Genomic DNA, 71,840 nt, shown 5'->3' on the forward strand with positions numbered 1-71,840 from the left:
TCCACACAGACAGGGGGGCGTAAATGTGTAGGGAGGGCTCCTGATTCCTCCCCGCCGCCCCTGGACCACACGGCACCGGGGATGCCCAGATGAGTCGCTGGAGATGGGGCTGAGTCGTAAGGGCCCGGAACCCTGAAGACCAGAGTTTAGACCTTGCTGGGTAACAAGAGGGAGATCTGTTGAGGTTTTGTGCGCTGAGCAGTGATGCGACCTGAGCTGAGCATCAGAACGATGAATGTGTGACGCCACAGAGGTGGGCTGGACGGGAGTCGGGCTGGAACAGGGAGGCCAGAGGAGCTGGTGCAAGAAGCAGCAACCTATCAGCGGGGACGGCGAAGCAGGGGCGGAGCTGAGTGAGACCCCGAAGACAGAAACTGGCTGGATGTGGGGAGGGCCCAGGGGGCTGTCAGAAGTAAGTTTCAGCCTCACTGACTCAGAGAACGTGGTCAGGAAGTGGAACTGGTGTTCAGGGAAGACAATGGTCCGTTTTTGGACCTGCTGGATTGACGAGGCCATCAGGAAAACCAGGTGAAGGCATCCTGCAGGCCACTGTCAATGCGAGATCGTGGCTTCTGGGACCGGGAGATGGGAGCAGACACCAAGAAGGAGGTCGCAGAGGAAGGAAACGCCGAGCCGGGAGGTTACGGAAGCAAAGCGGGGCTCGATGAGGGTCAGAGGGCAGAGGACGCAGGAAGGGCTGGAGGAGAAGGACAGCTGGGCAACCAGAGCCCCGGGGGAGGGGGGGCGCCGTGCGGAGGCGTGAAGCCAGACAGACTGGGCGTGAGCCCTGGGCCCCCCCTCCTGAGGCCACAGTACGGCGCGGCTCCCCCTGCCAGCATCCCCTCGTGTTCCAGGGGGAGGTGCTCTGAGGATGAAGTGAGACCACAGGGTCTGGCCCGCGACCGCCCCGTGGAGGCCACTCGGAGGAGCCGTGACGTGCGGCTCTGGTGGCCGGGAGGCCGTCCGCACCCGTGGAACCTGCTGGCAGGGAGCGCCGGCCGGAGCCACTGCGGGTCGTCCCTTCTCCACCTGGAAAACACGGAGACTGTCTGTCTCCCTGCCTTCCTTCGGAGCTATAACTGACAGTTTCTCCCTCGAACGCTTTCCTCAACTCTTCAAAGCAGAACTGGGATCTCAGCGACTGGCGTCTGCTGGTCTTTGTTCTTCATATGCGGCCCAAGGAGGGGCCACTGAGTTTCTCACCAGCTGGTTTGGCACCAGCCCACCCACACGGATTAGACAGACAGAGACTCAAGCAGGAATGATGCCCACGTCCTAGAGCAGGATGGGATCAAGTGCTGATGAGAATGAGGCAGAAGGAGGGGAGGGAGGGGGCTTTGCGTGGTAGACACTCCGTCGGCCCCCCCCACCCCCCGCCGCAGAACCAGGACCCCTGGGGCTGGCTGGACGGGGGAAAGGGAGGGAGAAACCCAGGCGGCCAGCATCCTGGAGAGCGGGAGGGGCGGGGAGCTGTCAGTTCCAGACCCGAGCCGGGATTAGAAAGTGCAGATTTGACGTGGGGTGTCCTCGTAGCCCGAGGTCGGGAAGGCCCTGACCACAGGGTCCTCTGGGCCAAGAAGGTGAAACCTGTCGGGCCTTTCTGGACCGATCTCCTGACTCTATTTATGCTTGCCCACCTGCTTCAGCATAAATGTGCACCTGAGACCACGGGGTGGCAGGGAGGATGGGCTGGGGACGTAGAGAAAAGCGAGGGGCAGTGTCGTAACCATGGACGGCATGGGGGGAAGTGGGGCATGCTCAAGAGGAGACCTTCTTGTCACCGAACAAGCAGGGGAGCCCAGCGGCAGACAGACCTTCCCCTTTGCTCCGAAGGGCGGGCTGGGAGTCTTTGAGTCAGCTGGGTGACTTCTCGTCTAGCCTGGGCTCTCAGAAGGCTTTGGGACAACCGGCCTGACGGGTATCTGCTGTGTGTGGTCCCCCGTCAGCCAACAGACCAGCCTGGGCTTGCTCCACGGCGACCCCAGGCTGCAGGGGGGCGAGCGGAAGCTGCCGGCCTTGGGGACGACCAGGTTCGGTCCCTGTCACTTGCGCCAGCATCCTCCTGGACACAGCAGGTCACGGCCGGCCTGACTCAGGAGTGGGGAGACAGGCTCCTTTTCCTGATGAGACGGGGGCCACATCTCAGCGGGGAGGTGCAGGGCGGGGCCGGAGAGGGACATACGTGGGAGCGTTTTTGCAGTAAATGTATGCCTGAAGCTTGGGGAAGAGGAAGGAGACAAAGAAAAATGGTGCTGCGGTGGCGTCTGTCGTCAGGCAGGGAACTTTGGAGCGTGAAGTCTTGGCATTGGGTCATTTTCAACTCCTGATAAGGCCGAATGAGTTGCCACTTGATACGATGGTCTGTCATGTAGAATGTCGTTTAGGGAATTGGGGGAAGGATCTTCAGAGTTTCTTATATGATTTATTTTCGTGCCTGTCACTTATTATAAAATTAATGAACTTTTATGAAAGACCTGTGCCTGACACAAGGTAGGTGATTAGTAGAGGTATTTGCTGAATGAATCTAATTCAATCCCCTTTGAGATAATTCACGTGTAAGGAAAATGAGGCCCAGAGAGGCAGAAGAGTTTGCTTAGTGTCACACAGGAGAATCTCTTTCCCCGAATCCTAGTTAATCCCGCCTCCTTTTCATTCTCTGTTAATTGTGTTTTTTTTATACGTGATAAGAAAAGAGAAAATGATTGAAGACACTGTAACATTAAGTCACGTAATATGTTTTAGCATTTTAAATTTATTTAATCTAGCTTCGCTCAGAAGTTTTGTGGCTACGGTGGTATATTACATGATATGAAATAGATTATCCTGTAATATAAGGAACCAGTTTCTCTGCCGACTACCTAACACCACGCCTTGGGACATCAAACCCAAGAACGTTGTTCAATTATTTGATCAAACGGTACTTATTTTAGCCTCAGATTTTTCCAGGACAGCTGATTCCATATTCACTCCAGATCCTCTCTTTAGGTCTGGAGAAGTCGTTTCTTGAATAACTCAGCAAAGACTTCAGTACAAGAGCATCTTCTGCTTTTTATACTCAATCTGCTGGTCAGCGTTTCCCTTTGTCAGAAGCAAGTGGGGATTCCATCCTCAAACTGCAGGAGGGCCCTTGGCTAAGGGCAGCCCTGGACCACAGAGCAATGATACTACGGAAGAAAGCCCAGGGGACGTAGTCACAGACGAGGTTCCAGAAGAAGCACGTGCCACGGGCAGCAACTGGTGGACACGTGGCTTGGCTGGGAAACATCTGTAGCAGCAAAAAAGACGCGATCAGCAAAGGATAGCTGTGTGTCCTGGGAGTAGATTCATGGGCAGCACGTTATGAAGGAAATCATGGGATCCTGTTTTTCCTATAAAGGATTCTATCCTTATCCGCTGATTATATCAATCAAAACAAAGTGGGATTAGTTAAAATAGATAACCAGCAAGGACCTATTGTATAACACAGGGAACTCTGCTCAATCCTCTGTAATAACCTAAATGGGAAAAGAATTTGAAAGGATAGATACGTGTATATGTATAACTGAATCACTTTGCTGTACACCTGAAACGAACACAGCATTGTTAATCAACTATACTCCAGTATAAAAGAAAAATTAAAAAAATACAAAACCAAAGCAAAGCAGGGCAGGTGGCTGGTGTCCCAGGAGTGGCCCATGTGGCTCTAACACTTCCTGACACGAGGCTTCCCTCACTCTCTGGAGATCCTTCATGCTTGTTCACCATGTTGAGGGCACAGCAGGGCTGGGAGGTCTCCCCTCTACCCGTGGCTGCCGAAGGGCTCCAAGCCATTCGTCCAATGCCAAGCGAGACTCGGACCCAGGCTTTGGTCTCTATCCTGGGCCCCGAGACAGCTCCCTGCAATGTCCAAGTGCCAGAGACTGAGAAAAGCAAAAGCATCCTTCTCTGCCGTCCCCTGGCTTTGACTTTGAATTGCGTATCATCCTTTTAGCCATTTTCACATCCTAGGTGGGTGGGCACTTTACAAAAGTCTCAGTCTGTTTGGGCTACGGCAACAAAAGTACCGTAAACGGAGCAGCTTAAACACAGGAGAAACCTATCGCGCATAGTTGTGGAAGCTGGAATTCCGAGGTCCACGTACCAGCCTGGGCAGGGTCTGGTGAGGGCCTCTTCTGGGTTGCAGACTCCTCACTGTACCCACGTGGTGGAAGGGGGCCATCTCAGGCCTCTTTCATAAGGGCCCTAATCCCACCCATGACCCCCTCACCTCCCAAAGGCCCTGCTTCCCAACACCATCACCCAGGGACGTAGGTTTCAACAAAGGAATCTGGAAGAGACACACACATCCCGTCTATAGCAACAAACAAAGATGAGCAGTTATTTTCTAGAAAATGACACAGAAACCATTTCAGCCTATGTTTTCAACTTCCTGACATGTTCATTTTGGTGCCTTTCAATCACTACAAGTCTCACCTTTCTACCAGACCTTGAATGCCAAGGCATGTCATGAAAAGTCTTATTTTCTTCCCCAAGATACGAGCTCAGCGAGCAGCGTAATGAACCCGTGACGTCCAGAAAGAATGAGGACGTGTGAAACCCTCTTTCCAGAGAACTTAGGGAATCAGCACCCCGGCATCCTTTGCAACAAGCCAGCCACCTGGCCCCTGCATCTCTCCTGAGTCACCAGGTAAACAGCTCAGGTTACTGTGCGCATCGGTGCCCTGCCCAGCTGTCTTGCACGGCTGTTCACTGCCCTCAGGTGTGGCATTTACTCCGGGATGGAGCGTATTTTCAGGCACACCTGGATGCCCCCAGGTAGTCGGGAGAAAACGTTTAGTGGAAGGGAGACAACATCCCTTTGACTGACGGGAGTCTGTGCAGAGGAAGGCTAAGCGGAGGGAGGGGTTTACTCACTATCCTTGCAGTGGAACAACTTCGCTTCCTGCTGGAAAAGTATGTGATGAAAAGCTTCCTGCCGTGTTCAGTTACCCTTTGGAGGAGGCCAGAAAGGGGCCATTAGCAGCGAGACTCCAGAATTCAGGCAAGCCCTGGAGGACCACCCCGGGGGCTGCCATCTGGCAAAAATCAAGGTGGCTGAGGGCACGGCTGAGCCGGAGACAGATGTATTATTGACTTTACATCCCGTGGCCCAAGTGGGATACACTCCCCTTCACGTGAGTCTTCAAAGGTCAGCCTGGTAAGTAACTCGGAGGGGAGTGAGAAGAAGAGGATTCCCCGGGCCTCTGTGTTTCTGCAAGACCAGTGGTCCTGACCTTGGAGGGCTGCTCTGGCCACTGGCCGGACGTCCTTGGTCCAGGCCAAGCAGATGAAAGCAGGAAGCGATGTCTGTGAGCCAAGAGCTGAGTGTTTTCAAAAAATAGACCGGACGGGAGGAAGCAGCATGGGCTTGCTTTGAGAGCAGTAAACAAAACTTTGGCTGCCTGCCAGGGAGGAGCTGACGTCTCCAGCAGATCCTGGAAAGCCTGGCGGCTGCTGGGGCCTTGTTAGGGCTGGGAATGGGCAGCAGGAGGGCTGCTGGGCAGGGGCGGTGGGGGGGTGGGGGGGGTCGTCCCTTCTCCTCCCTCCCTTCCCAGGGAGGGCCACGGTCCAGAGGAAGAGGAAGAGCCCGGGCTGGCTTTGGTGTTTGGGATAAACGCCACCAGGGCTCAGCTCCCTGATGGGAAAAGAGGATGGAGGGAAACGGCCAGGCAGCATCTCCCGAACTCTGCCAGCAGGTGCTTCTCGCAGGACAGGAGCTCGTTCACAAGAGGGTCCTGTTACCACGGGGTCCTGCAGGGAGGGCCCGTCTGGGTCTTAGCCCAGGGCTTCCCTTCCTCCCTCACAAGGAGCCTGAGAGGGGCATGACCACATCCACACGGATAAAAGAACTTTGCAAAGACAGACCCTTCCCTGGGGTTTGTCGTCCGGTGCCCTCGCAAATTAACTGGCCTCCCTCGCTTTTTTAGGGGAAGACCTGTTTCTGCACACCCCGCAGGACAGTTATGAACCGAATCTCTAATCTTGCAAAGTCGCCGTGGGCATGACCACTTCTGGGCATCCTCTGGCCTCGCTGGGTGGTGAAGGTAGGTGGCCTGTGAAAACACTGCCAGAGAGATGGCAACTTCATTAAAACCTTATCTTTGATTATTGTAACAGGAGGTGCCCATCTCCCCTCCTCAGCACACCCGGAAGCGTTCATTCCATGTGAGGACAAAAGGACCGTGACTCTTGTGTGTTTCGCTTTTATTGGACACAGCATGGCCGTGTATAGCATACATCACTGATGGTCATACTAACCAAGACCACAATAAGGTGCTAACAGCAGTTGTATCAGTGGATGAAGAAAATACACAGCCCGGCAATTTTGAATCACCCTGACTCATCACATGCCCTATCTTAAAGGTAGGGCAATGGAAACAGCGTCATCAAGATCGAAAGAAGCAACGGCTCCCTTTGTCTTTCAACTGGCGGCACTGAAGAGCGGAAATGACGAAGAAGTCGAACACTGGTATAGCTCAGGCTTTGGACACACAAAGGAATGAACCGCCTGCCCAAGGAGCCTGCAAACTTGCCAAGTGAGCTTTAACCTGGGACTCAGGGGCTTCAAGACAGACTAGCTATGATCCTGCCGGACCCTTGAAGATGGTAACAGCATCACTAGATCACCAGGAGTCCATGTGCATCTTCCAAGCTGACCACTAATGGGTCAGAGTCAAACTCTCCCAAAACACTGCCGGGGGGCCCTTGAGCCCTCAGCGCGGGGTGCCCTGGAACCTGGCGTTCTCCTCCAAGTTTGTAAGTTGGTTTCTGGTGAGTAGTTCCAGCATCTACGGGACTTTGAAACAACTCCTCGCTTCTTTATTTACGATCAGCTTTTCTGGGTAAATACACTCGCCAATTCCTGCCTTGTACGACTCCCTTAGAATGACAGCCCTCTCGTCACTAAAATAGCAGATTTCAGGGATTTTAAACCCTGCAGATCATGCCTTCTTCCCGGTGCCGAACAGGAGCCCCCAGGAACAATCAGTCAGGGCACCAACGGGCCGCACGTCACCGACAAGTTCCCAGATGCCACACAATGCACGCCAGTCTCGTGACTTAAACTCCATCGTTTAAAAATCACCTTCTCGGGGCTTGCCTGGTGGCGCAGTGGTTGGGAGTCCGCCTGCCGATGCAGGGGACGCGGGTTCGTGCCCCGGTCCGGGAGGATCCCACATGCCGCGGAGCGGCTGCGCCCGCGAGCCACAGCCGCTGAGCCTGCGCGTCCGGAGCCTGTGCTCCGCAACGGGAGAGGCCACAGCAGCGAGAGGCCTGCGTACCGCAAAAAAAAAAAAAAAAAAAAAAAAAAATCACCTTCCCCATCGCTCTGATTTTATTTGTTCAAAAGAGACGACACCCATGTTATTGCATTACTATAACGCCCAGGTAAAGCGGAGGTACAGAAAAACGACTTCTAACAAGGAGGTGAAACCGTCCTTGATGAAAACCAACAGACACCATTTTCGTATCTTCCACCTCCCGAACTGCACCTCTTGGCTCTGCTGACCTGACTGCCGCGTGCTCTGGATGCCATCTGTCCCGTGCCCGTGTCTCGGAAGCAGGATGGCAGCAAGCACACGGGCACTGTTCCGTGGGCTAGTGCTTCTGCGTCTGAGTCCTGGTTCCGCGGCTAGCGAGCTCTGTGCCCTCCGGCGAGTCCTTTCACCATTGTGAGCCTCAGTCTCCTCATCTACAAAATGGGATGGCGAATGCCACCACCGAAGGGTGTGAGGGACGATGAAGGAGTATCTGTACAGGGCTGAGAACAGCACCCAGCACACAGGCGATGATTCTACGTCTGGTGAAGTGAGTAAAATATTTTTTAATGAACACATTGACTTTTCATAAATGTTGTGATGTGTGGGGTATTTTCTGGTTTCCAGAATACACATATTAAGTGAAGAGGTCACACAGTCACCAAGTGTTTTTAAAGAACCAAATATTTACTGAACGACCCCAAACACCAGACGAGTGGCTTGATGTCAACTTCATTATCCAACCGGGAAAAAGCGTTCTCCAGGCTTTCTTCGTTTCATAAATAATGTATTTTATTGTATTGCATATGGCTATTAAGGAGAGCATCCATGATCATTACAGACTAAATACAATGCACTAGTCTAGTTCCATTGAGTCTGGTTTCCAGCAGTGCCATATAGGCCCTTATGTACAGCAAGGACAGTGGAAGACAGCAAGAGAAGGTCAGTCTTTTGTCATATCACAATAGCAAGAAATATATTTAACATCTTGATCTCCAGAAACAATACGTACCCCAAAAGAAAACACTGTTTAATAACTGTTAAAGTTTATATAGCAAAAAATATTTTAAATTTAAGGTAAGTCAGGCAAAATGTACAAAGACCCAATATACATTGTGAAGTTTTAACAAACATAACATTTATACATTTTGGTTCCATTCTGTAAACTAAATTAAAAATGTAAATATTGCATATGCCTTTTTTTTTTGAAATGTACAGGATAGAAGAAAATTTAGTATATTATCAACTTTTTACTTTGCTTGTTTAAAGTTGCAGGAGGAACATGAACCATGGCAAGGGTGGCAGGACCACGTGAAGGATGGGGAGAGCTACTTAAATACGAGTCAGACACTGCAATCAGCAGCGCCCACGTTCAGTCCTATCTACGGGGGGTGTGGGGGGTGGTTTCCATAGCAACTCCATCCATCCCGAGTCCCAAAACTAAACCAAAACTTGAGGACATTTTATACATTTTAATAAAGTCTCTCTACATTACACACTGAAAATGACCATCAAACTAACGTGGTATAGTTTACGCACTGTTGTGCTGTGTGATTCTCTAGAAAAGTGAAACTTGGAAAATGCTCAGGGCGATCACTTTACATTCAACTTTGTCTTGCGGTACAATCCTCTGTTCTAAAAGGTCAGCATGGCAGGAGAAAGACTTTTGCATTGCGATTAAATACATGTTTAAGACATTGAATTTTTTGGTCTTCCTCTAGAAAAGCCTCATTTTATGAATGCATTATTCTATAGTGATATCTATCTATATATTTATATATATTTTTCTCCCCCCCCCAAAAAAAAAAACCCCAACTCGTATCTCCCATGAATTCGTGTAACCTCTACAGGACTCTCAGAGAAGAGGCACTGGGGACCCAGACACGGGAGGGGGGCTCTAGAGCTCCCCCGACGTGTCAAGGCAGCAGAGAGATGCCGTGACATCCTGCAGGTCAAGGGCAGCGGTCTTCCGCGACACCCGCGGTAACTGCCACCACACTGAAAACATGTGCAATAGGGGTAGCCTTGTCGGGAACTGTTTTCACAAGTGACATGTACTGTAAGATTGTTTTTCTTCTTCCTTGTCTATTAATAACATAGGGGCCAGAATGCCTCTTTTATCAGTTCCTTTGTGTGTGTGTGTGTGTGTGTGTGTGTGTGTGTTGTTGTTGTTGAGGGCAGCCTCGTTGCCAGACACAATAGCATCATAGTAAAGATAATACATTTTAAAAGAAATCTGCCAAACCCTTGACCAGCCTTGAACCGCTAGCATGCCTACGTGAATTTTTGGTTAGAGAAATGCAAGCTCAGGATTAAGGATAGCAGAGACGTTTGAGCTTGTAAATAGCATCAAAGGTGTTTGCAATTTGCAGTACCTACATAAACATCTACAGAGAGAAGATTAAACAAGTCTGTTAAAGGTAAAAAGAGATACTCACCCCCTTCCCAGACCCCGCCCCTCCCACCCCCCCATCCCCCAATACAGCTGATGGTTTTCCAAAGTAGGTTGCTTCAGTTACATATAATAATTATTATTTATCCATCCATCTTCAAAGTCCAATCTCAAATTTCATCTCCGTTGGGAAACGTCAGTCCCACGCTGGGCTCTGTCTGTGAGTAAACACGCAGGTACCTGGGTTGGAGTCTGACAAGCAGCTGTGTACCGGGCCTGTTCGATGAGGCAGATGACCGCGCTGGGACTCTCGGTACCCAGACGTCCTGCCGGCCCCTGATCACGCCGATCTGGCTTCACCTGGAACTGAGGTAGGACGGTGGTAGTTTTGAGAGGATGCCAGTAAATACCAGACTTTACCACTTTAATGCGAATTGGTGGAATCTCCTAGCATGCTGAGGGATATATCTGCTTTGCCAAAATGAAAGTTAAGGAGAAATTAAGACACTGGCCACAATGGAAAAGGCCGAGGAAAACGTCCAATTTTCTCGTGAATCACTCCTTCCGCTAATTTCGTCGAAAAACAAAACACAACACGACCAGCACAAGGATGAATGCCCCCTGTGGGAACGAGGGACAGAGATGGTTCCACGTCTAATCCAGAGGCGTCCACGTGTGGTAATCGCTCAGATTCAAAAGGAAACTGAGCAGCTTCAGATTTTAAAAAAATGCTGAGCATCTTCTGTTCATGTTTTTCTCTGATGTGTGTCGTCACGGGGATAAAGCCAGGCAGATCTTCACTCTGAAAGAGGAAGGAAAGAAGTCAGCGGGGCCGCTGTGCACACAGAGCCATCCTACTGCGGGAGACGAGGTCCCTCTCAACCCTCCTTTACCATCTGTGTCACTTCCAGGAAATGATCCACTTTGGGAAGCAAACGTTTACTCATTCCGTTTTCCAGAGACGAGTTCAATGGGTAAACTCCCCTTCGGTTTCCCCAGAAGCAGGGCGACTGGGTTTACAGTGAGTTGTGAGATCCATAAAGTGAGGTTCACATTTTCAATGCAAGAAAACCATTCATGATTCTACCCTTGGGAGAAGGGCTGAGCGACCTGGCAACGGCCCCTTAAATGCCCAGGTCTCAGTTCTTCGTGTGGACAGAGGGGGAGAAACCACTGCTTTCCTCACAGGGCTGTGGAGAGGATGAAAACCACGCCACGTGTCACCGCGTGTTCTCAGCTACGCGGATAATGCCAATGTGGGTCGCGGTAAGAAAGTGGGAGAAGTAATACGTTCACACTTCTGCCCTCGGAAAACCCTTCCCACTGGGCCCTCTATCCTGTTGCTAAAACGACCCAAGATTCAAAAATAAACCCCGTTACACACCCGCTTCCTCTGCCCTTGGGCGGAGCCAGCAGGACCCTCACCAGCTTCAAGTGCTCCCCTCTTTCTGGGCTGAAAGATCCAACTTCCTTAACTTTTTCCCAGTCCCCAATGTTTTCAGCATATTTTTACTGGATGTGTTTGTCCCTTTAGAGGACACACCAACTGGAGAGACTGACTGACATTTCACAGCATACCGCCTTTTTTTTTTTTAAGCCTCTTGGCTTTTAAACAAAAATGCCAAGTTGTTCATCACTCCCCATGCTGGTAACTACTTGGTCACATGCGTGCCCGGTGGGTCACGCCCCACCGTAAACAGAGCAGTGTCTTCCTTTGCAGCTGTAGTTACTTAACCTGCACCTCTGAATATTCCTCTAAAATCACTCAGAATTCTGCGCTCGGCGCTCACCACACTCCTGGATTTGCTTTTTTTGTGTGTCTACTTCTTTTCTGTTCATCTTGAGTTCAGAGGACTAATCCCAGCAAGAGAGAAACTTCCAGTATCCCACAGCCAAGAGTAAGCACCTGCTCTGTAGCCCGGCAGAACCCAAACAAGAGCCTGTGCAGACACGTGCTGTCTACACGCAACACAGATACTGTATCTTTTCATGACGTTTTCAGAAGTTCCCTACAATGTGACATTTGGAGGCAGTGTCACTTCATTGTTTTTAAAAAAGCTTACGTCCTTTAAGAAATGTAACAAGTAAACTGTTCAGCACATGAAACTTAATGGAGAACAGGGTCCCAAAGTCCCTCCGAAGGGAAGCTGTGTCTCCGGCTATTTTATTCATTATTGTGATTTCTGGTCCTAAGAGGCTCTGGTGAGAACCTGAAGGTTAGTGTCCCTTAATAAATACAGGCATTTGCTAAAATCCACCTGGACTTGAGTCTCACCCTAAATGAGTTTGCATGTTGTCACTCAGGCCCTGACTGTGAAAAGAATCTGACGGCCACCCTAGAGGGAGTACTACCCTGTGGGTCCACTTTCAGAAGGTTTCTATTCAGAGTTTATTTTATTTTTACACTAACGATTAGCTAAATGTACCTAATTGTCTCCTGTTAACGCTAAAACCCCATTACCTTGAAAACAGCTAAGCAAGTAACTTCTTTAATCCCTCAAACTCAAACACACAGAGTTAATTATTGCTGAAAAACTTACATTCCTTTACTGCAAACTCATAGGGCCATGGACATTTTTGCTCTGTTTTTAAGGATGCTTTCTTGCTATGAAATAACTATCATTAGACCGTCATGAGCTCTAATCAAGTTGAATGTGTAACTTCATCTTTTTGAAGTACAAACAACACGACTGTCAAAACCTTAATTTCTAAGCACTAGCATTATGAAAGAAAAGAGCTGCTAAGGAGCAAGGAAATAATTCATGCATTTATTCACACAATGACCTTTCAACATTACTTCCAATTCTGCTCCGGTGCAGGGCCTCTGTGAGGCACATGGGAGAATGATGAGGTAGAGAATGGGAGTCACATGACAGCTGTTTTCTGGGCAGGGAAGGAAGCAACTCTTTCAAAGGTGCGCTGCCCTCTGCAAACACCTGCATTCTGAAGGATGCTCGGCTGCCGTTACCAGCAAAGGGAGAAGAAAGCTCTTCCAAGGGCACAAGAGAGATTCGGGCTGTCGGCCACCCAGTGAGTCAACTTGATGTGGGGACAGTAAGGAACATGGTCCCCTAAGATGCTGAGCCGTGGGCCAAGCAGCCCCGGGCTTCCACGGAAGGGAAGGGCCAGGGATGTGGTCCCACACATGGCCAGGGAGAGCCACGGATGACTGGGGAGGGAGGTCGAGCACGCGCGCACGTGCACGCACACACAGGTACCATCACAGGGAGGGGGGTTCGTTCACGGCACGTGGGAAGGACGTGAGCAGCCTCAGGCCAAGGAGAGCAGAAAGAGGACGGCCACCAGCTCAGAGACAGATGTCTGGGCGAGAGCTGTGCCGTGCTTCAAACACATATCTCAGCGTATAGATGTGCCCTGGAGCCAACACATCGACCCAACGTGGATGCAATCTGTCTCCTACTGGGTCAGATAACAGTGGCCTTGCACAGACACCTCGAGGCAGAGAGCCTCCGAACTTCAGTCCACACCACCCAAGTCACCTGCCACTGAACCCTCTTGGGTTCACCCCCAACTCACGGGGAGATCCTCCTGCACGCACCCCAGCAAGAATCCCGACCTAGGATCACCGGGAGGGACCACGCGTGGAAGATGCCTGGGATTCGGGGCTCAAGTGCGCCAAGCGGGCAGGCTCTCTGCGGCCAGGCGAGCAGCCAGCCAGCAAAGCCAGACGCGCCTGCCAGGAGCCGCCTCTCACTGCTGTCGCTCCGTCCCGCATCCCAGGAAGAAGGGGACGGAGGCGGGAGCGGGGCCCTGGGAATGTGAGCCCACTTTTGCCTTTTATTTAGTCCCTTCTAAAGTAAGTTAAATTACCCCTCCCGCTGAAAATCAGTCTGGTTCAGCCAACTAGAAACAAAAATCTTCCGACACTGCCAGCCCATCACCCTCAACTGTTAAATATGTATGCTTCGTAACGATGAGATTCCAGCAAAATTTTATTTATTTTATGACCTATGTTAATTCTACTAGAGGCAAAGAACCAGTGATTAATTTCACAATTCCTCCACGGTGAATATCATTAAGATGGGAGACATTCTCTGAACTGTGAGGGTACAGGGGCGACACAGAGAAGAAATAAAGGCCAGAACCATGTGTTGCTGGTGAAAATTACAGAGTAACATGCACCAGTTCTGAATCTGCTCCTAGATGTAATGCTTCTAAAATAATTTAAATTTATTGATACACATTGCATTTGCGGTATAATTACACACTGTACTGTTCTGTAGCCTAGACATTGCTTCGTAAAGAAACTCATTCATGGAAAGCATCAATCTAGAGTTATTTGATTGAAAAAAAAAAAACTTTCAGCACAAAGACTGACGTTGTCCCATATGGCATGTCACGCAGCCCAGCTATCCTTTTCCTTTTCACTCGGTGACATATGACAAATGACGTTCATATGAGGGATACAGTCCCTTATGCAGTTATCCTAACTCCCTATGGACCAGCGCTAATTCTGCCCTTTCTCTTCCATTTAAAAGACCAATCAGAATGCAAATGAGGACGGGTGTTGTCAACAAAGGCCCCACCTCCAATTTGCTCTATTTTACAAAAAAAAAAAAAAAGGAAAGAAAAAGAAAACAATCACTGAAAAACTCTGTCCTTGAGCCCAGTGGGGGAGCTCCCTAGCCACGGAAGGCTCGGATGTCAGAACACGGCCACATCACACCACCGCCGAGCTGGCCTCCAAGATCGCAAACACTTCAGTGGAAAATGCAGTGAGCGTCGGGTCGAGAAGGTTTCAGAAATAAATCGGGTAAATGTGCTCTGGCAAAGAAACTCAAGCAGCATTCTGGGAGCCTGTTCTGACTCACGGCTCTTTTTTAAATGATTTCTTATGATTACTTGGGTTTGGATGCAGACAGAGTCCCGTGTGGGGCTCCACGGCACAGCAGGAGGGAACGGGGCCTGGTCTCATGGGCCCTGGGTGAGCAGCAGTGGACAAAACAGACAGCAAACCCACGTAGCAGGTACCAATGACTTACTATTTTCAGGCAGATCTGAATGAGGACCAGTGCAGACACTTATGTGCGTGACAAGAATGAAACATTAGACTTCTTAAGATTAAAATTTATATTTCTAGTAGTAACTATGATTGAAAAAAATATATATAAACCCTATGGTGAGCCCAAACATGTCCTTCAGGCCCATTGAGACTTTTTATGTTAAACACAGAATGACGGGAGAAAATAAACTTTTCTGTTACATGAGAAATTCCTAGAAAAGTCAACCTGATAATTCAGTATCTCCTCACTTTACTAGAAGCAAAAACACTCTTAGAATATACAAAAAAAAAAGTAAGGTCGGGTGTGATAAGCCAGGGATTCTAAGAAAAACGGTTACTTGAACTTTGCAAGTGGAAAAAAAAAAATAACTTAAAAGGAAAATATGGAAGCACAGGGTCCCCGGGACAAACGGGCTCAGTAACTGACTTCACCAACCCGACTCGTGAAAGATTTAGAAGCTTCTTGGAGTTGAGCTCATCATTTCCACTGACAATTAAAATCATTTCATCCGGAATGCTTGTTATTGAAGACATTTCCCAGCATCAAGTTGCAACTTGATGCTAATGACACAACGTGAAACAGGATGAGACAACCAACTTCTCACGTGAGGCTGGGGTTAATGAAAGGCATCTCTCCTTCTTTAGCTCTTGCTTAATCCTTCCCATAAGACCTTGTCTTAATCACCAAAGACTAGAGCAATCAGGTGTCCTAGACTGTTATCGCACTTCAAATTTCCCCCCACTGTCCAAGTTTCACCCACAGCAACCAGCATAAACTTTATAGTGAATAGCCTACACCAACTTTATGTTGTAATACATAAGTATCCATTCCTTTTCTGTTTGTTATTGAAAAGCCTGGTGTGTGGATCCTGGAAGCTACCCTTTTATGGCAAGAGTTTTCTAGCATCATCGGAGAACTATTATCATGCCCTAACGCAAACACCCGAGAGGCAAAAATGTCCTTAAATTGCTGGTGGACCCTTCTCTTAAATTATGAAACGTTAGACCTTTTCTAGGTAAAAACCAGATGAGGGAGCCTTGGTGACTTGCCCGCTGCCTTGGAGCTGATCAGCAGGAAAGGACGATCCTTAACTTCTCCCAGAACTTTCCTCACTGCTGCACTGGGAGCCGACAATGCAGCCCCCATTTTTGCAAATAAAAGACGGGAGGACTCGGGAAGGAGTGAGGGGAGGTCTGGAACTTCCATTTGGGTCCTGGAGTTTAAACCTTTACACGGTACCATCAGCTGTTTATCAACTCCCCAAAGACACCGAACCCTGCAAACTGTGCGTTTCTGCTTCGCGCACCTATCTCTCCTGCTTGGTCAAGGGCCTGGACCACCTCGGTCCCCAGCATACAGCACATGCCTGTTAGGTCCTTCACGAAGCTCTGACGAGCTAAACAGAAAGAAAAACCCATGTGGTTCACGCCATTTCTCATATGCAGAAAAGCAGAATAAAATCTAAAGGAGCACAGAACTTTAGGACTGTCTGAGGCCCAAGAGAAAAGAAAACCTTTGTCGTCTCACGCGAGAGTGGCCTTCTAAGAGAGAGGTCAGCAGAGTACGGCCAAATAGGGTCCTTGCCTGTTTCTGGAAATAAAGTTTTATTGGAACACAGCCACGTTCACTCACTTGGACACGGCTGTTTCTCACTTTAACAGTGGAGCTGAGTGATGGTGACAGAGACATTGTGTCCCAGGACACGAGGAAGACAAGGAGGAGAAAGAAGGGTAAATTTGTGAAAGTTACAACATACATTTCCATCTGCGGGTTACACCTGGAGACTAATTGATACCCCCTCTGAAAATTATCGGCAGGCTTACGTGCTTCAGAGATGCAATCCCATTGACTTAAAAGCCTGCTATCCTGTTACAGACCCTACGGAGGAGGAAGCAAGTCATAAAATCATTTATGAAGCTAGCACACACTTTAGGAATTAGTTTTCCTTACTCTTCCACTTGATATTCCATGCATAACACCATAGTACTGAAGAAATCTCATTATTACTAAATATATCCTACAGTACTACTCTTTCAACTTGAACATGATAAGTAAAGTTAATATATGATAGATCTGCAATTCAGAAAGGGCCCAAATCTCTTCTCTTGCTTGAGTCATTTGAGAACGTGACTAGAAGCATTACGTTCCTACCCTCTGAAACAATATTTGGGCCAAGTGATGGAACCTGCGTTAAAATTGCAAATATCCTATGAACGGTGTAATTCTCCCTCAGGGGTGTATTTTTGTACACTATAAAAATGTTTATATTGTGTCTATCTGAGGTTCTCAAACCTAAATATTATAGTTTTGCTATAAACTTAAGGGAGTGTAGAATAACAGTTTGTTCAAAATATATCCATCCCCAAATATCCTGTTACGTATCATTTCAAATGAGCCGTTCTTTCCTTCGAATATTTAAATATTTAAGAGTTGCTACTGGGCTTTCTTCATTTTATAATTTGATACCTTTTTTGTTTTTATTATTGAAACTGAAATAAGCATTTTCCGGAAGTCTGAAATTATGCCAAATGTAACTCAAATTACCTCTAGGATATCACTAACAGGAAACGTACTTTTGAGTACAGTTAAAAAGGTACACCTTCAGGAATCTGAAATTTACTCTGGTTTATACATAATGATAATGCAATAATTTGGAAATGTTCTGAAAACGGGATTTGTGAAGTGCTTGTCTGTCGTCACAGAAAAAGAAAAAAAAAGAAAGGATTAGAAAAAATGGGGGGAAACATATTGTGACCCACCACCAGCCCAGCCAGCGCCCCGAGCTGTCTTGCTGGGCACAGACCCACAGGGCCTGAGCAGCCTCCACCTCCAGACTGCGAGTACATTCCCTCCCGTGGACGACACCTCGCTGATACGGACGCCAGCGTCCTGGCTCGGGGGGAAGAACACACCTTGTGCAGACGTACACCTGGCCTTTACATTGAGATGCAGGATCTCCCAGCAATGAGGAGGCTGAGGGCCGTGTCCTTTGCCCTGGCACAGGTGGACACCCATTCCTACCACCGGCCACCTCAGGAGCCTTGCTGGGAGCTCAGGAAGGACTCAGGGCAACCGTCCCCACGGCTCAAGGACATGTGAGTGTGGAGAGCCACTGGCCTCACCAGAGTCGGGGTCCCCAGGCCCAGCAGGCAGCACCCACCAGGGTGTTCCCTGTTAGGAAAATGGGGACATTATTCTTCTGCCCTAGATTTCTCACTGGGCATGGGGAAACTACCAAAAGAGGTTTTATGCATACACTATATAACTAAGTAGTACAAACAGAAAAAGTATATATATACACACAAAAATTGTTTTTTCCACACACAGCAAGCACGTGCTGCTGGCAGGATGTGCACCTTGGGGCCCGGTCCTTCTGCCTTCTTCCCGCACCTTTCAATGATGTACACGGGTAACCACACGCTGTGCTGTGAATGACAAAGCCCTAGGCCTGGCAGCCCTGTGCACTGGGAATCTCTGAGCACATCGATCTGCCGTCACCGCGTCTCCTCCATTCAAAACTACACCCATGAATGACATCACCAGCAATTGCAACTTCAAGCAGTAAGTAAACAAGCCATGAATGCACAAACACGAGGGCGAAGAGCTCTCGGGAGGGAAAAAAAAATGAATAAACTTGTTTTCATTGGCTAGAAGCGGAACAGAAGCAGAATTGTGTTTTTTTTTGGGGGGGGGGTGGGTAACTCAGGGCCATTTAAAGCTAACAGTTCTCAGACCCTGCCCAGAGCATCCTGCCTGGGTGCTTTCTGCACGCCTCGAGCACAGGCCGCGCGTGTCTCTGCGTCACCGGAGAACGCACACATCCCTCTCCGCATCGCAGGGCCCACGAGCAAGATGCCAGCAGCCGGCGGGGCCCCAGCTAGGCGGGGCCACGAGGCACAGGACCTCTATTCTCTCGGGGGTCACACACGGCGGTGCCCCATAATGCAGACAGACATTTAAATTCCTCTGTAAATTCCTCTGTGGCCGAAGAGAGCGATTTACATCCAAATGGAGTACCCCTGATTGAAATTTCAGGAATGAAGAGTGGAACGTGCGAAGTTACAGACCATCTTTATCAAGTGCATTTGCTAAAAAGTAAAGTAAGACAGCCGCCGCCGACAGCCACGCCTTCCCAGGAAAGCGGGGCCAGGGGGACCCAGGCCCTGGTGCCCCAGGCTGCAGACCACCCCCAGCTTCCCCGGCAGGCAGTGCCCGGACCAGTCAGGTGAAGCCACCCTGCACGCTCGTTCCGCCCAAATGCTGAAATGTTTTTAATGTCCTTCACAGCTTGAGCCTCAGCTGGGTACACCTGCTGAAGAGAACTTGTGCAGACTTGTCAGAGCCCAACCTAGACATTCTACCTGCTCGTTTGCTGGGAGGGACCCTGCACACCAGGGGCCTCAGACCCGGGACTTTCAACGTGCCATCGGGAGATCCGCAGAAGCCTGTGGTTGGAAACTTTGGCCCCCAGTCCCTCCTGGAGTGCCCAGGGCCACCAGCTGTCAGACACGGAGCAGGGAGGTGCCTGCCGCTGCCCCCAGGTGGGAAGCCTTCATGCCCGGGGCTGGAGGGCACCCAGTCCTGTCCAGACGGTGACACACAGGGGGACACTGCTGGGACACCCCTGATCACAAACCCGTCTCATCCTTCCCTCTTCTCCAGGGAGAAGGCAGAGGGCAGGACCAAAATACCCAGCGACATAAAGTCAGCTTCCCAAACTGCTGAAGGCTTGGAAAGGTGGGAAACGATCCATCATCCGGTGTTAAGACGGCATTTCTTACTGATTGACACGAAAACCTTCCCGGGCTCCAAAGCTGGGCAGGGTTTGTCTATGACTTTTTTTTTTTTCCCCCTGAGGTACGCGGGCCTCTCACTGTTGTGGCCTCTCCCGTTGCGGAGCACAGGCTCCGGACGCGCAGGCTCAGCGGCCATGGCTCACGGGCCCAGCCGCTCTGCGGCACGTGGGATCTTCCCGGACCGGGGCACGAACCCGTGTCCTCTGCATTGTCAGGCGGACTCTCAACCACTGCGCCACCAGGGAAGCCCTCTCTGTGACTTTTAAGAATGGATTTAAAGAAGACATGCCTTCCCAACCACCTCTTTAGGAATCACAAACTCCAGACTGAGCAGACGACCACTTGATAGACCACAATGACGCCCAATACATCACACACACAGGCCCCTCCCCTCCAGAAAAGCATCACGCAGACAGGGAAGTCCTGTCCGGAGAGATCACTTCCACCTTTTCACATTTAGCAGCGTTATGATTCTGTGACACTCGGTCTATATGAATTAACATAAAATAACTTATTTTCTCCATTCTCCTTAGAGGGCAGCCGGCCATTCTGCAAAATCTACTCGTTGTATCAAACTGAACACGAATGGGACGTAGGCTTCAAAGTGACCGAAACAGAAGAAGCAGAATAAGCTTGCCCATTCATTGTAACTTTTACTATATTTACGAATCAGTTGTTTCAATATGCTCACATAAAGAAATATTAATATTTAGCCATTGTCATTCTTTGGAGATAAGCTTGAATTGGAGCCTTATTTGACTTGCCCATACTTCACACATTTTGCACAGATCTGACAAGACTATGCGTGAATCAAGTTATTTACAAGTCTATGCTAGCAATCTGCTTGTAGGGCGAGAGTGGCAGACACAGAGGGGGAAGCACAGCCCCCCCAGCGGCCGTGTGTCCCCGCTGAGACCCTGGGTGTGGGTCACAAACCTCCCCCCAACGCGAACACGCAGCCTCCCGCCATCCACCCCTTCCTGTTCTGATTCCTTACACATCAGATTCTGAAAAATGACTTTAAGAGACCCACGAGCATAAGCGTGTTTCCTAAAATATACACTGGACAGAGAAAATGCAAATTTCACACTTCCGGTCTGGACAAAGTAATAGCAACCCCTACGAGAAGGAACAACTACTAACACAGTAGAAATAAACAATTAGGATGGGATCGTCATTTTTCTCTTGTTCGAATGAATGAGCTGCTTTAAGACACTTCATGCAGGCCATCCCTTTTTTACGTATCTCAGAAAAATTAAGTAAAACCGAGCTTATGTTCTGAAGGTAGACCTAAACCCATGTCAAGTCCTTAAAGTGACATAAGCTACAAATAGCCACAAAGTCCACGTACGAAGGGTGCGGTTTCTCCACAGAAAGGCTAGAAGAAGGGGAGGGTGTTTATCCACACGCGGTACTAGCTGTTCTGGACGCCTTACTCCCCTTAACTCCAAGCTCACCCCCATCGGTGCTTCCACGTTGAGGCCCAATCTCCATGAAATACGTGGAATACTGACTTTTCTATCGTTTTAGTTTCCCAATCAGCTGATGAAGAAAATCAGTTTGTTGCAGAGCCTGAATTTCACGCTCCTTACCGGAAAGCACACTGTGCGGATGGATGCCCTGGGGAGGGGGAGTTGGGAGTAACTGACCCAGTTTTTCAAAGGAAGCCACTGGGGGTTCTGAGAAGACACAGAACCAGGAAGCAGCGAGCGGACCAGAGCATCGTTCCCTACAGCCCGGCAGAGGCTCCCCTGAGGTCCACTGCTAGACCCCTTCACCCTCGGGTGGTTCCTTTAAAAAATAAGGGTAAGGGCAAGAACGTTCCCTCCTTGGAGGTTCTGAGGATGAGACACCATCTAGACATGTTATAAGGTGCTTTACAAATAACGTCTGTGTAACCGAGCATGTAATTCCACGACCAGACACTTGTGCTTTGATGGCATTGTTTATCTTGTGACAACTTCCCTCTGCCTTCCCCAGTGCAATGACATCTCAGCATATTCCTTCCCCCAGAAACTTTTAGGTCTTTTCACCTTTTACATCATATTTTTGAGAAAGAAAGTCAGGAGCTGACATATACCACACTAAGTGGAAAAAGATGCTAGGGCAAAATGATATGAAAAGTTTTTAAACACTTCACATACTGTTCCAAAGAAACCATATTTTCCGTCTTCGCTGTGGAACGTGAACAAAGTCTTTACACTGGTTGACCAGGCTCTACACGTCACGGTTCATTGTTAGTTCCTTCTCATCACCTACTACTCTCTCCCTGCTCCCTCTTGGTCAGCTACACGGGTCTCCTTCTGATCCTGGGACACACCAGCAACTTTCTGCCCCAGGGCCTTTGCACAGTTAGTCATTCCCTTTGCTCATATGGACTCTCCCCCTAAATACCTACAGGACTTGCTTCCTCTCCACCTTCTCCCTCTCTCTTCCCTGCTTTGTTTTCTGGAGCACTTGTTACTACCTACACTACTTCATGCTCCGAACACATGTCAACATTACGTTTATTTCCTTGGTTTCAAAGGTAGGCTTGAAGATTCGATACTTCTGGTTTTGGGTTGTTTTTTGTTTGTTTGTTTTAGCTTGGAAGCCAAACCTCTTTCTTTCTAGCCTGCACTGTAATATTTTTCAAATGGGTGAAATAGTTTTAAAGTATGCAACATGTCACAATTAGCATCTCTGTAATGAAAAAATAAGAAAACGTAACCATTTGGTTAAATCTGAAAGCTGAAGGAAGATCTAACCTTTCCCGCCTGTCTCTCCCGCCCCACAGGCCACCTTTCTATCCTCCCAAGGGGCCCTTAAGGGAAGTGCCTGTCATTTCTTTGTTGGCTTTTTTCGGGGAAAAACAGATAAAACACACACTTTTTAAAAAGGCTCAGAGCTGCCTGCACGTGGTTTCAGGTGTGTCTTAAGAAAACAGAACTCTACTTGGAAATTAATAGGACGTCTGAAAATTAAGCAATTTTGAAGCCTACACTATAAATAGAACTGTGATCACATGAAATGTCTGTGGATCATTTATGAGGAAAAAAACGAACTAAAATCGAAATGTTGACTTCTCACGGACAGGCAGCAGCACTGAGCACATCTTACGTGTGAGTTTTCTCAGCTTTGCAGCTACGGATGCTTCCCATCACACAGACTACAGGTGAGCATCCTTCTTCGGCAAGAGCTGAGGGTGAGCAGGGAAGCCTCAGAAGGAACGGGAGAGGGAGTCCACTAACCTCGTGAAGTTTCTGGAATCCAAAGGCTAACAGCAAAGACAGAGCACACAGAGAAATACTGGGAGTTCTGAGGCGAGGCTACCCAGAGCTCAGAGAGGCTGACAGCTCGGAGCCGGGGCCCAGCAAGATCAAACCTGTGGTTTCTCGGAGGAGAAAACCGATGTGGAAATTCCACTTCATTGGATGGACCCCAAGTGTGTGTGGGGGACTGGGGGCACTACACGTTTGAGTGGTTCCACCAGACTTTTCCAGCAAGGACACCTGCGGTCCCAGCAGGGACAGCCCATCCTGTGTCTTTGGCCGAGAACGGCTCAAGAGTAAATTCAGAGATGAATTCTGAACCTTCCCGCTGAACGGCACGGACTCTAGACTCGTGAAGATGCGTGCTTGTCACCCAGAGTTATTCTAGGAACCGAGTTAAACGCTCCACGCGTTTAACTTGGGTTAAACTTGGGTATTTTTCTGCGGTGCTTATTTCATTGAGAACTAAATCTACTCATAAACCAGCACTACCCACAAGCTAAACCACAAATAACAGTAAGAAGGAAAACGGAATTAAGATCTGTCCGTGCTACTGCGTCTTTATAATTTTGATTATGACCCTCAGCACCAAAATGTCATTCTATCAGTGTTTGGAAGCTACTGCAAACTTTCAACTTGAAAAGAAAATGTTCATTTCAAAAACTTGTCAAAATAAATAAAATCGAAAGACTGTTTCAAAATTCATGAATGTTTGTATTTATAGAAGTGGGTCAATATTTCATATCGAATATTTCCACACGGTTCATTATTAAAAGTTTAAATTTTTTTTGTTTATTCAACCAGTTAAAGTGAGTTTTCTGAAACTGACTGAGATAAATGTCCACTCTGGTTTTATAATATTCTAAAGAAAGAAGAAATACAGATTTTGCAGTTTCGCAACTAAGATATTTTGCGAAAACGCATCTAAATATTTTCAGCTGAACTGTACGTTTCTTATAAGTCTAATTGGTGAAGTAAGAAGAGTTCTTTGTATTAGTTTCACCAAACTTATTTGATATAAATATTTGATAAAGTATTTGTTTAAAAAATTTGATATAAATATAACTGGAAGAGCTTATGCGTAGCTCATGGATTTGTTTTGTTTCATTTGCATAATACCAGAAGTATTAGTTTAGGTCCCTTTCATGCTGGAAAACATTTTTTAAATTACCTGCATCATATAAGAATAAAACAGAAGCATAACACCACCACAAATCACGGTAGCAAATTATCTTTTAAAAAAATGCATCCAGGCTGTGGTATAAGAAACTGACCACTTTCCCTTTCTAGGAATTCTTGTTGCCTTAGCACTTCAGGAGCTCTGGCTGTACGTCCATCTCTGATTTTCAAACAAAATCAATGTGCACAGCACCCTCTAGTCCATGCCCTGTTTAATCCTGCTTACTGCCTGGAGTTTCTAAAATACTATATGCACAGTTTTTAAATTTAGTAAGAACGTCCTGGCCTGTTTCCAAAACTTCTCCCCCAGCTAACAATTCCCTCCATCCATCCGTCCCTCCGTCTATCCATCCATCCATTCATCCACCCACGTTGGGCTCCGGAAGCCCTCCAGGAAGAAAGCAGCAGGGGACCACAGGGGGCCTGAGCTGGGCCTGGCAGGGCAGAAAACGGCTGCGTCACTCACATGACAGGTTGGGGAGGCTTCTACGACCTGGGCATCCATGGGCATCAGACGGTCACTGAGCTCAGCGTCTATTTTCAGTTGCTTTCCATCACCAGCACGGGGCCGGGAAGCCAGAGCTCCGTCCCAGGGCCTCCGAGGAAGACAAGTTTTCACAGAAGGGATCCAGACCTCATCCAGGGAAAGACTACCGGGTTTACTTACAAACACTCCCCACATAGCACATCAGCATCTTTATTCCCGTCCGCTTTCCACCTAACTGGGAAAGTGCTCCACAGAGCCAGTGCCCCCTGACAGGGTCCTCTGAGCTTTGCTTTCTTCTTATCCTGAGAAGCAGTTCCATCACTCCATTCATTCCTGACAGGGGGACAAGCATTCCCGTTTTGTTATCCTGCGCCGCTGGCCGCCAGCGATGCTGGGTGGATTACTGGCGCGCGTGGCTTCTAATGGCAGGCGTGTGGCCGTCTGCTAGGAAGGAAGTGCTCTCTCTGCGGATGCTGGAGAGACTGGCAGTTCGTGTAAACACAGCCCTGAACCACTCCCCAGAGCACAAGGCTATAGATTCCCGACCACGGTTTTTCAAACATGGATAGCTGTTGTGTGAGCTGTTATGTTTATGTCTTCTTTTATGCCTTTCAAAGGGGGGTTAGAATCACATCTTAGGAAGGCAGTGCCTTCTGAAAAACCATTTCTCATCCCATAACAATGAAGTTTTTTCTCGGAAAAAAATAAAAGATCTTAAAAACAAGAAGGGCACCGGTGAGATAATCCACTCCCCAGAAGATCACCACCTAGCAACCACTGATTATTCATGGGTCCTTAGGCAAATTCTAAAATTGTTCGTTTTCAAATAGACTCATCATCAAATAGAGTGATGACTCATCATGAAACAGTTTCTTAGGAGACTGCTAATGGCCTTATTCATAATGACGAGTATAGGATATTTCACTTAGAGAAGAAATGCATCTTAAGGACCCCTCAAGGAATGAAAACACAGCCCCATTAGATGTCAGATCAGGGCCCCAGGATGACCCACTGATAAAGAAAAAAGACTTACATTTTCCCAGATCACAGAGGCCTTTCGATTTGAATTATCCCAAGAATTTTTTCTTCCTCTTCTCTCTTTTTTTTTTTTTTTTAACACAAGTAAGCACATGATCTTGAATGTCTGCCAGGCCTTCACCCTTCTGCCACATCAGAAAACACTGCCCACATGGGCATCAGTAGCCTATTTCTCTAACTTACAGCATTCTTCCTTATTCAAGTGTCTGCTTTCCTCTAGTTCTGTCCACCAGCATACCTTGTAGTATATGCATGAAGCCATTTCCTGCAAGGCTCCCAAATCAAAAAACAAATAGCTCTTCTACAAACACTAAATCATTCTAGAGGGAACAGGCCATATCCTAGGAGAAAGGTATTCATCTCCACACAAAGGCCCACAGAGACAGAGCAAACCGTATTCTTTCCTGATAATATTTACTAACATCTCTACCCACTAATTAAATCAGTGACCTTGGAAAAGACGCACGACCTCCCTCGGCCTCTGTTTTCACAACCTTAAAATGAGTTACAGTAGACGGATGGTTCTCAACTCCTCTCCCTCAAAATGACCTTGTATTTTTTTTTTCCTGTCACCACTCTGTGTGGAGAGAGTTTTCAAGCATTTAGTGTTGTGGGGGGTGGGGGGGGGATCTTATCAAGTACAATATACAGTTTGCTTTACTAAAACAAAGACAGCGGGAGGAATATAAGTTTTCCAACTCTGCAGACCACTGGAAGTCCAGGAAGAGAGCCTGAGAGGTCCCAGAAGAGAGGACCAACCAACATTTTGATTCAGCTCTGAAATTCACCAACATCACAAGAGCTTTGAAAACAATGTCGAATCCTGAGCTCTTCCAAACTGGCAGGTGTGGAAAACAGTTTTAAAAATGAGGGGGACTTCCCTGGTGGGCCAGTGGTTAAGATTTTGCCTTCCAATGCAGGGGGTGCGGGTACGATTCCTGGTCAGGGAGCTAAGATCCCACATGCCTCGCGGCCAAAAAACCCAAACATAAAACAGAAGCAATATTGCAACAAAGTCAATAAAGACTTTAAAAGTGGTCCACATCAAAAAAAAACAAAAACGAAAAAAAGAGGGAGCTTTCTGAAACTAACATGACCTTGTAAATCAACTGTACTAAAATAAAAATTAGAAAATAAAATAAAAAATACATTTTTAAAAAATGACAGAGCTTTCCTTTATTGTCCGGTCTTCCTGCTTTTAGCTGTCCCCATCTTACTCTGAATGAATAACGTGTGGAAGAAAAGAGAGAGAAATTAAGTTACTGCCACCAAGTGAAATAAAAACCCAGCTGTTAACTTGAAAGCTGCCTAAGGCCGATCTACGGTAAAATCCCAAGGTCACTATTGTATATGAGCTTCCAAAGTAGACAGTGTGTAGGACTTGGATAAGATGGGATATAAGATAAAGAGCACTGGTACAACAGCATCTTCGTGCGGTTCAACCCATCACTACCCTTTTCTGTCTCAGGGATTCCCAGGCAAGTCACTGGGACTCTCTAAGCTGCAGGTTCCTCGTTCCAAAAATGGAGATCCAGGCGGCCCTCCTATGACACAGGGCTTTTGGAGTATTACGTGAGACTTTATGTATGAAAATGTCTTAACGCTATAAAGTGAAAAAAAAAATACTTTTTGGATTTTAAACACTTCTTTTGATTGAAACGGGAGAGGGGCATGCAATTATCTTTCCATATTGATCAGAACAACGGTTACGTTTTCATCATCTCATCGACTTCAGCAGCATTCTTTCAAAATCATTCACTGTCCACCAAGTTTTGGGGATCGTTAGTTACACTTATAATTTGGAGGCAAAAGATGGGTGGATTTAAGTAAGTACTTTTGAATTTGCATAGGGAAAGCACTGTGCTGCATTCATAAATAGTAAAGATTATGCACTGATTCTATGCAAAAGTGTAAGTCATTCTTGAGCTATACATATGGATTTTAAGGTAATCATTAAAATCACTAATATAATGAACTCTATCATAATACCTATTTTTTTTCACATTGGAAAGATTGAAATTTAGTACTCTACCATAGTAACTCACTCAAGCAGTTGTACTAACAATACCATATGGATAGATTAAAGTAACAGTAAAACTACAGTTATACTTAAGGTTATAAAGTTTTAACGCGATTAGAGAACACATTATTATTCAGTATTGGAGCTTCAATTATGAAAATAATATCCAGAGCCAGCCTCTGGGAGCACAACTGGATGCGATATTATGAAGCTACACACATGTACACACACATCACCCCAAAAGAGTAATTATTTATTTCCCCCAAATTTGGTACTCTTTAAAACTGATACTAAAAAGCCCAGTATTTACAAAATGCCGTACACATAATCATTCATCTTTAAGGTCTATCATGGATCACAATATTTGACCAAATATTCCAAATTTCAGTGAAAGCACCATAAGCAAATCGCATCTCTGGGCATAAACATCACCTATGGCATAAGAAAACTGGGCCAAGCCTGAAGACACGTTTGCCTGATCAACTTTTACAAAGTCTCTGGACAGGTAAAAAGCGACCTGATACAAAGTTAACATTTCCTAGTCCAATAGAAAAGACATCGAGAGCCGCTAACTTAACCACTGTATCATTTGTAGAAGTGCAGCCTGTAAGTCTTAACCCAATTCCATTTCAGCAGAATGCAATGAATTCAGTTCTGATGCAACGAATTCAATTAAATGAGACGGCCAAGCACAGAAGTATCTTGTATTATTCGCACCCACAGAGCAAAATGCTAGTGTCCAACATAGACTCCAGCTCTGTTCGCACTTTCTTCTGTGCCCGTTATTTCAGTGCACAGTTCATGTAAGTCTCTGCAGCCACATCTAGAAAGAAATGGGATCATCAGGAGCAGTTATCAGCCTCAGCATTTCCTCCATCTTGAGTGATGACTTCACCAGTTCTCTTCAGAAAAAATCTACCGCGGAACTCTGTCTACAATAATCGACCTGGAGTGATTCAGAATAATCACTGCCACCTTGAAGAATACGTTCAAATTAATGAAACGAACACAGAAAGAATCTTCCCATTGAAATGTGGCTATTCTCATAAAACCTACCACCTGATCGATAACATGTTTATATCCGCTGATCTTGGAGGTTCAGAAAATTCCGTTTGGTGGAGAAGAATGCCAGCATTCAAAGGCCTTGCCCAACTTGTACGGAAACGTGCATTCTGCTCATGTCTGCAGTAGATAAAGTCTGCAGAGGATTCACCTATCACAGGAGCCCCAGCGAAGACCGGGCTGTGGGGAAGGGCACGCTGGTCCCCTTCCCTCCGAGCTTCCCCAACTTGGTGTACTTGGCAAAGCAGATAAAGGAGTCAAGGTACATTTTCCCTTAAGTTTCTGAGGTGAAATGGGAACACCTGATTCCGTGCTACCCAAAAAAACAAAATAAAAAACCCTCTCTACTTGCCAAATCTGATACCAAAAGTTAACCGGCTCTTGGGACTCTGCTGCTACAGAAAACGCATTAGTGGGAATTTTAACAGAAAACCCATTATCCCCGTGCTGGTCCTGAAACTTTCGCAAGTTCTTTTCAGAAAGAGATTCATTTTAATACTAAGAGTTCTAAAGAAAATAAAGCATTAATTACCTATGAAAATTCCTCTTCTGGGGGTTAGTGGGCCTGTGGAAGAACAAAAGAAACGCTGGAGGTTTTCCTACCCAGTTTGACAACCAGTCAAATCAAAACAGGGCAGGAGTGATCACCCTCATTAAATCAACCCTGAAGACTGAAGCCCCAGGCCAAACAATGGCCGATTCAGCAACTCACAGTTTAAGGGTTCTGCTTTTCTCATAAGGCACCCCATATTAGGAGCAATACTGTCAATTTTAAAAAACCTATATTCCAGTTACACGTTTTTCATCTTGACACTATCTCTTACAAGCGCCTCGCAAAAGGTCATCAGAAAGTACGGTCCTGATGTAGTTTCAGGATCGGAATGCTCTTTTCCTTAATTGTTATTTTACTCTGTAATTTAAAACACTACTTCATGACAATTGATAATTATCTAGGAAAAGAAAAATCTCAAGTGAAACAAAGAGGGGGAAAAAAACAATGGTTCTCGGAGACTGGAGTAAAACCAGCCACCAAAACAGAGAGGGCCTGAATTTCTTAGGAAGGTACCGGCCCCACGTTCAGACAACTTTGAGCATCCCGGTTTTTAATTTAAGAACACCCGTTTACAAAAGTGCCTTTCCTGTACATAAACATCGGTAGCATCGCTGGATTTATTAACACGCTTCTTTAGAGGAGCTGAACCGCTCCGGATGTTGACAACCTCCTGGGCCTCCCAGGGGCCCTGAGCACAGGAGGAGAGGGTTATAAGGACCCCATTCTACAGACAGAGAAAGTGAGAAAGAGGGATTAAATGGCTTTCCTCTCTTGCACGTGACTCACGCAGCACGGCAACTAGACACCTGGCTTCCTGATTCCTGGGCTAGTGTTCCACACACCCTGCTTCCTGCTCCGAAGTACTATTTTGGTAAAGGTTTCTCTTTCAATAAAGGAACTAGAACAAGTCATGTGACTTTCATTCAGGAAAGCCTGTGTGTTTTCATTAGCACCTTAGTTGTCTGTTCCTGGGAACAGGGTGGGAACAGGGCACGGATTACCTTATTATGACAAGAGCTAGCCAACCAAAGCAGAAAAGCTTGCACGACAGGAAAAATAAAGCGTGTGTGGTTTGTCAAGTCATCTCCTTGGAGTTCTAAAAATATTCAAGCCCCTTGCTTTAAGACTTCAACAGACAATACTTTTAAACGTGCCTTGTGACTCTGCTGCCCCTTCAGAAACAATTGTGTTGCTCTCTCATCCCTGGATTCTTTCACTGTGGGAGGTGAATAAACAGTCCTTTTATGGAACAAATTTAAATACAGATGCTTTCGGGGTAATTCTTATCTGATCTGCCTTGTACCTACAGATAAACCAATTCTAGAACAAAAACCCCACTAAAGAGAAATAGCAAAATAGCACAGTTTATGGTATACACCGATCTATAACCCTAACGACCAAATATATAAAGTTCATTTTAAAAAGTGGTTTTAAAGCACAGTGACTCCAGTAGCATAGTTTCAGTTCCCAAACAACAATACTCTAAAGATTGGTTGTATTTGTTCCCATACACACCCACAAAACAAAGGATAGGTAACCTTCTCCCGGCTCCCAAGTAAGGTGCATAGTTTCGAGGTAAATTTGTACCTGCTCTGCAGGACCTACAGATACATACACACCCATCTGTGTCAATCTAAGGCGTGCTAACTTTTGAATTGGCTCCACCATTGAAACCCCACCGCCATCCCCAATTCTATTGGAAACAACCATCAGACACTGCTGGGACCTTACCTCTTTGTCACCACCTCTCCAAATACCAAACGCTAGCCCCCCAAGGGACCCCGAATGGTTCCACTTCAGCATAACTCGTGAAGTTTTTCCACGCGGAACCCAAGGAGCTGGATGTGGAAACACGGCCACTTCCGAGAGTCAGGGCAGCACACCCAATGACTCAGGAAGTTCATTTTCCATTTTCTCTTCAAAGAAATGCTTTGCAAGTCTTCCTTCCATAAACCGTGCTCTCAAACAACACTTATCTCCTGTGCACTTTTTATCTATCAGCATCACAGACAAATGTCTACGCGTAAACGTGAGTTCAGTAAAAGTGGATGTTCGTTCTGGGTTTCTCCACAGTCCCTTTCTGGCTCCACAAAATGCAATTTAGTTTCCCCGTTAATTAAGATGAGATGCCCGTCTTCCCTACCCTACTGTTCTCTGTGCTCAAATTAGTTTACTAGAAATCCATTTAGCATGTAGTCCTTTTTTCCAAAAAAAAAAAAAAAAAAAAATGTGGTTTGGGCACAATGGACCAATTGTAGTTATCCATTTTGCTTAAAAATAGTCTTTTTTCCTTCTTAAGAGAGTGTTTACATTAACGCCCACAGAGACTCTGGACAACCAGCAATCCAAAGCGATCTCTCATCTTTGTTCAGCCACCACCGAACATACAAACTGCTGTTTTGATTTCAGAATCCTGAATCCTATAGGTTGTAAGGAATTTTATACTGGTGGGAAATCTGAAACAAAACAGGCCAAATCAGGCCTCTCATAAACTTATCTCTTGCGGTTTAACATTTTCCCTCATCTGAAAAGGGCATTATATTAGACGTGAATCACGTTTCTGAAAGTATCTACTTTATCGGAAAGGCCTTGAATCCTTTCAGGCCTGGAGGTGCGCGCTCCAGCTCGTTCGCCCTGTGACTGCAAGAAACGCCTCCCAGGGCCCTCCTCAATCCAGTCCAGGTTTTTCCCACCTACTCCACCAGAAGCAGTAAGAGGTGTTGTGTTCTCCGGCTGTTTTTCTGATTAGAATCAGATTTCAGCAAAATGTACTTTCATGTTCACGATGGCCTATACCCATTCCTGTGTGTACAGATTTCTCCTCCACTCAAGTCTAGTTACGCTGGTGTGCATCTTGGACGGCAGCTAATCACCCTTCAAGTCCCAGACACACGCGCAATTTTTCAGATGCACCTGTAGGGCTTCAGTTAACTCCAAGCAAAGTGACCTTCCGCTGAGCATCGTTCATGGGACACATCCTGACAGCTTCCAGGGGGCTTCGTTAGATTCTGAAGCACCACACTCTGATAGCTCTCCGTGACTCTTTTTATCTCGTGTTCCACAATTTTAATAAAAAAGCAGGTAGCGTTTCCTCTGTTATATTGGATTTCCAGGGTATCCACTCTACAGCTATAACTTTAAATCCCGTGGATACTAGAAAACACATGCTGGATTCAGATGGCATTAGAGGGCTCTGTTCACTTTTAGAAAAAAAGGTGTACGGATCCCCAAGCTACCTCAATCGTCAGCCTGTAACCCTTGCAGACTGTTGACCTCGGGCCAGCATCTAAGACGTGTTCACTGCTCTGTGTTCTGCGGTTCCCATAAAGCCTCTATCTTCCTGACAACGCTGCACAGAAGCGGCTACAAAATTAAAGAAGAAACTCTCTTGAGCCCCCCCGCCCCCCCACCTCTCCTCCACCACATCATTCAAAGTTTGAGACAGTCAGAACCTCTGAGACAGTCAGGACGCACCTGCAGGTGCAAGGCAAGCACACCTCTCTCCTTTTGGATCTGTGATGAGACTGCAAAGAACAATACTGGACACCATCCCATCCAATGGTTCCTGAGAAGACCAGCATGGTCGTCTTTCACTGTCTCCTCTGAAGCCCAGATTCACATCACCTGGGCGGCCGAAAAATGCTGGGGGCCTGGGCCCCGCCTCCTGGCCGCTTCACATGACTGCGCCTGGGCTGCCCCCATAGGCCATTTCTCAAGCCTACTCAGGCGGTCTAACTGGGTCAGGTGCTCCCAGCCATGGTCCCCAAACTGGCAGCACCAGTACAACCTGGGGGCTTCTTAGGAAAAGCACACTGGGAGCCGCATCCCAGACCCACTGCACTGGAATCTCGGGGATCCACCTAGCCCGGCCGTCCGGGGCTCAGCAAACTCTCCAGGTGACTCCCAGGTGGGCTCGAGTTGGAGAACCACTGCTTTTGAGCTGTGTTTAAGCAGCGTCACCATTTCAGCTTGTTCGGAGCAAAGGAACGTCTCTGGTGGGAAAGCCCCCACAGGCTGCGTGGAAACTTGAAACGGCTCGCTGTTCCCCACAGCAGTCACCAAAATGGATGTGCGTCTCCTAAACAACGTTTGGGCCCGTGTTTTATAAACTCTGAGGCTCGGTGAGAGTCAGCCGGGCCCGGCTCCAGGAAAACAAAGAGAACGGTGAAGGCTGCGGCCTGGGAGCTACTGGAACTTCAAGTCCCCTCCCGGCACAAGTTTCCCGCCTCTCAGATGGAGAAGACCCCCTCTGCCGCCTGCCTCCCCCCGGGGGGCTGACCTGGGGGCACCCGCCAGGTGTGTTCATGGGAAGACGGGGAGTCTGGGCCCAAGAAAACAAATCAAAAGTCTCCCGAGTCCAAAGATTCCCACTCAACTCAAAGACGACCTGAGTGCTCCTGGCAAGGTCCCTGAGGTTCGAGAGCTGACATCGGCCCCACAGTGAAACAGAACAGGAAACCTGCGCCCGCACTCTGGCATTTAGGTCGAGGTACCAAAGAAGGGAAGAGGCTTTAGCCACGGACGCCCTCGCCTGCCCACCCTTCTTCCACCAGCCGCAGGGGTCTCACCTTTCACGACCGTGGCCTCTTTCAGGTGATGCGTCAAGAAGTCGAGGCTGGCGTAGGTGCTGGCGGAGGGCAGGGCGCCAGGGCCGGGCCCCACACACACCCCGCCGGTGCTGCCGGCCCCTACCGCGCCGATGAGGCCCCCGAGGCTCCGGGTCCGGCCCCAGGCGCTCTTGTCTCCCGTCTGAGGATGCTGCTGAGGCTGCTGCGGGGACGGCGACAGCCCCGGCTCGTCCCTCACGTCGATGGCGATGTAGTTGAGGCCGTTCTGGAAGCCAGCAGAAGTCTCCCGGCGCATCGGCGAGCCACTGCCCCCGGGGCAGCCGACCAAGCCCCCGGGCTGGCTCGGCGTCCAGGGCCGCGCCTGCGGGTGTTGCGGCGGCGGCAACTGGCGGGGGGACGTGGGGGGCTCGTCACCGCCACCCAGGACGCTGCCGCCGCCCCCTTCGCCGCTTTTCCTGAGAGACACGTTCTCCACCGAGGCCGAGTTGTGGCGCTTGGGGTTGTGGGCGAAGGACGGGGACACGGGGGTCACAGTGGTGGTCGAGGAGAAGGTCTCCGAGCTGTGGCGGCGGCGGCCCCCTTGCGGGTCCGCACGGATGACCTTGGCCCCGCGGTGCGGGTCTGGGGGCTGGCTGGCTTGCAGGAAGGCCTCGACCCCCGACAACTGGTCCATGAGGCTTAGCCTCTTCAGGCCGGACACGGGGCTGCTCACGCGGGCCCCGTCGGGCTTCGGGGGCGCGGCGATCGGTTGCGGCGGCGTGGCAGCCACGCCGAAGGCCATCTCGGTGTAGTCGCCGCTGTCGCCCGCCCCCGAGGATGGAGAGGAGGCCGCGCCAGGGCCCTGGGAGGGTGGTGCCGGAGGCAGGCGGTACAGCTCTCCGGGCGGGGGCGGCGGGGGCGCCGGCTGCAGGGCCGAGGAGGGGGCGGCGGGGCGCGGGGGCAGCGGCGGGTACGCGGAGGCCTCGGGGGACAGGAGGGCGTCCAGAGAGCCCACGGGGTCCCCGGCCTGGCCGCCAGGCTGGGGTGACTTGGGCGAGCTGAAGTCGAGGTTCATGTAGTCGGAGAGCGGGGAGCGCTGCCGGCTGTCGCCGCTCGTGCCCGGGGTGCCCGAGCCCAGCGATGAGGCCGGGCTGCCGGCGGACAGCAGCGACGACGACGAGGCGGCCGAGGCCAGCAGCGGGGGCGCGGGCGGCGACAGGCGCGCGCCCGCCTCGCCGAAGTCGATGTTGATGTACTCGCCCGGGCTCTTGGGCTCGGGCGGCAGGGGGTACTCGTGCATGCGGGGCAGAGTCTGCAGCCCCTCCAGGGACAGGCGCGTGGGCCGCGTGGCCCGGCAGCGCTGGCCCAGGAAGCCCTCCAGGCGGCCGCTGCCACCGGGCCTCCCGGGCGAAGGCATCGCCTGGTGGGGTGGCTGCGGGTGGCCACCGCCGCCCCCTGCCCCGGCCGCGAAGGCGCCGGCTGGCTGCGTGGGCCCCGGGCCGGCCGTCGACTCCAGCCGCTCCTCCTCCAGGATGCGCCCCACGGGGGAGCTCATGAGCACGTACTGGTCGTTGTCCCCGTTGCAGGTGTAGGCGGCCTTGTAGGAGCGCGGCAGGGAGCTGTAGCAGTAGCCGGGGACGCCCCGGAGCATCTCCCCGCCGCCGCCGGCGTGCAGGGCGGCCGAGAAGAAGTCGGGCGGGGTGCCCGAGGCTCCCGCGTCGCCGGGGGACATGTTGAGGTAGTCCCCGTTTGGGAGCAGCCTGCCGTCGGCGGCGCTCTCCACGGACAGCTTGGAGCCTCCGCACCACATGCGCATGTACCCGCTGTCCTCCGGGGAGCTCTCGGCCGGGGAGCTGGTCTTGTAGCCGCCCCCGCTCCCCGGGAAGGCCCTGCTGGCGGCAGACGCGGGCGTGGGCCCCGCGGCTCCCGTGGGGGGCAAGGCCGCGACGGCGGCGCGCGGCTGCAGGATCTGCTTCGGGGCGGACACGCTGGTGGGGCTCATGGGCATGTAGTCGTCGCTCTTGCAGCTCCCGCCGCCGCCCGCGAGGGCCACGCCGGGGGTCATGGGCATGTAGCCGTCGTCCGTGCCCAGGTTACTGCTGGAGCTCCTGTGCGACCCGATCTCGATGTCGCCGTAGTCCTCGGGGTAGGGGTGGTAGGCCACTTTGGGGGAGGACGCGGGGCACGACGGGCAGAGGCGGCCTGAGCTGCCGGAGAAGGTGGCCCGCATCAGGGTGTATTCATCCAGGGACGCGGAGGAGGGCTGGGGCACTGGCCGCTGCCGGGCAGGCGTGGTCAGGGAGTAGGTCCTCTTTCTCAGCCCCCTGTCCAAGTCCTGGGCCCCGTCCCCGGAGACTCTGCGGTAGGGTCGGCCGCAGTGGCTCAGGGGCCGGTCCATGGTCATGTACCCGTACAGCTCGCCCCCGCTGCCGTCCCTGGCCGGGGGCGTCTCGGCGATGGACTCGGGCGTGTTGCTCCTGAGACTGCAGAAGGCTCTCAGGTCCCCAGGGCTCGAGCCGTACTCGTCCAGGGACATGAAGCCAGGGTCGCTGGGGGAGCCCGAGGCCGAGGCACTGCCGCTGGAAGGTCGCTGGGGGTGCAGGGGGTGCTGCATGTGCGGGTGCGGGCCCGGGGGCGGCGGGTAGGAGCCCGAGCCGTGCCCGCTGCTGGACGACAGGCTGCCGGGGCTGGTGGCGGCCGCCGGGGGCGAGTGCGCCACGGGCATGGACATGGAGCGGCTGTGCTGCAGGGCGCCCCCTGCCGGCGCCAGCGTCACCTTGCTCGCGCGGCCGCCGCAGCCGCCGCTCAGGGTGTGCGAGCGGCTCAGGGGCGCGCGCACCGGCCCCGGGCTCAGGGGGCTCCCCGCCACCGACACCGGCCTGCCGCCCGCCGCCCCGGCCCCCGCCGCCACGCCGCCGTCGCCCTCGCTGGCCGTGCGCACCCGGCACGAGCTGCACTTGGCGGCCGGCGGTGTGGCGGCCAAGCTGTCGGTGCGCGAGCGGCGCACCAGGCCCGTCTGGCTGGGGGGCAGGTTGACCAGGTGGTGGTGGCGACGCGCGCCGGGGACGCTGATGGGGTGCGTGGCCGACGAGCCGGACGACTGGCTCTTGCTGCGCGGCCGGAACTCGAAGAGCTCCTTGAGCGCCTTCATGGCCTCCAGGATGGTCTCGTGGATGTTCTGCGCCACCACCGAGTCGTCTGCCTGCATCCACAGCTCACCGGGGCCCGTCACGGCCGAGCGGCCCACCTCGATGAAGAAGAAGCTGTCCGAGTGACCGCAGCGGCGGATGTTCATCAGTTGCAGCGTCACCGACGGCTGCTCGCAGTTGAGCTTCACGAAGCCGATGGTGCGCGCCGACAGGCACAGGCGGTACACGCCTGTCAGGTTCTTGCTCTGGCCCAGGCCTTTGGGCTTCAGGTTCACCTGCCACACCTCACGGTAGGCGGCCGTGGCGGGCGCCACCAGCCCGTAGCTGTCATCGGCCGCGGCGGCGACGGCGGCGCCGGCCGAGCCGCCCAGGGCGCCGGGCAGGGAGGCGCTGCAGGACGCGGAGGGGGCGGCGGCGGCGGCGGCGGCGGCGGGGGGCGCGTCGCCGGCGCTCGCTCGGCCCTCGCTGACCAGGTCGGTGAGCGCGCGGTACCAGCCCTCCTGCTCCTGCTCGTTCTCGGCCGCCACTGCGAAGTACTCGTCCTTGGTGTAGAGGGCGATCAGGTACTTGTGCTTGGCGTCGGCGCGCTTGTTGATGTTCAGGCAGCAGTCGAGCGCGATGACCCGCTTCGGGGCGCCCGCTTTGCTCCGCCACTTCTTCTCGCTCTCGTAGTACTCGAGCCGCGGCGGCTGCGGCGCCGGCCCCCCGCCCGCTGTCGCCGCCGCCTCGTCGCCGCCCGCTCCGGGTCCGCGCAGCACGAAGAAGCGCTTGTGGCCGTGCTTCTGCTTGCGCAGGTAGCCGCACTTGCGCACGCCGCTGTTGTTGTTGTTGTTGTTGTGGTTGAGGTTGAGGTTGGGGCCGTCGCCACCCGCCGGCCCGGGGCGCCCGTTCATCGGCGGGCTCGCCATCACCGGCGCTTCAGGCCGCGCCGGCCGGCCCGGCGTGGAGGGGCCGGGGGGAGCGGAGGGGGCGCGGGCGGCTCCCTCCCCCCCTGCTCGCCCGCCGGAGCCCGCGTCCCTCGGGCCCAGGAGGTGGGGAAGGTTCGGGGAGGCCCGCCGGGTGGAGGGCGGGGGGCCGGCACCGCGCGGTGGCGCAGCGCCCTCCGCGCTCCGGGGCCCCAGAGGATGCCCGGCGCGGGCGGCGGCGGCGGCAGCGGCCGCTGCCTCCCGGGCTCTCGGGCGGCGCCTGGGGCTCGCGGGCTGGGCCGAGAGTCGGGGGTCCCCGAGCCTCGGGGCCGAGCCTAAGGCGCGCCCGGCCGCACGGGTCCTGCCGCCGCGCCGCGCTCCGGGGTGCCGGGGTGTGCCCCGGTACTCGGGGTCCGCGCCGCCGCCGCCGGGACTGCTGCTGCTGGTGCTGCCAACGGCGACCCGGGCTCGTCGCGGTCCCCGCCGCACAGTGAGTAACACATCGCGCACCGAGTGACTGAACTAAGAAGAGCAAAACAACATGTGACTCGGCGTTACGCAGGCACACACGGCGCGGCCCGCCCCGCCCCGCCGCCCGCATTGGCGCCGCGCTCCGCGACGGACGGCTCGCACGGCCAATAGGCGCGGGGCGCGGGGGGGCGGGGCGGGCCGCGCACCCCGCCCCGCCCCCCTTTCTCCCGGGGCCGCGTTTCCCGCCGTCCCCTCCCCCTCCCGCGGAGGCCAGGGCCCGGGTCGGGTGGGGGCCGGCTCGGGCCTCATTAATCAGAGGCTCGTTGTGGATGCCGGCGGAGGAGATGCCACCCAGGGCGGGAAAAGGGGCGCGCGGGAGGGGCGGGGGCCGGCGGCCGACGCGCGGAGGGCCCTGCCCTCCCGCCTTTGACTCAATTAATTGGGCTGGGAGCTTCCGCCAGGGAGGGGACTGGGGTGGGCGGTGGGGGGGGGAGGAATTGGGACTGCAGGGGGCGGGGGCCGGCGGAGATCAAGGGCCGACACCGCCCGCCAGGGTTCGGTGCGTGGGAGGGGACGGTGGCACCGCACTCGGGCCCCGCATCGCCTCGCCGCCGCCGCACTAGCGGGGGCCAAGATAGGGGCAGTGAACTTGGCCGCCCTCTCGGAATCCCCCTCCCCCCAGCACACACTTTGGCTTGCGGATCCGGCGCCCCGGCTTGGGGTGGACGCGCGCCCGCCCGGCTGGGCGGGTTTGCTCCTGGGTGGTTCCCGGGTGCCCGGCCCGCGGCTTGTTTACGAGCATCACGTTAGCACCAGTGAGCTCTGGATCCATAGCAGTTTCGTGCCCCTTCCTGGAAGGAGAGCCGGGGTGCTCCCGGGGTCCCACCCGCTCAGGGGCGCCCTTCCCTCGCACCGGGTCGTGGGCTCTTTCCGGGGCGTCATCAGCGGCATTCACTTGTCAGGGTCTCGGGAAGTTGAAATCGTCTGTTGGATGTAATAGGAGAAAGAGGAGGACGAGCAGGCGTAGAAAACTGCAGTTTCCTTAGTGCCGGGAAGGGGGCGCGCTCCAGCGAGCACACAGCCCTGTGAGCCGGGTCCCCGCGGCGGGTGCCCTCCTCCTGCTAGACCCTCCGCCCCACGCGCGGAGGCGCGGGAGTGGGCGGTTCCAGACCCGCGCGCCCTTAGCCGGCAGCGGCCGCCGCGTGGAAGGCGCCAATGGATGCTTCGAATTTTTACATCTGTGTGCCTTCTGTGACTTTCAAAGTCGATCACAAATAAGGACCCACCATACAATCGCGTCTCCTAAATGACAGTGAGGGCTACTGGTGAGGGTGGGAGTCCCCGAGTTCAGATCAGAGCAGGCTCCGGATCCTGCAGAAACCACGAAGGCTAAAAGCAAGCTTGTGTCTTTGTTTTTTCGTTTTTTGTTTTTTTCAATTGTGTGTCTTCACGAAATGATTTGGAACAACAATGTTGGTTATTTTTTTATTAAGTCCTGGAAGTTTGCCTTTGAATGTCCTCTGTACTTTATAAAAGTCTTTATTTTAAATATAATAAAGTCTTAAATTTAAGAAAAGTAACAAGATTATAATATTTGAAAGGGTGATATATATTTTAACCTGTTTGTAAAACTGTGACCTAAAAATTCTGCTAGTTAATTTTATGGGCCAAGAGATCCTTACTTACAGAAAAATCATAGTTTTGTTTGTTGTGTATACACATTATGATTATTGATGAGTAACAAACATAAGAATAATCAATGTCACAAAAATCATCATAGAATTTGCCTCAGAGAGGTGTATGTCGGGTTTCCCTGGTGGCGCAGTGGTTGAGAGTCCGCCTGCCAATGCAGGGGACACGGGTTCGTGCCCCAGTCCGGGAGGATCCCACATGCCGCGGAGCGGCTGGGCCCGTGAGCCATGGCCGCTGGGCCTGTGCGTCCGGAGCCTGTGCCCCGCAGCGGGAGAGACCACAACAGTGAGAGGCCCGCGTACCGCAAAAAAAAAAAAGAGGTGTATGTAAAGTTGATCCTTCATTTTAAACCATGCTTTAAAAAGTAATACCTCTGGGAGTGCCCTTTTAAGTGTGCATGTGTATTTCTATATGTGGGCCTGGGTGTGTATATACATTTGTGTGTGTGTGTGTGTGTGTATGATTGTGTATGTGTTGGGGGCACCACCATTATGGACATTGTGCTTCGGTTTTTTATTCTTTTTAGATCTTGCTGCCCCTTTTATGGTAACATATTGCCTAGCAATCTGCTAAGTAGTTAATATCCATTCATGTTTTCTTCTTCCTTGACCCTTTGAAAAATAAAATTCTTAGGAACTCAAAAAAAAAAAAAAAGAGAGAGAGAGAGAGAGATGAAGGGGTTCTTATCTGGGAGCTTGAAGAAAATGTGGCCCAATTTTATTGCTTTGTAAAGCAGCGCTGCCTGTATGTTCAGTAACCCTAATGGGCATAGTATGATCATGGGGCAACCTGTTTTCAGCATCACGCCATAATAATTTCTTCTGAGAAAGTACCTTTTCTTTTTGATTTTGACTTTTCATACAAAATTAAGTTTTCAAATATTCATTGAATACTTCTTTGCTGTGCCCTTCAGATGTTAACAAGTCCATCTTGGATTTGTTTGTTTTTTTCCCCTTAGAGGGATTACAATGTTCAATGCCAGTTTCAAGTAAAGGTGTCAGAAGCTCTCCTTTGGCAATTGACACTTTCCCCATGTAGTACTGCCTCAGTCACTGATTAGGGGCAGACAAGGCAGGGTGAAGAATGATCTCCTCTCTCAGTGGCGTTCTCGTACTATAAGATCACAAAGCTACAGCAAAACTACTTGTCATTCTGAAGTCCTAGAACCTCTCACTACAAGTGTGGGAGCACAGTTTCCATTCTCATTAAGAAGTCAGTCCATGAAACCAGCAGAAAGGAGCTCTGTAATGAGAAGCATCCCAGTCTTCTTCCTCAGTGAAGGAACTGGTTGCCTTTCTCCCTTTCCATTGCCAAATAAGCTATTTATTTATTTAAAGCTTGTGTGACACCTTGTGATTTTCCAACTGCTCTCCCATACTTTTCCAGCAAAAGTCAGCTAAATAACATCTGGCAACCTGCTCTCTGCGCAGGGCTGGGTGCTGCTGTGTGGCCTGTTGCCAGCAAGAGCCTGGATGAAATTTTTTCTCATGGTCCGAAAGCTTTCATCAGAAATTCTCTTTCCTTTCATGGATAGCAAAATGGCCATATCTTTAAACAAGGAGGGATTTTTGTTTGTTTGGTTTTGTTGTTTTGTTTTGTTTTTTAACATAGAATCTTACACAAGGATTCTTTTACTAAAACCAAAAGTCCTTTCTGGAATAATTTAATTACCTTTCATAAAGTAGTCAGTTTCACAAAAGTGTAGACATTAAATACGTACCATAAATCCATAACACAAATAACAGTAACAATAATAGTGACCATCATTAATTTTCTTCTCTGTTTCATATAAGGAAGCATCTGTAACAGGAGAAAAGTAGATAACATGAGAGGGTTTTTTTTTGTATTTTTGGTTTTTTTAATTCTTAACCCTGTAGCTGTTTGACAGTATTTTTGGTCTGGATGAACTCTTATCTGACTGAGTAAGCAGATCACTAAGTGGAATATTACATGACCGGTTTTAAAATGTATTTTAGCCACATAGCACAGGGAGATCAGCTCGGTGCTTTGTGACCACCTAGAGGGGTGGGATAGGGAGGGTGGGAGGGAGAGGCAAGAGGGAAGAGATATGGGAACATATGTATATGTACAGCTGATTCACTTTGTTATAAAGCAGAAACTAACACACCATTGTAAAGCAATCATACTCCAATAAAGATGTTAAAAAAATAAAATAAAATTAAGATATACAGTGTAAAAATAAATAAATAAATAAAATGTATTTTAGGAATAGAAATTTTAACATCAGAGGTTTACATTGTAGTCTTTAAAAAGAGTGGCAACATTTCATCAATTTTCCTGTGTTAAATAATGTATAACAGTTGCTCATTTAACACATTTCCCTTTCTGTGATGAGTGAACCCTGAGGACAGACTTTTCCTCATCTAGGATTCATATGGGGACTTCCTACACTTTCGCAGCTAGTTTTTTTCTCTCACGAATATATTTGCTAATATGTTTCAACTGAAATTTCACAAGGATTTTGTAACATTCCAGTGCTGTGCAACAGAATGATTTACATGAAGGAATGTAACTGCTGTTTGGATCATTCACTGTCAACGGGTGGCTTTGCAAATGTTTGAAAAAGCAGGATTTGTTCATAGATTGTATCGGTTTCTCGGAAGTTGTAAAGGCTTTCCACTTCACTATTTCTTTCGCTCATTAAAAATCCTGATATATTTTAAATAGTCCTTTCCTTAAATATTCATTTGGGGAAGAGGGATTTTCTAAAATAAATGATTTCTCATGCACATATATGCTAGAGCAAACTAACACTTAAGAATTATTCTGAAAAGTGTATGAATTGAATTAATACTGTTTAGAAAAATGCTCATTTAAGTAGTAGGCACCAGGATAGGCTAATCCAATATTAAAAACATTTTTATTTTAAATAGAATTGTGTTGAAGAACTATTAACACATAAACAACCAATTACATAGTGACTGCTGTCAGTGACTTAAAATTCTTATTCATTAACCCCTGAATTTTGTTGTGTTTAAATTTCGAGAATATATTTCTAGATTAAAAACCAAACAGAACTTTTTTTTTCCCTAAAGACTTCCCATGATTGAAATAAAAATTTCACATTAATGGCTATATAAAATTACTGAATCATTAAAAAAACAATCAAACAAAAAACCTGTTCCTTCTTAAAACATCCCTCTTCCTTGGAATTCTTGGCCCTGAAATACAATATACTAACATTTTGCTTGACTAAATTGATGCTTTGCAATGTTCTGGCTGCAGAGTTAAAACGTTGTTTATTGTGTTTGTTTGGTTTTTCCTGTCAGAGCAGAACAAAAGTGTCTGCTTCTCAATGTGTAGTTCATGAGCAGATGACATTAAAAAAAAGGGGGGGGGGCTTTAAAATGACACAGCTATATTTTCTGGGAAGGGAGGGGGGATGAGCAGTGAGGCCCGCTGGGAGTGCCCTTGAACAGAGCGCAAATGTTAAGGAAGGGGAAAGATCAACCCGAGTTCATTGATCCCACTGTTAGTTCTGGGAACAAGCTTTCGCCCTGTTTTTGCAAACTGCTCAGGACACAAATAGGACACGGCTGCCCCGCTTTTCGCCAAATGGTCTGGTGTTTTGGGCTGTAGTCAGAAACCTTCCACTTTTCTGCAGTCGTTCACGTGCTGTTTCTAGGCTTGCCTTTCAGTCTGTTTTCTAGAGTTGTTTTGAAATCCAACCTAAAGATAAGAGAGGAAATGTGACCCGCTCTTGTGAATGCTGCCACCAACTGGCAACGCTTCTTCCCAAGGCAGGACCAGCTCCCAAGCGAGTTGTCACAGCCAGAGTGGTCCCTGCTTTTGTAGAAAGCTGGTTGCAACCTCACCTACACTTGCTCTGCACAAATCTTTAAATAAATCAATAGAAACTGTTTGAGATAAAACAAAGAAATATCAACAAGTGAACTAAGGGCAAAGTCAGATGACAAATGAGGGATGAGTATATTAGTAAGTTTAAGAATTGTTTTTTTTTTTTGGATTGGGTATCAAGCTAACATGGTCACATTTTCTAATATTCTTTAAATCTCAATTTGCATCTTTAGTTACCAAGAACAGCTGTTGTATAAAAAATGTATACCAATGTCCATTTAAGATTTTAGAAAACTACTTAGCCAACAATTTAAAAACAAGAATCTAAACAAGATTATTCTCGAACATTTCCTGGAGCAAACCTAAGGGTTACAATAGGGATACAAACTTTTGGTTGTTTTCTCCACTGAACCGACCTATCAGTCTCAGTTTTTTTTTTTTTTTTTTTTTAGAATAAGCCAAAGTCATCTTGAGAGACAGTGAAAAGCAAAATTTGAAAAGTATGGAGGAAAGAAAATATATTTTAAAAACTATAAATAAGAACATTTTAAAAGCTATAAATGACAAATAGCAGTGAAGTGTCAACCGTGGCCATCTTTCTGATTAATTTGAACCTATGAACTCATAGCTTATTTATCAAAGCTAAATGTATAAATTATACCATCTTTCATAATTGCTCTAGTCTCAGTTTTTAGGCAATGCCAATGACAGAGATAGTCAAGTTAGTGATGGTATTTGAGCTAAGTTACCCAAATAAGGTGAAGGGATCAGAAGATGGGATTTATTTGCTACCAAATTTGTTCTTTTTTTTTTTTTTGGCTACGTTGGGTCTTCATTGCTGCACGCGGGCTTTCTCTAGTTGCGGTGAGCGGGGGCTGCTCTTCATTGCAGCGCCCAGGTGTCTCATTGCGGTGGCTTCTCTTGTTGTGGAGCACGGGCTCTAGGTGCGCGGGCTTCAGTAGTTGTGGCACACGGGCTCAGTAGTTGTGGCACGTGGGCTCTAGAGCACAGGCTCATTAGTTGTGGTGCACGGGCTTAGTTGCTCGGCGACGTGTGGGATCTTCCTGGACCGGGGGTCGAACCCGTGTCCCCTGCAGTGGCAAGCAGATTCTTAACCACTGTGCCACCAAGGAATCCCCAAATTTGTTCTTCAGGTACCTTTATCCTGGATGAAAGAGGAAAAAAAAAAAACCCAATAGCAATAATAATAATAATAATAACAACTAACTAGAGTGGTTTATCAGTGTATTTACATGTTACAGCATTTGATTCCCACCAATCTGTGAGTATCAAATCAAATAATGTAATATATATTATTATGTTATTAATTAATATATTATAATTATTAGAGTTATAACTATATTATAATAATTAATAACATATTGACATATTATAATAGGTATCAATGTAATATAATAAAATACATCATTCTCCCATAATGCCAATATTATAAACATATGATTCTGACACAAGCGAGCATCCAGCTAGATCTTTAATTCCCGTTCTGGGTTATCTTTAGTAACTTGAACTATGAACCCACATACAATGTTTAAGAATGATGAACTATTTATATGTGTATGCTACTTTTTGCCTTGTTTAACACACTTAGAACACAAATGATATTAACTAAACTGAAGTAACTTGAGGCAAGAGGGATTCCTGAGGTTCACAAGAAAATAATTAGAGCAACAACTTGTGAAATTAAAGCAGATGCCACTATCGCCATTCCCCACTGACTGTTAAATGTTAAATGGAGATTTCAGTTCAGATAAACACATTCTAAGAATCCCTGCTGGGAGCACACACATCAGCCTGCATTTTCACGTTTGTTAGTTCTTCATTAAAATGTCAGCCTATCGTCTTGCTAGAAGAGAGAAAAAAAATTAGAATTACATATTGAAAATTTCTTGAAATGACATTTGATCCTATAAGAATGTCTTTTTAGGTAGTTAGTAGTAAGGATTAAAAAGCCATACTTTTCTCTGCTGTTAAACAGCACACAGAAAATGAAATATATTTGGTATTTTGAGACTTTATTATTCTGTTTTTATTTTGGCAAGTGTGTCCCTGATTTTAAAACTTCTACACACTAAAAGTGGATTCCAGTTTCAAAATGTTAACCCTATCCCTCATGGTATCAGTTTAAAAGGAAATTAATATGCAGATTGTCAATGAGCAACATTGTTTAAAGTTACATTATTTTTCAGTTATAGAATGATAGAAAAGTAGGCTTATCCTTTATTATGCAGGTGAATTTTTATCTTTCTCAATTTAAAATATGAAAATCAGGAAATATCAAATTATTAAACATATGTTAAGTATTCATTTAAGCATCAAACATTTTAGGAATTATCTAGAACATAGGTTTTTGCCCCTTTGGTTTTCTATCTAAATAATAAATGATTTACGTTTGAGAAATTTCTTTCGTTACAATATTGTCACATATAATTCGGAAACAAAAATTGTTATATGTTATTACAACCGTCATCTGGCGTTTTTCTTAATTTTCTTAATGCTGTATTTTGGTTCCTAATGTTGCTATTTTAACCTCTTCTAATTAATAATATATGGTAGAGAAAGTGATTTTCATCTTTAAGCCCAGGAAATTTCACAAAGTATCCCATATCACATTAGATAACATTTAGGAAAATTCCAGGAAAAGGTGATATGAAGATATAATAAGAAAACAAAAGCTGAACTTCATCTTGGTTACATGGAACTATCTTCTGGTTAAAATTCTGTTTGCAATTAGAAGAAAGAAAGAGGATACATGAGAACAAGTAAAAGGTAAATTGAGGCAACTTTAACATTAATCTTGTTTTAAATGGCTTTTTATTTTATTTTATTTTCTTGATGTGAGGTGTTGAGCAGTTAACATTTAAATCAATTTGCAGGTGATCCTGAGCCATCAGAGACCTTCCACCTGGTCTCACAGGAGCATGTGCACGGCTCATCTGTCCTCATTCCATGTTCAGTTAGAGTAACAACCCCATTTTTAATGCTATTGAAGTTCCTGTCATTCATTTCAAAATGTTTCCTAACTGTAATTAAGCTGTTTGTTTTCCACTGGTTCTTTTTTTTTTTTTCTCCCTTTAAATTCTTAAGCAAGTTCACTTTACTCTCTCCTCAGTGCTCTTTGCAATCTTCAGCTGATGCCATAGGAGGGGAAACCCGTGTTGTCTTCCCAAGTTTGCTTTCTGGATGCTGTTCCCAATCGTGATTGGAGTACAGTTTCAAACACAGCCATGCATAATTAAAACATTTTAGTGATAATAACAAAGTGCCCATTTTACAAGCAAGGCACATCCATTTAAACGAGATGAAGTGTGCTTAAACCCCGTGCTTGCTTCCCAAGCCGAAAACTCCGCAGGGAATGAAAATTGTTTAAGAAAAAAAAAAAGTTTCTAACTTTCATTTCATGGAAATTAGTTTTAACTAGTCAAACATTAGTAATTCTGTTTAGACTATTTTTAGGTTAAAGTTTTTAAAGCTAATATTTTAGACAACCTATCCTGAAGGTCTACAGTAGGGAATACTAGTAGATGGTCCGCAGTTAACGTTATCTGGTGATAAACTCGTACTAACCCAATAAAATATTTGATTCTATCAAATTGATCAATGTCTTAAGCATCTACTTTGAGCTAAAGTCTGTGTGGTCCTGTTGGCACCAAAATGCAAACCCACAGCAGCCCCTGAGCTGTGCCTGTCGGGAGGGATGGCCTCCCACAGGTGTCTCTGGTCCCCATACCTCTTGCTGGGTAAGTGAGATGTGCAGGTCCCTGGCTCCCTCTTACTCAAGCCATTTCCAGGGACTGCATTTGCAGCAGTCACCCTAAGAGATAAGGTGATGGATGGCTCCCTCCAGGATAAAGAGCAGGCTTGCTTATTTCCTGCTACAAAAGAGGTGGATTTCCCAAGCCTGGTGAACCGCAGCTGTGACAGCCTATCCCCTGCTGCAGGGACATCCATTGGGACTCCCCATATCACCCCCATGATGCTTGGGGGCATGTGAGGGACAGAAGCAGGTCTTGCTCTTTTCTGTGGCACAAGTCTCTGACCCGAGAAGCCCACGTCCTCTGCCAGTGAGCATGTCACAGTGACAGGCTAAGTGCTCAGCTCATAAGGAAAAAGCACAATGAAATCTCAGCCTGAGATACTGCCTTTCAGGAGGCTCCGTCTGAGGGGACAGAGAGCCTGTACGTACATAGCCAAAGCCAGGGGCCAGAGGCATTCAGTACAGAAACACATCCAGCTTCACAGGGGAAGTTGGTGTACTCTAAAGTTGGCATTTTATTTCGTTTCTGGAGAAGATAGACTCTTTGATAAATGATGTTGGCACAACCGGAAAATATATCTGAAGACACGTTACAGTTGCATCCCTGTCTCCTTCCACTAAAATGTCAGATGAATCAAAGTTCTGCATCTTAAAACATGAAACCATCAAACTTAGGAGAAAAGGAAAGAAATGTTGATAATTTAACTTTCTGAAACAGAATTCTGAGGAGAAAAATACAAAATCAAAGTACAGACAGCAAACTGGGAAGAAATCACAGCCAATATCACAGATGAAGTGCTAATTTTGTGTTTATTCCATACTTTCAAGTCTCCTGTAAGGCAATCATAAAGAGACCACAAACACAACATAAACATGGATGAAAGATCTGAACACAAAGCTCACAATGATGAAAATAAACGCAAGAAAGTCTTAATCCAATTAAACCTTGCTTAACCTTTCTCATAATAAGATAAATGCCAGTTAAACCCACAGAGTGGTACAATCGTTCACCTATCAGATTGGCACCAATGAGAAGTTTGATAACACAGTGTGTTTGCCAGAATGTCAGGAAAGGTTCCCATGCAAGGATGCTGGCGGTATAGACTGAAGCAGCATCCACGCAGGGCAATTGGACTCAATCTATCAAAGTGACAAATGCCCACACTCCTTGACTAACAATCTAACTTCTGAGAATCACTTGTGCATTCTGGAAATGATTGCTTTGCAAGAGTATTTATTGCATTATTGCTGAGAATGAACCTGACATACATGTGTGAAATAATATGTATCGGAAGACCTTCATTCCAGTCTTGTCTGGAATGGCAAACATTTGGAAGCTAGTTGAGTGCCAACAATTTGGAACTGGTCAAATCATATATGGCTGCAATACTCTGCAACTGAGGCATAAACGAGGCAGCTTTATTCGTACGGACCATAATATCTGAAGATGCAGTATAGGGAAAGAAAATATAACACAAGAATCTGTTAAATATTCAGAGGTGTAAAAGTAATGTATGTTAATGGTTATTGGCTCAGTAGACCTTGCTGATGGTATGTCTGTGAGGGAGGAAGGGAAGAAGCAAGAATAGCTCCTGAGAGAAGGGACCCTCCTGCACTGCTGGCGAGAATGCAAACTGGTGCAGCCACTATGGAGAATATCATGGAGGGTCCTCAAAAAGCTAACGCTAGAGCTACCATATAATCTGGCAATCCCACTCCTGGGCATATATTCAGAGAAAACTCTACTTCGAAAGGATACATGCGCCCCAATGTTCACTGCAGCACTATTTACAATAGCCAGGACATGGCAGCAACCTAAGTGTCCATCGACAGAGGAGTGGATAAAGAAGATGCGGCACATATATACAATGGAATATTACACAGCCATAAAAAAGAATGAAGTAGTGCCATTTGCAGCAACGTGGATGGACCTGGAGATGATCATACAAAGTGAAGTAAGACAGACAAAGACAGACAAATATCATATGATATCACCTATATGTAGAATCTAAAAAAAAAAGATACAAATGAACTTACTTACAAAACAGAAACAGACTCACAGACTTCGAAAACAAACTTAATGTTTACCAAATGGGAAAGGTGCGGGGTGGGATATATCAGGGGTTTGGGATTAACAGATACACTCTACTCTATATAAAATAGATAATCAACAAGGACCTACTGTACAGCACAGAGAACTCTACTCAATATTCTGTAATAACCTATATAGGAAAAGAATCTGAAGAAGAATGGATATACGTACCTGTATAACTGAATCACTTCGCTGTACACTCGAAACTAACACAACTTTGTAAATCAACTGTACTGCAATATAAAATAAAAATCAAATTAAAACAACAACAAAGAATGGCTCCTGAAACGTCTTGCATGGGAACTGGGTGGTTGGCAGCATCCTTTCCTGAGGTGGGGAGACTGGCCATGGAGAGAGGGCTGGGGAGGGAGGTTGACTTGAGATGCCGGAGGGTTTGGACATACCGTCAGGATCCAAGGGAAGGTGATGGGTAGACTGTCACAGAGGTTTGGACCAGAGGTATCAGTTTGGGAGTCACAGGCATATAGTGGCATTTAAATCTGTGGGATGGGCTAAAATCGTAGTGAGAGAGACGAGAGCAGGGAGAGCACCCAGGACACTCTCACATTTCAAAGTCAGTGACAGGAAGAGGAGCCCTCAGAGCACACTCAGAAGAAGCAGCCTTTGAAGCAGGAGAAAACAGCAGGGCGAGGCATCACAAGAGTGAGCGGAGGAGAGCCCTGCAGGGTAAGGATGCTGAGTGACCCAGGGAGGTGGATCTGGTGACACGGAAGCCGCTGTGGATCTGGACAGGAGCGGTTTCCTCATGGAGGGTGTTTGTGGAGACAAGGAGGTTGGAAGGAAGCCCAGAGAAGGCATGAAAGATGAGCAGGGTCCCTGAGGATGAAATTGAACAAGGGAAGTACTTCCATTATGGGTTGAAAGTACTGTCCTGGCAGGAGCGGTGGGGACCAAGCAGGACACAGAATTCCGAGGGTAGCTGAGGTGGAGAAATAGCAGTATCCTTGGGGAGCACAGGGCAGCGGGCGTCCTCAGGATGGAAGGAGGGTTCACCTAAGACAGACTCAGGTTTAGAGTCAAATGGAAACTTGAAAGAACCTACGGAGGAGTTTGGGAGATGAGGGAGGAAAACTGCGCTGGTTGGAAGGTGGTTTGGCAATGTCTTACAAAACTAAACATAATCTTACCACGCAATCCAGGAATCATGCTTCCTGGTATTTTTTCAAAGCAGTTGAAAACTCATGTCCATATAAAATGTGAACACAAACGGCTACAGCAGCTTCGGTCCTAACTGCCAAACCTGCCAGCAACCGAGATTCACAGTCATAGGTAAATGGATAAACAAACCGGTATACTCACCGGTTCTTTTAAAAACTGAGCTGTCGAGTCATGAAAGATATAAAAGCACATTAGATGCATGTTACTGAGTGAAGGAAGGCAATCTGAGAAAGCTATGCACTGTATGATTCCAACTCTATGGCATCCTGGAAAAGGCAAAACTATGGAGACAATAAAAATAAATAAATCAGTGGTTTCTGGGGGAAGGCGAGAGACGAGTGAAAATAAACACTCTGTATGATGTAATGATGGTTCTGTGTCATTACATCTTTATCCAAGCCCATAGGATAGAGAGCACCCAGAGTTAACCTAAGGTAATCTATGGGCTTTGGGTGATTATGATCTGTCAATATATGTTCATTGGGGGTGAAAAATGCACCATTCTGGTGAATGATGTGATAATGAGGGAGGCTGTGAATGGGTGGAGGGGGGCAGGAGGAAATCTCTAAACCTTCCTCTCAATTTTGTCGTAAACCTAAAACTGTTCTAAATAATAAAGTCTTAAATTTTGTTTCAAAAAACATCTCCCGTGAGAAAGTACTAAATGTCACTGAATTATGTATGTTAACATAGTTATTTTATGTTATGTGAATTTCACCTAAAAGAATCCGCCGTGATTAAAGAAAAGCGTTTCACCTCTACGGAGAGGGTTCAAGTCACGCCATGGTTATCCTACTGCAATAGACAGAAAAACCAAAGCATAATCTTTCTTCCAAAAGATGTGCTTATTTCAAAAACAGGAAACAGAAGGAGAGCAGAAATGGATAGAGAAAATTAAGAAAAAAGGGAAGGCAAGGCTAAAACGCAAAATGCTGACATTCCCAAATTAAGGAGAAGAGAACCAGGTAGTGCCCTAATCCCACCAGATCAGAAGACAAGAAGTTTCTGATAAACTGACAAGCTTCTCTTAGGGGTTTGTGCTGGAGGTGCTGGGTCCTGACCTTGAATCACCTGGAATGCACTCGAACAGAAGGCATTACGATCCGCGATCCTGCATGAACAGTGTCTGAGGGAATGCTCTAATTTGATTGCCCAAAGAGGCTTTTAACCTTCAGCCACATAATTATCGCATAACAAACATACATCCCTCTTCCCCGTTGATTTCCCACAGCACACGCACGGTTTCACGAGCCACCCATCTACCCTCAGTGTCGTAACATGGGTTTGAAGAGGTTGGCAACGATTTCAGTTGCCTTGTAAAATGCTACATCTATATTCTGATTATTGAAGGAATAATTGCTTAGCGTAGACAAATTTTTGACTATAGAAAAGTGAATAGAGGAGAATTAAAATGAGCCATAAGTGTGCACCCGGAGACAGCCATTGTTACCGCTTTAAGGACATCCTGGCTGTCTTTTCATATGCATATATGTTGTTGGGCAAAATGGAAACCACGCTGCTTTAAAATGTTTCAATGCCACCAATTTCTTAAAACATGATTTTTCTTATGGCTACGTACCATTCCATTTCCTCACTGCAATTACCTGGTCCCTTCAGCCACTTGCACTCATTGCCCACGGGCTGCCAGGCTCAGAGCGTTTGGAAGAGCCAGACACGGCCTGTGAGCATCGCCGCCACTGTCTGATGGTCACTGTTCCCGAGGGGCTGCAGACGCAGCAGATGCTGACAGCAGACGTGGATGGCGGTCCGTTCAGTTCACTGAGCATTTGTTGTATTTCTGCATGCAGGAGCCCTGGCTACTGAGGACCCAAAGAGAAAGGACACAAAACGGAGTCAGGGAAATAGAAGATATAGCAAGGATGGTCCTAAATACTGCAGGTGTCATTCTTCCCATTTTATAGATGATGAAACCGAGGCACAGAGTGGTGCTTAAGCTCAAATCACATGGCTGGTGAGGAGCAGAGCCGAGATTCAGGGCTGGCAGCCGAGCTCTGCGGGCCATGCCAACCCCCCCCCCCCGGAAGCTGCGTGGTGCCCGAGGCCACAGGTGGGCTCAGCGCCCACACAGCCAGCTGGTGAGGAGGGTTACCAGTAACTTACTTTCCCACATTCCCACCATTAGCTAAGCAGAAAGGTCACTGGGGACCTGCTGTGCGCAGTGCACTGAGCTGTGTGTCAGGAGGGTCCATGAAGCAGCCCCATGGGTCCTGCCCTCAGGATAGGAAACAGACGTAATAGTAACGGTACAGCGATTATGCGATTAAGCTTTGCTTATGTACCACGAGCCCAGGTTAGGGTCCCGGGTTCCCTCCCTCCTTCCTGGTGGAAGGTTGGGTAAGGAAGATCAGGAAGGAGACGGTACGGAAAGGAACAGTGACCGGCCAGCCCGAGACGACCTCTAGCCCTCAGATTCTTTAAGGAACTGAGTTTGGTTTGAAGAATGCTCCGAGTTGCAGAGACTGACCTGTACACCCTTCAGCCAGCAGAGTGACACGCAGAAGCCCTAGGGGACCCCGGAACTTAGCCAGCCTCTCAGAACCTCCGATCCACAAGCCGTTTGCTGTTTGGAGGCTTCCAAGCGGCCCCTGGTGAGAGGCGCTCCAGGGAAGCCTGGCTGGTGTTGAGTCCAAATGCAAACCTGGACATAAACAATCCCACGATACATCCCCGAATACGCCCTGGCCCCGAGCCCTGGGCTCAGCGTGGTGTTTCCAGCGTGATGCTTGCTAGGAGGGTTCCTGGAAGTACCTGGCTGAAAATTTATGAAAACTTGGCCCAGGTATAAATGTTTGTAAGCTATTGTTCTTTGTCTGTAAATCTTTGGAACTGTTGTTATGTATTTTTCCTCCGACAATTTGGCAGAATTGGAAAAAGTTACCATGAGATCCAGGTAGAGCCCCAGAGGAGTTCTGGCCAAGAGGGGAGGAGGGCACTCAACCAGGCAGGAAGTTGGGCTGAAGGAGAAAAGCAAGGACACCAACTCCTTTGCACTGAAACCACATCAGCTAAAGAAAAGAAAGGGAGCCCAGCAGCGCTGACACCTTGGCTCTCCCGTGGGTGGTCCCTGCCTTAGTATGACTGTCCCAGCTGCCCTTCCCAAGCCCTCCGCGAGGCGTCTCTGCCGTCCGATGGGCTGCTCCTGCTTGCTGCCGTCGTTCCCTCCCAGACTTCCTTCCAGAGTAGGTCCTGACGTCTGCATCGGGATGTGCGTTCTCCCATTCTGCTTCCCTTCGTGGAGATCTTGGAGCAGCACAGGACCACCAGCTGAGCATGCTAAGAGCTTCCCCCTCTCCTCTGGAGCCCGACGTGCATGACTCACGTAGCTCCAGTTGCCGGGACGAGATGGGTGATACATTCTGGCTGCGTCCTCCCAGGGAGTGGGCATGTGCTCCTTAGCTTCTGCACCTGTGGAACCACTTTGGACCCAGAGGTAAATGAGACGTGTGTTGACGATGGCAGAGCTGCCTTACCAGTTCTGCACCACCTGCTTCTGGATCGATGCTGAGCCCAGGCCAGGCCCGTTTTGGGTGCATCTGTGCAAAGCCTCCCATCCTTCCAGGCTCCTCTCTGATTCTGGCCACGGTGATGGCTGGCGGTTCAGTGAGGCGGCAGCTGGCCTCGTGCTGACGGCACCTCAACTCAAACGCATGCCACTCCTCTCTTGCTCTTTCCTTGGGCTTCTGTGATACTAAAGACACAAGGGAATGTCTTCTCAGCACTCAGGCTTATGCTACATGAAAGTCCCACGGCAACCCAATACCGCGCGGCAACCCTCAGACAATGGAAGGTGAGAGCAATTGGACATGTGTATCTCCCTTTGATAACACAGCCTAGGTGACGGTGGACTAGGTGGACTAATCCAATAGGGCTTGTGTCCTTATAGAAGAGAAGAGACACAGAGGCAGACACATGCATAGGGAGGATGGTGTGAAGACACACAGGGAGAAGCCACCTGATGACAGAGGCAGAGATTGGAGTGTCAGGTCTGCTACATGCCAAAGAGCAAGGATCGCCAGCAACAGAAACCAAGAGGAAGGTGTGGAACAGATTTCCCCTAGTGCATTTATTAAGAGCACGTCCCTACTAATACCTCGAGTTCAGACTTCTGGTCTCCAGAACTGGAAGAATACCTTTCTGGTGCTTTAAACAATCAGTTTATGGTACTTTGCTACGGAGCCCTAAGAAACTACTACAATTAGCCTAAAACACATTGTAATTCCAGATAATTACTAAGCGATAAAAGACTACTAGGCTTATTTCAAAAGAACTAGGGAACCAGCTTGACAAATTTCCCCCTGGTCAAAAGGGCGCAATTTGAGTTTTAAAAAGGGTAGAAATGGCAAAGATTGACCTATATCACATTGGCTTCAATCCTTGTGATTATAATGATATTTTACAAAACCAAATTGGTCACTTCTTGAGAGGCATGAATAATGAGCCCATTATTTTGAAACCCCCGTAAATAAAAGGAAAGGATCAAGCACTTTTTATGCTTATCCTCCATCAACTATAGACATTTAACTCAAGATCAGATGAGGGGAAAGCTCTACTTATAAACTTATTCTAGCTAATAAATGAAAACAAAATGATAAAATTTGAATGCAACTATTTACCAATCTCCAGTGAATCAATGGATCGAGGTGTCGAAAAGGACAAAGAAACAGACATAAAGTACGTTCTGAGGATACATCCCAGTGTGGTCTTGCCAAAGGAATTGAACCCAGATCTGAACGAACCTCTGAATCCAACCCACACACAGCGGGTACAGGATAACTGGCTCTAGGGAGTAGGGGACCTTTCTTTTGTCAAAAGGATGAAAGAGTCTTCTAAGCAAAGAGGCAAGCTCTAAGCTAAGGAAACATGGAAGTGTCCTTTGTCCCGAAATGCCTTAACATCTCAACACTGCACTTCTGTACTTTACAGGTAAGTATGGAAAACGCATATTCTGATTTTTAATGTTATCAATTGCATCTTTGCAAAAGCTATTCCTGAAATAAATGCATTTTTTAACATCTTTATTGGAGTGTAATTGCTTTACAATGGTGTGTTTGTTTCTGCTTTATAACGCAGTGAATCAGCTATACATATACATTATCCCCATATCTCCTCCCTCTTGTGTATCATGATCTCCCAAAAGGATTTAATATTTAATTGTAAAAGTAGGCAGCAAACCTGAATTGTGGCATCATTATGATTTTTAGAACAAAAATATACAAAGAATCATTTTTGGTGGCAAATATAATACTTTTGGATCAGTAAAACTTTATGTAATTATTGCTGTGTGGTTTGTTCATGATATATGGCAATCAGCAAGATCTAGTCCTTGGGAAACACAACAGGACAAATGGCCCACCTTCTTCAACAGATGAACAGTAAGGAAAAGAATCGGTTGGTGGGAGATGATGTGTGGACTTAAAACTTAATCAAGTTTAAGTACAGCAATAAGGAAGTGTAAAGGAGCGATTCGTGTCAAAACCAGGAGAGGGGTGATTTTGGAAGGGGTGAGAGCCCATGACGGGGAGGGGGACACAGCCAGGGCTTCTGGGGAGGCTGGCATCGTTCAGTGTATGGACCTGTTGCTGGAACAAATTCACTGGCTTTTAGCAGTTGACAAAGCCCCGCCTTCGTTTCGTTCATCGTGGTACCTGTGTTCCACGGGCTTGCCCAGGGGGTGCGCCTGTTGCCTTCTCATTGTTTGCAAGCTGATGGCGACTCACTGCCCTTTCTTTGAGAGTCTTCATTGTCTTTTATAGCATTTGGTAGGGTTTACCTCTCTAGGTTGGACATGTCTCTACAGAGACAGATGCACACTGTTCGGCGTAGGGGTGGAAAACGGTCTGACTGTTGGCAGTAGCGAACATTGGTCATGAACTTTCACATGGCAAGTTACTGACCTGACACATCAGGACGATGGCAGTGCATCGATCTCTGTACTGACTTGTCTATTTATGCCTTCATCCAGCACTTGTTGCCAAGGAGTGGGAGAGGGAATATTTGGGACCTCTATATAAGCAGAGGGGATTTCCTAAGGGATGCCAACTGGATGACAGGGAATTGAAACAGCAGTAATAAACCTGACATGTATAGGGGCCTTCCAGGGGAGAAGCGAGTTTCTATAAACAGGAGACCCCAAGGCCTCAGGAATGAATGAGAAATAGGAGGTGTGCAGGTCAGGACTCCTTTGCTTGCAATAAAGTCAACCTAAGTTGAAATCGCTGTCATGGGATACTACATTAAACTTTCCTCGTGCCTCAGAGGTTCAGGACAGTGGGACAGGATTGTCCTCATTATTAACGGGAAAAGGCACAGCACCTGCAGAAGGTCCTTCTGAGATCCTCTGCCCATCACCCACCGCCAGCCAAGGTGAAAGAAGAGGAGAGAGTCAAGGAGACTGATGGCCGAGCTTGCTCTCCTTGCCGGGACTTGTTGGTCTAGTTTGGATTTTATGGCATTTGTGCTCCCGAGTCAACTGAGGGAAGTCCAGAAGAAGCTTTGAGCAACAAGGATGTACTTTCAAGAAGAGGAGACAACTTCTAGAACCTCACAAGACCTGCACTGGCTCAAGAAGTGATCGAGAAGTGCACCTCCAGGAGCCCCCGGGGGGCTTACAGGCACCCCTGGAATTGGTGGGCATATTTGAAGGAAGAGACTGTTGACCTGATCTTACTTGGAGAAGCAGGAAGGCTGAAGTAGCCCCCAGTGACAAGACAAAAAGACAGGGAGCAGGGGGAGAAACAAGCTCTTCCCGAATGGGGGAGGGGGGAGGGGCAAGGGTGCCAGGTTTTCCCAGGGACCAGCTGGGTACCAGGAAATGTCACCAGCTCAAAGACTTCTCCCAAGAAGGCGGCGGGGAAAAGGCAGGGTCAGGACGGGGCTCCTGCCTCCAGAATATAGGAACGCCCAATGTCTAGGCATCTGCAAACGAGGATTAAACACTCAGACCATGACACCGTTCAAGCAGGACACTCTCCCTTCCCTTCTGCGGAAGTCATCGTACCAAGGGGAAAGTCACGACACCAAGAGTTGAAGGACAAATGCCAGCTTTCCTCTCTCATGGCTGGTCCCCGCATTTCAGGGAATCCCTGAGCTGGAAGGAAGAGCTCTTTGACCAGGAAGAAAGAGTACGGTTTTGATTTGTATGGGAGTGGCATTTGTAATGTATGAGGAAATGAGGGTGCCGATAACTGAGGGTGACAGAAAAGTCATGGGACAGGTTTGAGTGTCTTTAGGAGGCAGAAAGAGGAAAAGATGTAGAAGGTGTTTGAAGTTCCTGGTGCCCACTGGTTGCACTGACTTAATTAGAAAAGGCTTACTGACCTACAGCGCGCAATCTGGATGGAAGGCACATTTGGACCTGAAGCTTAAAGCTTAGATGGTATAATATAACCTGACCTCTCTCTCTCTCTCTGTCTCTCCCTCCCCTCTCCCTTCTCGACTTATTTCTAATATTTAATTTTCCTTGTTGACGCCGTTGTCCTCACCAGCAAGCAGACTCTCTCCCCACGGTTGGAAAGGTGGCCATTTCTTTACAGCCAGTGCTCTGAAGCCAGAAAGAACCCCTCTCTCCCGGCATCTAGTATCAGTTGTCACAGAACGACTCAGACTTGTCCTACCTGGGGGTTCCCTATACGCCTTGATGAACCATCACTGCGAAGGGCAAATGGGACGCCAGGGTCACCAGGCGCAGCCAGGTGCCCATTTCGTGGTTGGAGATGGGGGTCTCAGAGTTAACCCTCTAGCTGGAGTCACGTGAGATGGGCGAGGGTACGTTCTCAGTGGTAAGAGAAGTGTTGGGGCCGAGAGAATAAGGAACCGGAGAGTTCAGGAACAGCAGAGGTAGCCCAGGAGCAATCATGGGAGAACAGACCACAGAGGGCTCTTGACTCTCCTTCAGAAGTGATGGAAGGACTTCTACGTTTCAGCGTCCACTTGGCTGGCCTCCTCAGTGGAGCAGAAATGAGGTTCCACCTCCTCTCTAGTCTTTGTTCCTCGGTGTCTGTAGCTTTGAGATGCTGAGTGGAAGGAAAAGAAAGTACTGAGGTTGCACGAACATTTTCAAAACACATAAATTGCTGAGAAAGCAGTGGACTGGAGGCCAGTAACAGACACAGTCAGTCATGCTGGAAATTACACCCCACTCCATCCAAGGAGCTTTACTGAAACACAAAAGCGTGCATGCGAGTGGCCAGTAGCGCAGATTTTCCCACTTATGACTAATATTTTCTTTCAACGTATGACAACCAAGGGAATACGAGGGAATGCATCGTCTGTAAATCCTCACCCAGCATCTAGCATACATTTTCATGCAAATTGCTACACAGACTACAGTTCCTTTTCCCGACACCCGTCGCCCCTCTGAGTAATCGCCAGGTGACTGCATTTGCTTAGGTTGCTAAAAGACACAAAAATAATGGTAGGGTTTTTTTTTAAAAAAATGGTGTAATTTAGTGGGGAAAGCAAGTAAGTTAAAATAGAACAGATATAATAATACAGTTACTTTTTATTCTAATCTTGTTTGATTCTTAAAATGTGTTCCGTAAAGCAAACTGTTCTAAATAACCATTAATAGACACATTAACAGACGCATTAAAAAAATGTATCTCAAAGTCGTTTCCAGCCTGCCAGAGTCGATGGACGTTTACGTCAAGTAAGTTGTAGTTGCGGTAGCAGCGCTACACCAACCGACCACCTCAATTCTGCTCCTGCTTCTATGACTTAATAGCCATGAAATTACGGGCAGCGCACTTACCCTAAGTATTTCCCATCTAAAAACATGTGGGTGTCTGGTTAGATGCTGGCTGAGGCTCCTTTCTGTTCTAAAAAATGCCGTTCCTCAGCCATGTTTAAACCCAGAGCCCTGATTCTGTAAGCAATACAACCTTAGGGCTGTATTATTTCAGTTTGTCAATTCATTGGGCAGGAATTATATAGGAATTAACTACTCCAGCAATTGGAAAATGAAAACAACTTTAGTGGGAGCCAGAGTTCGGTGCTTTCCCCACTTCTGCATGATTCCTCAGCCGGCCCTCCAGCCCTCGCTTCCCTCGATAGATACCCAACTTCAATTCCAAGGTCAACTTAGTTATGTCACTCCCTGGCACATACCCTATGCTGCCATGCCTCTCACCCGCTGTAACGAGCCCACCTGTACCTCATGCAATTCTCCACCATCGGGCTGTGAGAGAAAACGGAACCCACTGATGGGTCTTCCGGGAAACTCACAAACACAAGCATTCAATGAACCCAGGACGCTGAACAGCCTCCTGCACCTCCAGATCCAGCACCCCTTCCACTCTCCCTGCCCCGGGCCCTCCTTCCTCAGGTTCCGCCCCCTCCCACCCCATCCTCACTCTCAGCTGATGTGTGAGTTTCCCAGAGCTGCTGTGACAACATACTATGCACTGGGGGACTTAAAACAACAGAAATGTATTCTCGCGTGCGCTTCGAAGGCTGGAAGTCTGAAATCAAGGTGTTGGCAGGGCCAAGCCCCCTCGAAGGCTCAAGGGGAGGACCTTCCTTGCCTCTTCCAGCTGCTGGGGGTGGCCTTTGATCCTGGAGTGAAGACGCAGTGATCCAATCTCTGCCTCTGCTTCCCATGGCCTTCTCCCGGCAGGTGTGTCTCTTCTCGCAAGGTCACTGATCACACCCTGATAACTTCATCTTCACCTGATCACATCTGCAAAGATTCTATTTCCAACTAAGATCCCATTCATAGGTACTGGGGGTTAGGGCTTTGACATCTCTTTGGGGAACGCAATTTAACCCACCATGTAAAGGCTGTGCCTGTCTGCTCCCTCTGCACAGAGGGCTTTCTCTCAGTTGATACTTGGCTCCCTGTTTCATTCTGGGAGGAAAAAGTCAAGTTCTTTCCAGCGGAAGGCGAGGACCTCCAGCACGTGGTGCCTTGAGCTAGCCCTGGATGTCCTCCCATTCCCCGTCTCCTTCAAGGCTTTGCCCACATGTCACCTTAAGTCTCTCTCCCCTCTTCTACTTTATTTTTCATAACAAAGGTCCATCTGTAACATGCAAAGACTATGTTTATTTATTACTTCTACGGATTGTACTGCAGTTCCCACTATTAGCGTATAAAGTCCACATCTGGGGTGCTCATGATGTATAAAGTCCACATCTGGGGTGCTCACTGATGTGCTGTCTGGAACCTGGTGAGCCTTCCTTAACTGTGTAATTTATCAGTGTGCACGACGATTCCTCCCAAACACTTTTTTAGAGTCTGTCAGATATTTTGGAGCATACACCCCCTTGGAAAAAAAAAATGACTGGTTTCGATTTTTGTTCAAAATGATGTAATGAGCCACAAATTAGGCATAGCAACTAAATCTGCCAGTAAAAAAATTAATATAAAACAAATGTGGAGAGGCCAAGCTGGAATATATTATTTTGGTCAAAAGCAAAAGAGTTGATAGATTTTGTTAAGAAGATTTGTATGAAAACTGTGGAGCTATTGACAAGTTTCCAAAGTACTCTTTTCGTAGGGAAAGGGGAGGGGCAAACAGGGGTAGGCGAGTAAGACGTACAAACTATTATGTATAAAATAAGCCACAAGGACGTGTTGTACAACTCACGGACTGTAGTCAATATTTTATAATAACTATAAGTGGAGTAGAACCTTTAAAAATTGTGGATCACTATATTATATACCTGTACCTTATATAGTATTGTACAGCAACTATAAGTCAATAAAAAACTTTTTTTAAAGTACGCTTTTTTGTGACTAGAAGCAACACATAAGGTGGAGGGTTTATTGTTGTAGCTGTCACTTCAGTTAGTGAGGTCAACACAGCGTGTCCTGTTGTTGGTACTTACTGAAAATGCGTCAAATATTCCTGCATCTCAAAATACTTTCTTGAAGCATTTACTTATTTTTCAGTCTAAGTATCATTGGGACGATATTCCTATTTATTCAAAACATTGCTGAGAAAATTTCTGCAGCTCAGTTAATAATACAAATTAATATAAATACTTGTGGGTCAAACTTCAAATAGCGAATAGAATTTGGAAAAAGGAGAACAGTTGGCATCTGCAAAACGGTTTCACATGAAAATAGCTCCAGCATCAGTGGATTCCTGTTGGGAATGTTGTCTCTTGTGGACTATTTGAAGTAAAGATTCAAGTTAATAAATAAAGGATGTGGTTAAAAAATAATTAGGAATGACAATTTCTTTTAAATAACGTTCCATATGCAAATAACTTTCATAACGAGATTTATATAAATACATTAAGATATTCTAATTTGGAACGATTTAGCATTATTCAACGTGACGATAATGTGTGTGAATGTACATTTCAATCTAGAACACCCTATGAATACACCCTATGGAGTACAGCCTTAGAAAGATGCTGCTTGATTAGAAAAAATGCCAACCTAACATAACAACGAAATCAAATATGGGTACTTGATTCACTTGTGTGTGAAGTTGTGGGGATGCCCTCCCCCTGAGCCCCAAGTGAGTCTTATAGTTAAAACAGTCTTCCTGAACCACACGTGGGATTAATGGAGCACAAAGCTGCCTAAGAGGTTTAATTTGGATGGAGGGAACAGAGCTGGATCTGTGACACAAACATTATCAGAGGTCAGTTGGTGTCCCTTTGGTATAAGTTCAAAATCAGGGTCTTATATCTGCCCAATGTTAACAGTGGAAAGTAAGGTTCTTCTAGCAGAGACATTCAAAATGATTTCAGAGGTGCTGAGTTATGTAACAGTGAGTATCCTCACAGACAATAGGGCCATACCTGAAAATCTAGGCAGGGAATTTCTTGTTAAATATTAGGGCACTTGTGCTTCCCTGGTGGCGCAGTGGTTGAGAGTCCGCCTGCCGATGCAGGGGACGCGGGTTTGTGCCCTGGTCCGGGAAGATCCCACGTGAGCGGCTGGGCCCGTGAGCCATGGCTGCTGAGCCTGCGCGTCTGGAGCCTGTGCTCCGCAACGGGAGAGGCCCCAACAGTGAGAGGCCCGCGTACCGCAAAAAAAAAAAAAAAAAAGAAAGAAAGAAAAAAAATATTTTAGGGCACTTAACAAGACTCGCACGTTGTTTGCCTTGGAAACCTCCTTAAAGGTAGGCATTTACACCATTTGATAAATAATACAGTAGCGTCCATGAAAAGACATTTCAAGTCATTATTTTGTTTATTCATCTGAAGTCAGCTTCTCCAAAAAAAAAAAAAATACATTGCTTCCTACATTTCTTACCTGGGATATCCTACAGTCATAGGGAATCAAGTACGAGTCCATTATTAGCCAATGACGGGGTCGCCAACACAGCTAATTATTTATTCACTGCTTTGTGTGTAGAATATGAAAATCTAACAGAGTAAATCAACGCTTGTGCAATAAACAAACAGGCGTGGTCTTCTCAACTGATGCTCTGGGGACTGGTGAGGAAGAATTTCCTTAGACTCAAGCATCATGATAGAAGGACGAAACCTATCGTCACCCCCCCCCACCCCGCCCCACTGCAGTACCCAACACGAGGTCTGGAACGTGGGCGTTTAGGGTCTGGAGTAATTTGAGAGGGTTCGATAGTCCACATCTTTCCAGCTCTGTGACCTTGAGCAAGTTAATTAACCTCTCAAGGCCTCAGGGCCTTACTTGTAAAATCAGTATACTAATAATGTTCACTTATGATGTCAAGTACGTAATTAGCACAATGCTTACTAGCTAAGAGTAATAGCTCTTATGATTTTATAGACTGAGTAAATTAAATAAATATATATACATATATTTTTTTCTTTTCATTGGTGGAGAATGAAGGTAAACCTACTATTTTTATGGTGGTCTGTATAGCTGTTAATGTTACACAAATGGTCCTCATGTGCGCAAAGCTTGAAAATCACAATTCTACAGGACAGTCTAGAGTCATGGACTGGGACCCGTAGTCCAGACAGGCTGAATGCTATACTCAAGGCCATGGAGCTCATCAAAAGAAAAGTCAGAATCCCTCTTTTCTGGTATCTTGTTCAACCTCTCGAAACAGAGAAGCTGGTGGGAATCTATCCAGTGTCCTTACCATGGAGAGCCCACCAGTGGGACCAGGGTTATGTCCATTTTCAGATCAAAACTTGAAAAAATGGTTTTGATCATATTTCTTGGTGATAAGCATATCATAGGGCTAATGTGAGAGTAATATTTTTTCAAGCCTGAAAATTAATTGTTAAATTGATATTTTGACAGTTGGGTCCCTATGGATCCAATGAGATTTGTCAGAATAACAATGCAACTTTACAAATGGATGTTGTTTGGATATAAGGCGGTATTATTGTTTTCGTCTGGTTAAACACTGGAGATGTTTATGTGTATCAACGTTACTTATTTTTTTCAAAACATTTCCCCCCGTGACTTCATTCATTGCAGCCTGAGCTTCTAAGGCAGGAGACTAGGTACAATCACGGCCCAAGTCAAACAAATCTCACACACACTTGTCAACAAACAGTTTCATTATTGTCAGAACTCAATTGCTGTAACACTACTAAAAAGCTCATAAATTACTTAAAACTGTGTGCTCTGCACTTTCCCCGAGAAATCTCCATGGAAAGCGATGTAAATGGTGTGTAGCTTCTGATGAATTGCTCTGCTCTCATCCCTAATGTAAGGCTGAGTCTCTCTTTATTGAATGGTGGTCTGCCAAGGTAGTTGGTGTCCTAATGGTCAATTAAGTTCCAAACGGACTTCGAAGACCGGGATTAGCTCTTTCCCTTTGCTTTCACTTCTTTAATAATAATTCACTCAAAGCCCGGAGAAAATTTTACATATGCTTCATCTGCAGTCAGTGTTTGCGAATTATTAAATACTGTTTTCCAAAAAAATTTTTAACAGCAACCTTTTTAAGAGCAGATCTGATGATCATTACAACGATGACACAGTTAGAAATGAGCAGTGGCACAATATGGCACAGGTGAACTTATCTACAGAACAGAAACAGACTCACAGACATAGAGAATAGATTTGTGGTGGCCAAGGGGTTGCCCCACCTGGGTAGGGGAAGAATGGATTGGGAGTTTGGGATTAGTAGATGCAAACTATTACGTATAGAATGGATAAACAGCAAGGTGCTACTGTAGAGCACAGGGAACTATATTCAATACCCTGTGATAAAACATAATGGAAAAGAATATGAAAAAAGGTATATATATATATATATATATATATATACACACACTATATATATATATGTATAACATCAATTTGCTGTACAGTAGAAATAAACACATTGTATATCAACTATACTTTAATAAAATAAATTTTTTTAAAAAAGAAATTAACGGTGGCTATGACACCATGTCAAGAATACAGCATCTGGGCTTCCCTGGTGGCGCAGTGGTTGAGAGTCCGCCTGCCGATGCAGGGGACACGGGTTTGTGCCCCGGTCCGGGAAGATCCCACATGCCGCGGAGCGGCTGGGCCCGTGAGCCGTGGCCGCTGAGCCTGTGCGTCCGGAGCCTGTGCTCCGCAACGGGAGAGGCCACAACAGTGAGAGGCCCGCGTACCGCAAAAAAAAAAAAAAAAAAAAAAAAGAACGCAGCATCTTCACTGCACAATTGAAGATGCTTTAATCCTGCTCCGTTGTTCAGATTTACTATTTGTGTATCTCAGAGGGAAAAGCTCCGTGTACACATTTTATGCCACAGGCGTCATGTCTTATAATAAATGTGACAATGGTGCATAAAAGGTTTTCAAAGGAACATTTGGGAAAATACTTGAAAATTTCTTGTTGGGTTTTCCCGGTATCCTGTGATATTACTCGTTTTACACAGGACTTCAGTGCCAGTGGGGAAAAGTACCTAGATTTCCTACACCTCCAATCAAAGGGACAGAGGAGGAGTCCCAGACTCCCACCCTCAGCCCCGCAGGAGCCCAGAGAGCATCCTCTGATTAGCTCTGTTATCACAACAGGGATTTGTGTGAGACACTGAAAAGTACCTAGAAAGCCACGTACTTTCATAGAAGTCGAAAAACTGTGAGTTTGTTCTCTAAAGTAATCTTGGTTAAAAAAGAAAAACGTCCATCTCAAGAGGTCTGTCACACAGACCTGTGGATGCCGCTACTGAATGCAAAACAGCAAAAGATGCCTTAAAATTATAGGCATCCTGGTCCTAGGGCTGATGTGCATGGATCTGGGACCCAGCAGAGGGGGAGAAGGAGTGGGGACCTCTCAGCTTTTCCAGGCTCCGTGCTCTTCCCTCATCTCGTTCCCCCAGAGCTTGGGTGACTGCTGCCATCCGGCTGAGGTCGTGGAGGTGGGATACCCAGAAAGATGGGGAGAAGGGGCAAGTACCAACTAGGAAAGAGATTCTGGGGCTCCTTCTCTGTACAGGAAGTCCCCTACATATGAACGGGTTCCGTTCCAAGAGCACGTTCGTAAGTCCAGCAAAGTTAGCCTAGGTACCTAACTAACACAATCGGCTATATAGTACTGTACTGTAATAGGCTTATAATACTTCTCACACAAGTAATACCTAAAAACAAACGCTAAAAATAAAGAAACCTTTTTTTTTTTTTTTTTTTTTTTTGATACGCGGGCCTCTCACTGCTGTGGCCTCTCCCGTTGCGGAGCACAGTCTCTGGACGCGCAGGCCCAGCGGCCATGGCTCACGGGCCCAGCAGCTCCGTGGCACGTGGGATCCTCCTAGACCGGGGCACGAACCCACGTCCCCTGCATCGGCAGGCGGACTCTCAACCACTGCGCCACCAGGGAAGCCCAAGAAACCATTTTTAATCTTACAGAAGAGTACCTTGAAAAGTACAGTAGTACAGGACGACAGCTGGCATACAGGGGCTGGTAGCAGTACCAGCTATATCACCGGTACCTTTACGCTTGTTTCTGGACATCCTCGGCTAGAAATAAAGATATCGTACTACTGTACTCGCTACAGTACTGTAAAGTACACAAAAGCACAACCCCTTGCAGAGGATGCACGGACGTGACAACGTACGCCATACACGTGAACTAGCTTACGTGATGGGACATGCGAACGCAAGTCCACATCTTTGAAAGTTCACGACTTGAAGGTTTGTATGTAGGGGACTTACTGTACTTTAATTGTAGGTTAACAAGTGGTTACAAAAATTATGTAGAGAGGCCTCTGATACCCACAGGCCAGTTTCCTCTATGGTTAGATATCACATAACCACACTGCAATATCCAAACCAGGAAATGTCCATTGCTGCAATGTGCAAGGTGCCACGTCATCATCTGTGTAGATTTCTATATAGGGCTATTCCCTCACTAGACAGATCTCTCACTGCTGTTCCCTTCTGTCACACAAAGGGCTGTGGCAGGAACAGAGATGGAGGGTAGAGGCAAGAAGGGGGCCCAGAAACTTCTCGTCTTCGTGGATACAATAGTTTTCATACGGCATGGTACCTGCTTCTGTAAGCCACAGCCCCGTGACTAAACACGTCCTGCATACTTACCCTATAAGAGAAGGAGAAGAGCCTACAACAGGCTCTTTCTGATCGCCACAGTCAAACAGTGTTACCCTGAGAGAAATGGTGGGAAGAGTGTTGACGTGGATAATAGTACCTTGATCAAGAGAAGATTCCAGGGTACCACCAGGAGAGGCAGGTGCCGGTGCTGGAGGGGAGGAGACTGGTTAATGAGGCACGTAGTTGTTTTGGGTCCCCAGGCCCTGAAAGGTGTGCATACTAACGTAAAACACAAGACCAAATGACTTGTATTGTTATCTACATGTGTACCAAACCACCTGTTTGTCCAGCACCACTAAATGAACTTTCCCCTCGTGAGAATAAGTTGTCTAGACAAGTAAAGGTGAATACACCTTTAACACCTGGTGTATTCATTAGACCACTTAATGGAAATTTTTCTAAACTGAAATGTGAATCTCTCTGCTTCTTAAACAATACACCGCTTACTGAAATACACATTTCTTGTCGGCATGCTGTGTGCTGGAAAGAACATCACCCCACTGTGTTTTTCAAAGGAACTAAGTTCTGGTAGCACTTCTGCATCCATTGAGCTGAGTTGCTAACGGCCACATAGGCTCATCAGTTCCCTTGCTCTTGAGGGTTGCTCTTTTGATCTAGAACCACCTAGAACCATCTAGAACGAACCGCTCTGGGCTCCCCACCCGACCCCTGCCCTCACTAGAGCAGCTCCTCCTTTATCTTACTATTTATTTTGTGGTATTAGAGACCTGCCTGAGATTTTGTTTGAGAATAGGACGTGTTGATGAGAAATATTTTGAAAACCAACAGATCAGACAATCTCTTTATGATCCTGTGAATCTAGTTTGCCCTCAGCTAGGGCTCACAGCTGGACTATTGAGGTTCTCTAGGATTTTAAAGATTTTCCCAGTAGATATTGCAGCTGCTCATCACTCTGTCTCTCCCACGTGCTGTTTGTGATTTCTGGAGGGAACAGGATTCCAGCCAAAGACGATGGCCTGGCCCTGCCCCCTCCCCCCAGACCACAGACTTTGCTCTGAGCAGCATTCCAGTTCCCTCTCTCAAGGAAGGTGAAGATCCATCCATAAACATTGAGCTTCAAATCATTGGAGATAAAGTATGAACTGCTTGAACAACCCATCAGGAAGGAGCCAAGACTTGATTTTTTTGAAAAATCCCCCCCATTGGCCCAGAGTGGAATGAGGAAACAGCATGGTTGATGGATAAGGAAACATAGCTGTCTTTCTGTAAAATTAACAGATTCTCAGGGGACATAACGGGCCCTCCATGGCTCCCCTCCTCCAGGACGGAGCTCTCGCTCTCTTCCATCTGTGCCTGTTCACCCAACAGCACTGTACACGCCGTCGTCTGTCTCTTTATTTAAAAAAAAGATCTCAGGTGAAGCAACTAGCGCCTCCTCTGGCAGCTTCATTTCCTCATTTGTTGATGCAACAGAAACAAGGCTCTGAAAGTTATAGTTTAACAGAATCCCAGGCATACATAATATTAAAAATTATATCTTCCATGTTATGAGATTAAAACTCTGGCCCACTCCCTGGATAATGGATCATATAATTATATTTCCTTTGAAACTGTTGTGTAATATTTCAGGTTCTAAATAACACCCTCACCCATGGCCTAAATCAATGGGGAAGTATTAATAGCCAGGAATATCAGTGATGGAACCATCCGTAAAATCATATATAGGCAAGCTTTATTTTTGCCGGGTAAGCCTTTAATTCAGACATAGTCTTTCACTGAAAGTAAAATTATGGTACAAATGGTCAGGAAAACAAATTGTCCATGTGTGCTTTTGCTGGTCCACAGAAGAAATAGGTTAAGGGTGACAGCTTTGGATGCTCTAAGATAATTAACTTTTTAAACTCATAAATTCTTATTTTACGGCTGCCTACAGATTAATCAACATCTGTTTAAAAGCGGAATTTTGCAAACAGGCCTCATTAACATTGTAAGATTGTATATCTTTACCAAAATTCTTTCCATCTACTTTCTAAGCCGATGACAAAACTGTTCTACGGACGGTGGGCCTTGCACTCTGTTCCACTCTGAGGCTATTAAAGGATATTTTTAAAAGTTATGTTTATCTTTTTCCTCCTCCAAAAGAGCACCTTTGGTATTATATGGTGTTATTTCGTATTTATAAATTACAAGATTATTCAGAGTTGCTTGCTGTCTATCAAAGATTAACCATCCAATCAGGGAAGACTGTGACCAAATTGGGGAGAAAAGCGATGACATTGCAATTTGGTGACAGTGGCCGTGAGACTCACCAGGCCCCCTCGCTTGTCATCGGAGCGCACTGCTCCCCAAGGTCTACCCCCTGCCCTGTTCTCCTGCGTGGCCTCCTGGTCAACCAGCTTCTCAGCTGCCTCAGGTCCCAAGGCCTGCGCTAAACCGCAGCGCCAGGCCACTCTCGCTCTCAAGCTTTGCCGGCCCACACGTGACCCCTGTGCAGACCAAGGCAGAGATGGCACCTTGGACCAGCGGTAGATGGAGATACACGTCTATGAATCTGGGGTTCCTGCAAACGCAAGAACCAAGAACAGCCCCCGAGAGAAAACGCAAGTGAGAGTTACTTTCGAGGTTAGAATGAGCTGTTGGCAAGAGCCGTCCAATGACGGACGCTCGAGAAAAAGAGAGAAAAGGCCATGTTGCGAGCCAATCCCAGGAGGGAAGAAGCACCACGGTGGCTGATGCCCGCCCCGGGTCTCCCTCTGAGCGGCGAGGCCTTCCGCGTAAGGCGCCCCTCCCCAGCCCCTCCTCCACTCCCCGGGAGAGGGAACCCCACCCACACTCCTCTCCCTCTTCGTGGATGCCAACTTTCAGTGGATACCTGGCCCGTACCCAGCCCTGAGTTGGCCTGTCACCTGGGCTGCCACCTGCACAGTCTCCTGCCAGCCTCACCACCATCTCACAGAGAAGCGGAGCCCCTCATCCGCCTTCACAGAGGCAGAGACTCAGAATGTAAGTAACGCGTCTGTGCTCACATGACTCCAAATCCGTGTCAGAACCAGTGAAAACCCAATGGCTGCCTGACAGCAGAACTGCCTGCCCCCTTCTGAGCTCAGAAACTGAGGCTTCCTTGGTCCTCAGGCCGAATCTTCTGGTCGCCAGCTGCCATCAGAGACTTCAGCCACCAGGCACCCCGTGCCCGCCTTGAACGCAGAGGAAGTCTAAATACCTTCTTCATAGTGTTTATTCAGATAACCTCTGCGTCTCAACAATTCTCAGCCATTAGTTAAGTTGTATGCCTTCACAGGCATCAAAACATTCATAAAAAATTATGGACTTAATTTCCCACTTTGACCATTGGATAAAAAACGTGAAATTCTAACATTTTTTGCATTCAAATGTAGTCTTCTTAAGGGCAGGACAGGAATAGAGACACAGACGTAGAGAATGGACTTGAGGACACGGGGAGGGGGAAGGGTAAGCTGGGACGAAGTGAGAGAGTGGCGTGGACTTATATACACTCCCAAACATAAAATAGATAGCTAGTGGGAAGCAGCCGCATAGCACAGGGAGATCAGCTCAGTGCTTTGTGTCCACCTAGAGGGGTGGGATAGGGAGGGTGGGAGGAAGGCTCAAGAGGGAGGGGCTATGGGGATATATGTATACATATAGCTGATTCACTTTGTTATACAGCAGAAGCTAACACAGCATTGTAAAGCAATTATACTCCAATACAGATGTTAAAAAACAATGTACTCTTCTTTCTAGATGTTAATGATTACGAGCAGACGAACCTGGGTCCAAGTGTAACCTGAACAACAAAAGACCCGCCGCAGCTCCCTGTGGCTCGTTGTCTGAAGTGCTGAGTCCGTTAACCGGCTTTGATTTGCACTCACCTTACACACTCAGACCCTTACAAGGTACTGAAAATATTTGTTCTTATGTGCTTGGACAAGTTTCTTCCTTTTTTTTTTTTTTGTTGCGCAATGGTATGACTATATTTATTGTGCCTGGGAGGCAAGGTGAGGGAGAAATCTCAACAGACAGAAGGTGGGAAAAGTCTGGAGTCCCCTGTAAACGTCAGGAAGGTCCCTGCTGGACCCGTCACAGAATATGAGAGGAGGCCAATAGATCATTCCCTTTGTTTCTCCCCTGGGCTTCCTGAGCTTCTCGAAGTTCTTCAGGATGATGGCATAGAACACAGTATAAGCCTCGCAGACCTCCATGACCGTCAGCCGGATATCCCAGGGCTCTGCCTCACCCAGCTGGTGCCCCCGTCGCCGATAATCACCCCCGTGGGGCTGCTCAGCTGCTGTGGTCATGGCGTCAGAGCGCTCAGAGCAATACTCGGAGGTCTGAGTGTGGAAGCCTTCCGGCTTGCTGTGGAGGGTGGTCATCGCTCAAACACCTCCTCCGGGACAGCCACGCCCAATTTTTCCCATCCTCAATCCGAGGGATCTGCAGTTGCAACCAGGTGGTGACCAGGTTGAGCTTCTCGGTGACATCCTTGCTGTCAGGCTTCAGGCGCTGCAGGAGGACCTTCTCGTTGCAGTTCGCTGGGCCACAAAGAGCACCTCTGTCGTCATCTTCCTCTTTCTTCTTTTCCTCCTCGTATTCCTTCTCCTGCTGTTTCTTCCGCTGCTCCTTTTCTTTCTCCTTGAGTGGATCAGGCCCTGGGATGTCCAGGGGGCCTTCAGATGGTTCAGGTTGGCTTCATTGAG

The 71,840-nt window shown here is 47.7% G+C and overlaps 1 protein-coding gene and 1 pseudogene across 2 annotated transcripts; both read right to left on the minus strand.

The window, feature by feature from the left end:
* Positions 1-9,754: 9,754 nt before the first annotated feature.
* IRS2 (insulin receptor substrate 2) lies at positions 9,755-37,902 on the minus strand. 2 transcript variants are annotated; one of them, XM_060129203.1, is made up of 2 exons: positions 33,645-37,902; positions 9,755-10,468 (listed from the first exon to the last, which is right to left on the minus strand). In XM_060129203.1, exons 1-2 carry the CDS (start codon positions 37,678-37,680, stop codon positions 10,464-10,466), a joined length of 4,041 nt encoding a protein of 1,346 aa, XP_059985186.1. In that variant the 5' UTR covers positions 37,681-37,902; the 3' UTR covers positions 9,755-10,463. The 2 variants fall into 2 exon arrangements, with proteins under 2 accessions (XP_059985186.1, XP_059985184.1); XM_060129201.1 differs by lacking the exon at positions 9,755-10,468 and adding an exon at positions 27,740-28,284.
* A 31,635-nt stretch (positions 37,903-69,537) lies between these two features.
* LOC132508741 (proteasome activator complex subunit 1-like) overlaps positions 69,538-71,840 on the minus strand; it is a 2,559-nt pseudogene continuing 256 nt past the window's right edge.

Source organism: Lagenorhynchus albirostris, chromosome 18 (assembly GCF_949774975.1).
Source record: "Lagenorhynchus albirostris chromosome 18, mLagAlb1.1, whole genome shotgun sequence".
NCBI classification, from domain to species: domain Eukaryota; kingdom Metazoa; phylum Chordata; class Mammalia; order Artiodactyla; family Delphinidae; genus Lagenorhynchus; species Lagenorhynchus albirostris.

Excerpts from the sequence above, each read along its gene's own strand:
- IRS2 (XM_060129201.1), bottom strand. The coding sequence starts at position 37,680 with ATGGCGAGCCCGCCGATGAACGGGCGCCCCGGGCCGGCGGGTGGCGAC. Across the intron at positions 28,285-33,644 it reads AGAGGCCACGGTCGTGAAAG|ATGTGGCTGCAGAGACTTAC; the intron begins GTGAGACCCCTG and ends ATTTCTTTCTAG.